The sequence below is a fragment of the Equus caballus genome, chromosome 11, assembly GCF_041296265.1.
Source record: "Equus caballus isolate H_3958 breed thoroughbred chromosome 11, TB-T2T, whole genome shotgun sequence".
NCBI classification, from domain to species: Eukaryota; Metazoa; Chordata; class Mammalia; order Perissodactyla; family Equidae; genus Equus; species Equus caballus.
The window spans coordinates 54,906,765-54,978,853 of NC_091694.1; the positions used below are offsets into that span (position 1 = coordinate 54,906,765).

Genomic DNA, 72,089 nt, shown 5'->3' on the forward strand with positions numbered 1-72,089 from the left:
TATTTTGATTTTGTCTTCAAACAATGGTAAAGAGCTCCCTCTGTTCTAATTCACAGTCTCAACTTTGATGCTGTGAGTTCCTTGAGGGGTCTCCAAAGAGAGGTAGGTGGTGCTGGCTAAGGCAGGACACATATCTGGAGGCGAGAGTCTCTGGTGCTAGCAAGAATTTATACCTCTCTTTTTCAACATCCCTGGAATCTAGCTGATTAAAAAAATTCTAACTCTTCTCTCTGCTCTGATCTTCCCCAACCTTCACCCACTTTTACTTCTCAGTTCACGCGGTTACTAGAGTTGCTCTTGTTAATTGTAATCTCCCCATCCTCATTCTCCCCCATCCCACCCCACCCCTCGCTCCTTTACGGCTTCTTGTTATTCACAGATAGAAGTCCAGAATGGGCATATCATTAAGTTCCCATACAGCATGGTGCCAAAGCGCATTTCCGATTTTGACTTCCATTTCTCCCCACTACGGCTCCTGGAATTTTCCATTTTGCCATGATCCTTCAAATATGCCACACCCTTTCATGGACACATGCTTTTCCCCATGGCTGGAATTGGGGGAGGGGAAGGGAACTCATTAGTTGAGCTGCTACTATGCTCCAGGCACTATAATAAATGTCTTTCTATGTATATCATTCATGTCTCTCAGCAGTCCTTAAAACACTTATTTGCAGCTCTATTTTATAGGAAAATAGATGGTTTAAAGAATCTCGTTTGAAATCACATGACTGGTAAGAAGCAATCCTCCTCAGCTGAGCTTACACGTCACTTTTGCACGAAATCTCTTTTAATTTCCTCATGGTTCATTGCTATCACTCCTTCATTCATAATTATTTATTTATGAGTATTTATTAGGAATGTACTTTATGCAAAGAACTATGCTAGGTCTGGGGCAGGAGCAACACAGAACGTATTCTTGCCCACAAGGAGTTTACATTCTCATGGGGAGATAGATAATAAACCAGTAAACAAATGACTAAGAAAATTAGTGTGGTAAGCTCTGTAGGAATAATAAATAAGGTAATAGCAGGTGACAGTATCTAGGGGGAACCTACTAAAGATACAGAGTCAGGAAAGTCCTCTATGAGGAGATGATGTTTGAACTGTGACTTAGAAAATGACAAATACATAAAGTGCTAGCGAATGAACACTCCAAACAGGGAGAGAAGTAAGCACAAAGGTCCTGGGGCAGGAAATAACTTGATATGTTTGAGGGCTACTTTTGTTGGAGTGGTAAAAGAAAAGGTAGGTTGGCACCAGGTCATTTGAACCGTGAGGCCACTTTGGATTTTATTCTAAAAACAATCTAAAAACCTTTGAGAGGGCTGGCCCCGTGGCCGAGTGGTTAAGTTCGCGCGCTCCGCTGCAGACGGCCCAGTGTTTCGTTAGTTCGAATCCTGGGCGCGGACATGGCACTGCTCATCAGACCACGCTGAGGCAGCGTCCCACATGCTACAACTAGAAGAACCCACAACGAAGAATACACAACTATGTACCGGGGGGCTTTGGGGAGAAAAAGGAAAAAATAAAATCTTTAAAAAAAAAAAAATAAAAAAAAATAAAAAAAAATAAAAACCTTTGAGAGATTTTAAAAAATGGTCTTATTGAGGTATAATTAACATGCAATAAGCTAAACATCTGTGGTTTGATGAGTTGATAAGTTTTGACATATGTATACACCCATGAAATTATCATCGCGCTCAGGATAGTGAACACATCCATCAACCCCCAAAGTTTTGTGGTGGTCCTTTGTGATCCCCAGTCAGAACCTGCCAGACTGCAACCTCAGGCAACCACTCATTTCCTTTCTGTTACTATCAATTAGCTTGCATTTTATGTAAATAAGATCGATTACTTGGGTCTCTATAGTGTGTACTTCTGCGTGTGTAGCTTGTAGGTTTTTCACAGACGCCTTTTAGCAGGTTAAGGAAGTTCTCTTCTTTCTTTACTGAAAGTTGTTATCAGGAATGGGTGCTGTATTTTGTCACATTTGTTTCTCAAACTTTTGAGATGATCAGCTGTTGGGGTTTTTTTAGACTGTTTTGAATAGTAAGCCAAAATTACATTCCTGGAATAATCCTTACTTGATTGTGATTTGTTATCCTTTTACGTATTCTTGGATTAAATTTACTAAGATTTTTGTTTAGAAAATTTGCACCTATGTAGTTTTCTTTTCTTTTAATGTCTTTTTCTAAGTTTGTTATCAGAGGAATGCTGGCCTTATCGAATAGTTTGGGAATCAGCCCCTCTCTTCAATTTTCTTTAGGAGTTTGTTCAGATGGGTACTATTTCTTCCTAATGTTTGGCAGAATTCACTAGTGAAGCCACCTGAACCTGGAGGTTTCCTTTGTTAGAAGGTTTCAAAGTACAAATTCAGTTTTTAAAAACAGATATAGGACTGTATATCGATATACGTTATATATTTCTTTTTGAACAAGTGTTGGTCTTATGTCTTTTAAGGAATTCGTCCATTTCTTCTAAGTTGTCAATTGTATTGGCATAAAGTTGTTCAGAAGAAATAATCCTTTCAACATCTGTAGAATCTGTAGTGATGTCACACCTCTCATTCCTGAAATTGTTAATGTGAACACTTCTCTCCCCTCATCCTCCATGAGTCTGCCTAGAGGTTTATCAAATTTATTGATCTTCACAAATAACCAACTTTTGATCTCATTCATGTTCTCTATTGTGTTTTCTGTTTTTTATTTAACTGATGTTTGCTCTTTATTATTTCTTTATCCTATTATTTTGAGTTTAACTTGTTTTTTCTAGGGCTTTTTAGGGGGTTTTGTTTGTTTGTTTTTAAGGAGGAAGCCACGGTCAGTGATATGAGACCCATCTTCAGGTGTTTTCGACTCTGGCTGGTGGGAAGAGAGATCATTTCCAGTCTCACATGACCTCTGAGGAGTTGCTCCCTCTAACCCTTTTGAGCGTGTTTCCCCTGCCTCCATTGGTTTTCTCACAGGTCTGCACTGAGTAGCACTCAGCTCAAAACTCATAGAGGACCCTCTGCAGATCTCCGGAGCTCTCTGTCTGGGAAACTCTCCTGTCTCCAGCACTCTCCTCTGAACTCAGGCTTCCTTGGCCCCTTGGACTCCTGATACTGTTGCCTCAATTCAGGGAGACCACTGAGCTTTTTGCTTGCCTGTCCCTGCCCCATGGCCTGGAAATTCTCTTCAGGCAGGAGGCCAGGGCAATCATAGGGCTTTACTTTGCTTCTTGTCTCACAGCAATCACTCTCCTTTGTTGCCTGGCATTTAATATTTTGAAAATTGATGTTCCACATATTTTGTATCACTTTTTAGTTATTTCATAGGGGAGGATAAATCTAGGTCTTGTTATTCCATCCCTATCAGAAATGGAAATCCCATCCCTTTGAAGGATTTTTCAGTAGAGGAGTGACATTATACTAGTTGAGATTTAAAAGATCGTACAGACAGCAGTGTGGACAATAGAGTGGAAATGGGAGAACAGGTAGGCTATCGTGGGAATGCAGGCAGATGTGATGGGCACTGAAGCTAGATCTTTGCAGAGAACATGGAGACAGAGGACAGATCCAGATGCCTTGGAGATGGAATCAACAGGACTTGGATGTGAGGAGAGGAGGGAAAGGAAGAGTCAAGGCTGCCTCCTGGGCTTTTTCCTAGAACTACTGGGCAGATAGGGAAAGCTGGGGTGGGGAGCGGCCATTGTGGGAAGGCAAAGGTCAAGAGTTACTAATTGTGCATAAGTTTGAGATGTGTCTTTAATCATCCACGTGGAGCTGGTTGAACAGGCAGAGGGCTAAACGAATGTGGAGCTCTGGAGGGACGTCAGGGCTGGAGATGGAAAAATAGTCATCAACATATAATTGTTCAAAGCTCTGGGACTGGATGAGACCACCTAGGGCAAGAGCGTAGATAGAAAACAGGACCAGGACTGAATTCAAAGGGCCTTCAGCATCTAGAGGTCAGGGGAAGAGGAAGAGCTGGGACAGAGAGCAAGAAGCACCTGTTTTCCTAGAGTCTTAGTTCCTTTATTTAACCATGTATCCTTCTGTATTATAATTGCCTGTTTGTCCATCTGTCGCTCAACTGACCTCTGAGCCCGTCAGGTCAGGGGCCCTGTCTTATTTTGTATCACCCATGTCTTGCACAACGCTTGGCATGCCTTGGATCCTTTGACTGACAATGAATGAGTGAATGAGGTTGGGAGATGATTGATGTGAGGTCAAAAGGACACAGCCTTTTTGTATTGCAAGGGGCTCCAGAAAACAATTCTGGGAAAAATTAGACAGGCTCAGGAAAAAAAAGAAAGGTCCCAAAACATTGCCATGAGCCCCAGTTTCCTGATCTATAAAATGAAAGCCCTGGAGAAGCGATCACTGAAGTGCCTTCTGTGGGTACAGTGACACGGATGGGCACGCTGTGTCTGGCTGACTGCTACAGAACCCCAAGGAAAAAAAAACAGTGTGTTCAAGTTAAGTTTCCTTAGTGGATGTTTCTACTCTTCTGGTCTTTTGTCTACTTTCAAGCAGATCAAAGCACGTCTTGTGAAATGTTTTGGCCCCGGATTAGAATTTAAGATGCACAAAGGTCAAGAGTGGACATTAATAAAAAAAAAATCATTTCAACCCTTTTGAACTGGGGGGCCACCACGGGGGTCGAAAGAAGCCAGGTGTAGCCCTGCCAGCCCCGCCGAGACATAAAGATGTCTTCCCTGGGGAGCCAGGCTGAGGGTTCGTGACAGCTCCTCGTCCACCTCTCGTCCCGCTGGAGAGCCGAAGCTCCCTCTCTTGACTTACGGGACTGGCAAAGACAGTGACAGGAGCCTGGCGAGCAGCCTGGCTGAAGTCCTGGGCCGAGTGAAAGCCGAGCAGAGCGCTGCGAAGAAAGGCAGCCTTCAGAGCTAACCACAAGATTTACAGTTCTATAATTTCTGTGGAGAGCCGTGGTCTCGTGTTCCACACATTCAGCAAGTTGAACAGACCCTGAAAGGTTTAACTGTCCAGTTGAAACTATAATAAAGTTTATTTTGGTTAAAACCTGAAATGAGTCTGAGTTTGGATTTTTCAGCCTGGTGGCTTTGTGTAAACAGTTTACTTAACATCGTTTTTGGCTCTTTTTCAATAAACCACCATGATAATCCCATTCACAGACAAAACAGATCACAGATTAGCAGACAGGCCGCTGTAAACAGCACATTACCTGCTCTTTGTGTGAAATGTAAAGATCTGTTTTTAAGAAAGGACTCGTCCATCTCTGTTTTTGTAGCTGAAAACGTAGTTTCTTTGGACTTCTATGGAAGAGAAGGAACGTTACATTGTTTAGCTCCTTTTTGTACCACAAAAATAGACTTTAATTAAGCACATAAAGTGAGCTGGGCTAGGAGCTGTTATTTTCCAGAGAAGGCATGCTGGCTTTATTCAAATTGGAAGAGACCCCAGGAGGATGCCAAAATCACCTATTGCTTACATTTCATTTTAATGTGCTCAAGTTCAATAAAAGTTTATCATCTCCATTAAACCAGTACCTATTGGAACTGATTTAATCTTGTTAGCACAAAGAACCACATGAAAGAAATCAAGTCACCAGGACAAGATTGTGCATAGCACAGTTTGGGGGAATAAATTACATGAAAGGAAAGAATCATCCACCGAGACAGAGCGTCTCTCACCTGCTCTTGTGTGCGTGTGTGCATGTGTGGACATGTATGTGCACGTATGTAGCACACACGTGTGTCCACATGGATCCACACACACTGCTGTGCAAGGCTCTGGCTGCCTGCCATAGTGCAGCACGCCCAGGAGGCTGCCAGGCTTGGGAGTCCTCAGCTGCTCAGTGTTACAGCACTGCTGTGCTCCACACGGACCATGAATTGTGTGACATTTGAACAAACACACGTCATGTGTAGGGGTGCTAGTCAAATGTCTACTGGCAACAAGACAATGAGGACATATATCTTGATTCTAGCCCCAGAGAGCTACATCGCACACACAGACACACAGAGAGGCACAGACACACACATGACTTCCTCTGAAAAGGGTGGGTTGGCTCTCCACTTTCGGCAGAGTCTTTTCCATTTACCAGAACGCTTCACTGTAGTTCATGGCTAGACGTGAACAGAGCCCAAGAATCCAAGGAATGTAGGTCTTTGATTCAACATGCAGCTTGACCTTGAGACTTGGTCACACAGGACGGGAATGACAAGCTGGCATGGGCTAACTGGCTACCCAAAGACGTTGGCTTACCTGAGATACATCTGATGGGCCAGTGGACATGGCAGATGTGGTCCGTGGCCTGAGCACAGTAGAGACAAGGCTGCAGGCAGAAGCCGAAGGACTTGTCTCCCCAGAAGACTCAGTGAGCACTAAGGCACAAATAGAGTTTCTTTTCTTTTTTAGTTTTTAATAAATTCTGGTGGTAAGATCTGGCTGAGTGTGGGGTTTTTTGTTTTTTTTTTTGTTTGTTGGTGAGGAAGATTGGCCTTGAGTTAACATCTGTTGCCAATCTTCCTCCTTTTTTCTTTTCTTTTCTCCCCAAAGCCCCAGCACATAATTGTATATCTTAGTTGTAAGACACTCTAGTTCTTCTATGTGGGATGCCCCACCACATGGCTTGATGAGCAGTGCTAGGTCCACACCCAGGATCTGAACCAGCGAACTCTGGGCCACTGAAGCAGAGAGTGTGAACTTAACCACTCGGCCCTGAGGCTGGCGCCTAAAATAGAGTTTCTTAGGGCCAAAGGTGAGAAAGGCACAGGACGAAACCCGTGTTTTCCCGCAGTCCTGTCCCTGCCTCAGTGCGGGCTGCAGGGAACACAGTCTCACGCTGGCACTTGGTGGTTTGGAGCTTTGGGGACAGAGGGTGACTATCACCCTCAGCATGAACCTCGGTGTCTTAGCTAAAGGGACAGTGGCGTGGCACAGCTTTGAAAGTGACTTTGCAAGGGAAGGAGCCTGGAATGGAAGACTATGTGATGACATTTTTTGGATTGCTGTGAGATCTCCTCAGGACCTCCTGGAAATATCTGGTTAAGCTTCGAGTGGGGACCAAAGGTCCTTCTTACACAGGGTGGAGCCTGAGTCATGGCAAGGGGCTGAGGGCTACGATCTCTGACTCCATCACTCATTGGTTGAAGAGATATTTACAGACCTTTCATTGAGTTCCAGGCATCCTAGTAAACCTGTATTATCTCAGGCTGCCATAATACATAACCCCATAGTTGGGGTGGCTTAGACAACAGAAATTTATTTCTTACAATTCTGGAGGCTGGGAAGTCCCAGATCCAGGTGCCAGCAAGGTAGGTTTTATTCTGAGGCCTCTTCTCTTGGCTTGTAGGCAGCTGCCATCTTGCTGTGTGTTCACATGACCTCTTATGCGTGTGTGGCGGGGAAAAGGGAAAGAGTTTGAGAGAGAAAGCCAGTGAGCTCTCTGGTCTCTCTTCTTATAAGGACACTAATGCCATCAGACCAGGGCCCCACCCTCACGACCTCATTTAACCTTAATTACCTCCTGGGTCCATCTCCAAACTCCATCAAATTGAGGGTTGGGGCTTCAATATATGATTTTTAGAGCACAGACATTCAGTCCATAACAAGACCTTGTGTGGGAGATCACAGTCCTTCAAGAGCTTTCCACGACAGTCAGAAAGAGAGGACCAGACACTGCCCAGGGGGGCACAGATGCAGCAGCCTCCTTCTCTCCTCTCACTTTAGCTCGGCCAGCACCACTCACATTGCTTGTGTCTGTCTCTTGAACGTGCCAAGTTCACCTGCTCTTCCCTCCTCTTGGAATCACCTTGTCCAGCTCTAAAAATACTGATTTTCTCAGCCTCAGGTCACCATCACCTCCTCACAGAGATCTCTCCCCTCTTCCTATAGAAAATCCCCTTTAAGAGACTCTCAACTGCTCTCAATTAGTTAATCTGTTTGTTTTTCCATAACACTGGAAACTAGTTAAAAATATTTTGTGTGTTTGTTTCCTTATTTATCATCTGGAAACCCCCAGCACCCCGGCAATTTAGTCTCCATGACAGCAGGGGCCCTTTAATACCACTTCGATGTCTTATTCTAGTACATTGGAACTTTGGCTGTCAGGAAGTTCTTCTTAATGTCTGACCTAAAAGCTGAACTTCGCCAATTTCAGCCCACCTTTATCTGCCATTCAATGGAAACACTATAAAATCTGCTCATCATCCTTTATAAATTCTTATATTTGAAAAAAGGCCATGCAAGTGAAAAACAGTAATACTCCTATTCTTGATGTCTTCTTTTCATTAAAAATACTGCTAAATAATACTGGGGGTGGGGTGCAGAATTGTTTTAGGTCTATGGAAGGCTCTGGGTTTGTGTTTGTGTTAGGGAAGCTTCTAGGGTTCTCATTTGAGTGGCAGGTAGCAGGAAAAGCAGAGCGAAGGGGCTTTGGGGAGCACCATTTCCCTAGATATTGGTTTTGAAGCTTCATAACCCTAGTCCTAAGGGTTCCGAAAGCTTTACCGTACAGATATTCATCCAGGAAACATTTAACGGCATTCCCCAAGGGCCAGACGCTGTGCTCGGTGCCGACTCATCCACAAAGGTGAGTGAGACACGGTCCCACGGCAGAGGCAGGTGAAGTGAAGTGTGAGTCTCGTGCGGGGTACTGACGTGTGTAGAATGGTGCGTGGCAAAGCTGGAACAAGAAGGCTTGGAAAGCAGGTCCAATAGAGTCCTCCAAGCAGCATCTTTTCAGGATGCTCTGGACCACCAGCCTCAGTGTTAGCCTGGGGCACATCAAGGCCTGGGCCAGGGCCTTCCAGAACTCCTAAGGACGTGAGTTCATCACTCTTCTCCCCAGCACGGTGACCGCACAAGAAGAGCAGGAGTGCACTCTCTCTGCGAGACTCAGCCTAGCGTTTCCCAGCCCTGAGCAGCAGCTTGTCTTTCCCCGGGCAGTGCTCCTGAGGGCCTATGGGTGGGTTGGCTTTGGCCTACTTCTCTCAGCATACAGAAAACAGAAATTAAGGTTCAAAAGCAGGACAGCAGCTCAGAGGAGCACTCACTTTGAAGTTTAGAGCCTTAGGTTGAAGGGAATTCTCTTGGCTGAGTCACAAAGGGAATAAAATGCCATCATAAGGAGAGCAGCTTTAGATTTTCACTTTATCTTCAACATAAAAGATTAGGGACACAATTCTGGTTGAGATGGTTAAGCGGGTGCCTGTATAATTGAATTTCATGCTCATTATTTCCCTCTGAAGTGGTGTACACAAGCAGTCATTGGAAAGCAGGTTTAACAAATACACTGGCCAGGGCCTTGCTGAACTTTACAGCTTTCCAGAATTCTCCCCGTTCTTTCAGTCTTCGGGGTTGCTGTGCAATGCTGATGAGGCAACCCTGATACAGCCAGTGAACCAACCAGGTTTGAGACAAGCTTCTCTTCCATCAGCAAACTTCTCATAGGATTTGGACATTTTATTTTCAAGATATGCACAAGATTAGACATGCTCCGGGGGGCACGTTATGCTGCACTGGATAGACAATTTGCCTGGAGCTTTGACATCTCATAACTGAGCTACGTCAGAGTCCAAAGTGAGAATATACCAAAAAGCTCTGCATGATACCATAATAATGGACACCTGTCATCGCACATTTGTTCAAATCCATGGAACGCACAACACCAGGAGTAAACCCCAATGTAAACTGTGCACTCCGAGTAATAGTGATGTGTGGCATAGCTTCTTCAGTTGTAACAAACGTACCACACTGGTGGGTTTGTTAATAATGGCGAGGCGATACCTGTGTGGGGGCAGGGCTCTGTGGGAAATCTGTACTTTCCATTCAATTTTGCCGTGAACCGTAAAATTTCTCTAAAAAATTAAAATCTTAAAAAAAAAAAGAATATACAGGGCCACTGTTGTGACAAAAGTGGACTTTGACGGCCTCAGCCTGAGCCCTTACTTCCTCTTTGTTACTCAGTTTCTCTTTTAAAAACAGAGGCCTAGAAGAGGTTGTTTAGTTGGAAAAAATTCTCAGCTTCTTCGAAATGATCCCGTTATGTAAATTGAAACCTAATTTGAGCTAATATGATCTAAGATCCCGTGGGAGGGGTCCCCTCCTAGATGGAGAGATGAGGGAGCTCCTTATTTGGACCTTGCTGTGTTCACAATGTTTGGGGACAAGGATTCACAGGCACCTCTTTCCTCCTAGACAGAGGCTCCTAAGGTAGGATTCTGGCGAGGTTCAGCTGACATTTTCTGTTGCAGCAAGCTCAGGGTTCATGGCTTTCACGTATCGACTGCAAGATCCTCTGAGTCTTCTTGGGAACAGAGGAATGGAGGGAACTGCCATTTCTTGAGCTTCTAGAATACACCAGGTGCTGCCGCAGCACTTCCTGTGTGTTATCCGAGAGGTATGGACAGCATCACCGTTACCCGAGCTTCTCAAACCGTCTCTGGGGAAATACCACATCTGTTTTTTGGCTTGGTTTTTATTTTTCCTTTTTCTTTCCCCATGTTGTCACAGACCTATATTTCTATTTTTGATCCATACCCTGTTCAATGTGATGAGCCCAAGGATCACACGCTTGGGTGTTACAGCAACATCAAATTGCTAAAAACATTTCTAAACACTTACTCTTCGTCTTTTTACTTCCCTCATCAAGAGCTGCACGGTTCTTGCATCAGCACCAGACTGTGCAGCACACTTCTTTGAGCAGCCAGTTGTGCCCAATCACCAGAGAAAGTAAACCACCTGTCTAAGGGCATGCAGCCATAAAAGCTGCAGTGAAATCGATTTCACTGCAGGTCAGGATAACTCCAGCACCTGTGGTTCACCTATAGACACTGCAGAAAAGCCTGGAAAGTAATTATGCCACAGCGACTAGATTTCAAATAAATTATGGTGGAAAGAGAATGGGAGGAAGAATGACCTCTCACTTCCCTGAATTCTACTCTCCCAATTCTTTTCACACGAATCAGGTCCATTACCCTCCACCCCTGCAGGGAGGACCAGGAGTCTTGGTGACCATCCTCACCTTTTCTTCCCATCCTATTCCCCACTGCAGCTGCCCCTTCTTCACCCCTTCCCCACAACTCCCTTATAGAGAGCGCAGAATTCAAGGCGGTGGTGGGAGGAGGGGCATCAGAACATTGAAATAAATTATAGTGTCCAAAGAGCCCTCAGGAATCCAAACACAGCAAAATTATTATGTTTAATGTAAAAATTGAACTTAAAATAATTCTGCTCTGTGTTTAATAACAACAGGTATGGCTAAACTAAGCCAAGTCAGCTACGTCCTCTCAGCCAGGCAGCCTGGCTTCTCTTAGCAAAAGATAAAGCAAATGAGAGCTCTTGAAGGTTAATAGAATCTATCACCTCCTAAAGAATGCAAACTGTATAAATATTCAGGTTTTAAAATAAAATCCCCCAAAGCCAGCATTGCAAAATGAGCTCAGCTTAGTCTGGCAGGGCCTGTTGGCTTGTCTTCCGTGCCGTGTGGCCGTGTGTCTTGTGACCAGAACATCCATGACATATAGACGCAGTCTTTGCCTCTAGACTGTATATTGAATCTGTGAAAGCAGAACTCCCATAGTTCAAGTTTATAGAAATACGTGACAATGTTTGAAGTAGCTTGGCTGAGACTAAAACAGTCTGACATCACAGCCTTGGGGAAGATGATGGAAATTTCTTAATTTCTTTGGAAAATTAAAAAAAAACAAATTCTTTTCAGGTGTTCAATTGGCCACCCAAGCACAACTCTCGGGCTGCTATTCTTTTCTGGTTTTAGAAAATCACACAGAAACAGACAGACTCTGCTTAAGATGTCAGCCACGTCCTATAATTCAGGGTATCAGACTCTGTGGGTTATTTTCCATTTGTCCCCCACCCCATGATTCATTGTCTATCCTTCTCTACTTTAGTCTGTGCCCCAGGAGACTGACCCCAATGGACTGTGTTACCTGGGCTCCCCTCACCTCTGACTCCACCTGGATTTGGCCAACAGGAACCGCCAGCTGGAGACTGGGTGGCAGGAGGAGAGAGAGGTGAGGTATTCTTCCCCACAGGTGCATCGTTTTCCATGCTTCCAGTTCTCACCAGGCTCTCCCACACAAGTCTCTCACACTGTCCCCTTCGGGCCAAGGTAAAAGATAACACTTTCCCACTGTCACTGGCCCCTGGGTGACTCACCTTTTCATTCCCTTAATCCTTAATCCCATCTGTTTGCTATTGGACCCTGGATGATATGCAGACCTGCCCCATAGCCTTAAGCTCCTGGTCAAGAACTTCTGCGTCCTCATCTTACTTTGGGCATCATAATACTATCTTGACTGTGTGGAGGATAAATGAGGTAAACTCACATTGTTAAGAACAAAAGAAAAGATAGTTTCTTTCCATCTTCTGAGCATTTTTTTTTTTGCATATTGCTTTATTATTTTTTGCACAGTGCTCTATTATTCTTTGCATATTGCTAGTGTTCTTTGCAAATTGCTGTATTACTTTTTTCTTTTTCCTATTTCTGGACTAATTTATCTTTAATCATCATCATCTCACTTGTTTCTCATTGCAAGGTCCAATATTTACAATCTATATTTCATATGTTCAAAGTCATGCATATATGCATAATCTGTAACTGTTTCTTGAGTTTCTATTGCCACTAGTTTGGGGCATTTGAGCAGATTTTTCAGTTGTAGGGAGACTCTCTTGGGGAAATGCTCAGTCTTTCAGGGTTTCCCTGCCCATCTCCTCATAGCCAACCTCATCCCTCTCATCTGGTCAAGTTAGTCTATGATGATGACAGGAAGTTTCTGTGTCTTCGTGGCAATGCGTCAAGAGCCCTTGGGTCCATAGCTGCCTCTGGGTCCACACTGGTCTCTGATCTGGGTTGGCTGCTCTGGTCTGGTCCCTGGGCATCCACATACCAGTGGCCACTCACATAAATCCAATCCCATCTGTCCTTTTGGAACATCATGCTGCACTTACTGTTGATGTTCTGGTCCTGGCCTTTGGTCATAAAGTTTCTGTATTCTGTTCTGACCCCTCTGTTGATCTACTGGAAATTTCAGCCCCTTTCTACCTCCCATCAGAATTTACAGGGCCTCTGGTACTCTCCACACCATATACCAAATATGGAGAACCCAAAGTCTACTTGCAATCCATTTCACATAGATGTCCACCTCAGCTCATGGGCTCCGTGTTGGTGTGGCACTCAATTAATCATAAAGCATTTGGAAGGGGGCTTAAAGTGGTCCCAGTGTGAGGTTAGAAAAGTGAGGAACAAGCTGTGCTGCAATGAGATATCCCCAATATGCATCTTTTTTTTTTTTTCTGTTAATGCTCTGATAAGGATTTTGAACCCAAGGGAATGGTCAAGACTCTGGTACTTGACTTCTAGTTCGTCTCCTTCCTTTAACAAGTCTTCCACCTGCAGACAGATTCATTCTCCTTGTCATCCCCAGGCAGAGGGGGGACTTCTCTCAGAGAGTGTTGCATTTTGTTTACATATGAATTACAGTAAAACTTGATATTTGAATCTCCAAGCTCTGTTTCTAATAGGTCAGGGGAACTTTTGGCAGTTGGTAATACTTTTTATTTCTCAACAAAGACCGGCCTTCAAGATTGTCATTTCTCTAGGAAACAGAACTTACAGCTGGAGGACTCCCGTGTCTCTTGGTTTCTTGGTTTCTTTCTTTCAACAAATATTGATGGAGTGCCCACTGTATCCATTCTATGCCTATTTCATTTGGAGTGAAAAATAGCGTCCTTTGTAGAATTTTGAAAGTGGCCTTACAAACATACTGGTGTGTTCCACCACAGAGAATAAGACCAGAATTGAAACTACTGTCAAAATTTTTGGTAGGATTTTTTACTTTTACTCATGAGAGCCAGATTCTGTGTTTAATTCAACCACAACTTGTAATCACTGTCTTGAACCTAAATTGGATTTGGATTTGATTGCTATGGCTGTTTAGCTAGTTGGTTAGAAGCCAAAGTCACAGTTGTCATCCAGCTTTAATTGGAGCCTATAAATGTTTTCATTATAATATAGACACATAGATTTTAAAAACATGTGTTTAGGTCCAAGAGATGAGAGAAGAGATGATCCTTGGAATGTTCTGGTGCGGGGGGGGGGGGGAACAATGCACATAAATATAGAATGTGATGACATGACAGTAAATTGGTGTGTCATCTTTCTAGAGGAGTGACAGCATTGCTGGTTATTTTTATGCTAAGCCAATAGCGTCTGTCCCCTCTTCTTTGTATGGCCACTGCTGGAGTTCATACACTCAACCTATTACTTTCCCGATAATATCAGCCTCCTTACTTTCTTTCTCCCAGCCTCTTATTATTCCCTGCCAATCTATGTTCTGTTGTGCAACCAGAATCATCTGCGGAGGAGGAAGGACCTAATTTTAGAGTTTAGTTTGGCCCTTATAAGCAGTAATTTTAGAACTCCAACTACATATTTTGAAGCTAAGGGGGTTGCTATTAAGAGATAGGTGACTCAGCAATGGATCATTTCTTATTCCCTGCAAGTCCTCAGGGGTGCAATATAAAAGGGAGTGAGGAGAAGGCTCAGCAATGGACTTTACCTGCTCTGTGGAGCAATGGAAAGTACAAACTCCATCGTGAGTGATATGGCCTTGAAAACTAAGGAGCAGGTAGGAAAATACGTTTCTCCCATCTTCAGAGTTAGACAAGGCTGAAAAACTCAGCTTCTCACAGGGGCCAGGCAGATAAACTGGATGAGTGTTTTAGGCTGTTTTCAGGAGATGTTCAGGATGGGCAGACTGCAGAGAGCCTGACATCCAAAGGGACCACCATTGGAAATCTTTCATTTTTTTCCAAAGAAGCTGGAAATTTTGATTTTTATGTTAAATTTGATAACTTTTGCATGCCAAACTCCGTATGTTGGATTTGGTCCTGAGACTTCTGGTTTGTGACTTCTGGTTTAAACTATACCATATCTGAGAGTTAGTGTTTGTCCTTGGGAGGTAGTGTGTTGGCAGTTGTGTGTGGTTAAACAGTTACCTTCTTGACAACTAGAGGGTTAAAAGAAAACCTGTGAGTCACCTTGGAGATAAAGGGCCTAGAAATGCTCCCCCTATCTCAAAATGCTTCTTCGAAAGTTCCCTTCACCCCTGCCCATTCCTCACCTCCACACACACACACACATCAAGGACAGACTGTGCTGTGGGACATGGAGTGTCAAGGCTGTGGAATTTCCTGCTCGCCTAGCCCCTTGGAGCACTTTCCAGCTTATATAACTTACACTTGGAGAAATGTACCACTGGAGAACAGGCCATGACTCTTGGGATATGACCAACCTGGGTGGACATGGGGTGGTGTTTCTAGAAAGCTTGATATAAAGTCTCACAGTGAAGATTAGAAAAAGGAATTTTTTTGCAGAGAAAGGTCAACATGAGGATCAAGGAGCAGAGGGAGCAAATGAATCCTCATGGAGCTTCTCATTTGGGCTATGAGAAAACTCATATAAACACACAGACATGAGTGTCCCCCCTGGGATATAGTTTCAGTCTAATGGAGGAGACCAATATTTAAACAAACAGTCTCTCTAAAGAATGAGATAAGTGCAGAATGAGGTCCTAAGATTGCATCTGGTCAAAAGAGACTGACATAGACTGGGGTGGGGAGAGCAGGCATCAGAGAACGCCTCCCAAGAAGTGAAGGGAGATCCTAAGGATCAGTGGGCTAGCCCTGGAACAGAGGAAGAGGGGATGGGAAAGTATTCCAGATGGAGGGACCACCATGTGCTAAGCACACACTGGGAAGAAACATGGGGCATCCCAGGGACTGATAGGAAATTGGAATGGGTGATGAGTCAGGAACAAGGTGGAGCACAGTGGGAGATGAACTTGAGAAAAGGCAAGGCCACTCCGGGCAGGGATTTCCATCCCCTAAGCACAAGGGGAAGTACAAGAAAGTTTTTAGGTCAGGCATGCACATAGTCTAAACTGAAAAAATTGGAAAAGATCATCCTGGCTTCTGTGCAGAAAATAGATTAGAGCAGGGGAACCTTAGGAAGTTTCTTTAAGCTAATATTTTTTGAACTCTTACCATGGGCCATATACTGTTCTGAATTCTTTGCAGCATTAATATATTAAACCCTCACAAAGCTCTATGAGGTGGGTATTATTATTATTATCTCCCTTTTACAGATGAGGAAACTAAGGCACAGAGAGAGTTAACTTTCCCAAAGTCACACGGCAGGGAAAGTGTCTGGACTAGGGCCGTGTCAGTAGAGAAGGTGAGAAGGGAACTGACCTAAGAGACAGCTATTCAGGAGCTAAGATCTGTAGGATTTGATGGATTGGAAATGGAGTATGCCGGCCAGGTATCACCAACAGGGATTCTGGGCTCCTGGCTTAAGTTGGTGGATAGATGGTAGAAACATTGCTTAAAATTGAATAAATGAAGAGGCCCGGGCCACACAGCTAATCAGAGAAAAAGGCAGAATCCAATGTAGGTATTCTGGCTCTGGGGTCTCTGCTCTTAACCAGTATAACATCCTGCATCTTTTCCTAAATGTGGGAAGATGCAGGAGACACAGCACACCCCAAGGCAAGCAGCCTAATTAGAATCTTCATTAGAAAATTTTCTTTTCTCCTAAAGTCATCTTGGACCACTAGCTGCCAGTCATCTCTCCTTGTGTGATGATAAAAGGCCCTATGAATAAAATGGCTCCCACAGAGAGCTGACATGAATCCAAGTTTACTTGGCCATTGGATGTGTGACTTGGGCACTTAACTCTTTTCTGTGCCTTAGTTTCCTCCCCTATACATAATTTTACCTCCTTCAGGGGATTTTTGTAAGGATTAAATGGATCTATCTATCTGTCTTAGAACCAGATTTGGTATGTAGTAAACGCGATGTAAGTCCTTGATGTTATCTTTCCAGTTGTTATTGCTGTTGATAACATTAGCCTTTGTTTTTACTCTGTTTGTGCTGGGTTCTTTAATAACCCCCCTTCCCTCACTCCATTTTCCAAGAATTACGTTAGCTTTTGTTCTGTGCCCTGCCCCCACCCCTCCCAACTCTGGATATTGTATTAGGAGTCCTTGTTGTAGGAGGATTGTTTGTAAACTTCTGCATGTTGGTTGTCAACAGTCTAAATGCCCTGAGGGAGGTCTAACATTGTGGCTGCAGTGCATATCTAAATTGTTGAGATATTTCAAGTGCCCTGAAGCTTTCTTCACTTAGAATCCAGGGGAACAGTCATTTCTCCCTGGTTTCAGAATTAATGCAAATATGGGGACCTCTAATCAGTTTTATCCAATAGGTCCTGGATAAATGCCTCCTCTTTTGCGTCTTGTGATTCTAAATTCATTTGTTTTGATTCAATAGCTGAAATCAAGGAGCATCCGTTATATGTAAACACAAGGCCCTGGATTAGGCAGATTAGAAGGTTAAAATGCAAGCTTAAAATTTGGTTGATGCAATAATCTTGTACACACATGGAGAACCGGAACAAATATTTCAGGATAAAAGAACAAGGATGTCAAAATGTGCAACATTTGTCTCTTCCTTTCGTTTTTCAAAGACATAATTGGAATGAAAATAATAATTAGCTGACATCTATTGGGCTCTGTCTGTGTGCCAGGCACTATGTTAAACTCTGCATATGTTATCTCATTTAACTCTTAAAAAAGGCTATGAGGTAGCCATCTTTATTATCCTCACTCAAAGATGAGAAAACTGAGGCTTAGAGATGTTAAGGGGCTTTTCCGAAGGTCACACAGTGTTGGAATAATTGAAGCGCTAATTTGAATATCATCTTTGAGGCCAGCAAAATTTCCTGGTCAGCATTTTTACTTCTTTATTACTATTCTTCTCTTTCAGCAATTCACTGATGGTGAATTTCTTTGGTAGCTTCTATTTTAGCTTTCTCAATGTGCTCTTGATTTTCACAATACTTTTTCTCTATGAAACTGTTTCTTCACCATTCAATTATTTAATGTATATTCATTATATATTTACTCTGAGTGAATTAGTTTTTAAGAATTCATCTATTTATTGGAAATGATCTAAGTAAGTAGGTAAAAGTCTTTTGAGTAGTTTAATTTAAATGAATTCTGGTAACTGCTAGAAAAAAGTGGCTGTTTAGAAATAGTGTTTGCAAACTTTCCTCTCCCAATTCAAGAAAAAGAACAAAACGTAAGTTTTTGAAAATAACAAAAAGAAAGAAAGAAAGAAAAAGAATACACCAGTAGCACTCACATCAAAGAGTGAATATAATCTTACATCCATAAGCTTGGAAAGTGTCATCTAGAAACAGAGAAATGGATCATGATAGGAATCAACACATGACATCAACACCTTGACCACACCAAGAACCATATGGAAGGAAGAAGATGATAGAAAAACATTATAGAAAAATCTCACTGTGATGCCCCAGAACCAGGGGAAGTGGATTAAGGAGAGGGAAGAGGCACTCCAGGTGACAAAATAAACCAAGCAACTAAACACTAAACAGCAAAAATAAAGGTCTCTTCAGAATGGAAGCTCTTCCCAACTAGCACGGCTAAACCGTGAATCAAGAGAGATTGAAAAATAAAACTGCTAGAATTTACTGAGATGTTTTCACCTGGATGGGAGAAGAGCAAGCAAATCTCCCAGAGCTAATTATCTCTAACAATATAAACTAAGGTTTATGAGAATGGAACGACAAAAAGAAAAAAAAAGAAATAATTCCAGAGCCGTGGAAAGAGCGGATATCCATGCGAAAAGACATACACAAGCTCCGATGAGTTAAACTGTCCATTAATGTGCAGGACAACACCTGAACATTTCACCCCTCTTTTCCGCCATCTGGCTGGTAGAAGAGTGGAAGTGGCTTTGGTTTGGAGAAGAGGCAGTGAATTGGGAGAGGATTTATTTAGAACTTTCTCTATCAGAGGCGAAGAATTGATGGCCATTTCTAAATTGGGGCAAAATTCCCAAGCCTAAAGGTACCATTGGTGGACATGGGATATTTCCATAAATAGAGGAAATATTAACATAGGAATTTTTACAAATTTATAATAAAAAATAAACTGTTGATCGCACCAGATAATCCTCCTCTTGCTCCTCTTCACCCCTAAACCCTGCCACCAAACAGGAAATGATAAAGCACGCTTCCACATTCTAGGAAGTCCCCACAGAGCTGCCTAGGTCAAAAATGAATAAGATGGATAGAAATCACAATGGCAGCCAGGCAAAAATTCTGTGAGCTTCCTTTCCCCTTGAACCCACAAAAGGGAATGTAGCGTGCAAAAGGCTGATGAAGAACCCATTCCAATTTGCCCGAAGAAATGTGACCAAAAATTTCTGCAACAAATTCTTCCCTCTCTCAGGGGGTTTAAGTGGAGAAGGAACCTATGAAGCGAGGGATAAACGACGTAATAAAACAAGATGCAATGAAAGGGGAGCTGAAAAACTAAAGAATTACATGGGGGATCAAAATAGAAGGAGATAATTAGAAAACAACAAATACACTACAAACAGAAAGAAAAGTAGATGTGACTGAAAATGAATCAGTAAGATGGAGAAAAGTCTTGAGATAATGATATAAGATATGAGGAAAAAAACAAAGAGATGAAAAGTAGAGACTAGATAATAAATACACAGAACAGACAATGATGATTTAACATATGGAGAAAAAAATGCAATAGGAAAAGATTCATAGATATAGGAAAAAAAGAACTGAATTAAAAGAATTGAATCTGCAAATGAAAAGGCATACCATGTTCCAGGAAAAAAGTTAGAACAAACAATGACTAATGAAACATAGCCTAAGAATTCTCTGAGCTTCAAGACTAGAGAAGGAATTCCCTAAGTATCCACCTGGAAAAATCAAGGCACTTTATGAAGAAAAAAAGAGGCAAAAAAGCTTGTGTGATCTCATGCTCTCCATAAAAATATTCACTATAGGAGATAGTGGAACCACTTCTATAGGATTCCAAATGGAGAAAAAAATGGCCCAAGAATTTTTAAGCCAAGCTAAGGTGTCCTTCAGATATAAAAGGCAACAGTCTGGTATGTGTGCATAATCAAGGGCTCAGAGAATACAACGCACACGAGGTGAGATTTCCAGATAAAATATAAGATGCCTGGTGAAATTTGAATTTCAGATAATCAATAATATTTTACGAGGCTCCACATATTTCACAGAACATGCTTATCCTAAAAAATTGCTCATTGTTTATCTAAAATTCAAATTTCACTGGATGATTTGTATTTTTGTTTGCTAAATCTGGCAACCTTGACACAAGTCATTTTTGAACAATCTATTTTATAAGGAATTTAGCCATTTAAATGCGAAATCAAAGAGAAAAAAGGGTAATCAAGAAGATGAAGCTGGACTATGAAAGCATTAGTGTGAGTACCCACTTTGTTTAAATATAGATCTAAAGGCGAAAAAAGTGAAAATTATGCTTTCAGAAAAATTTCTAAATAGCACTAACTTTGAAAGAAAACAGGCAATATTAAGGTACATATATAAATGCATATGTATGGATGTTAAAATCCTCAGCTATTCCGACAAAAATTGGGAGGAGGAGGAATGAAGCTGTGAGAAAGAATTACTGAACTAATTTCCTTATCTCCCATAGCAAGAAGCTAATAGATATTGCTCTATATTAAAGTTGATAAATGAAGAGTTAGAATTAGAAGGAGGTCACATCTTATGACTGGGTTGGGTTTCCAGGTCAGCACAAGCATAAACCATTGTCTTAAGATGAATTCGACTGCAGAAAATCAAGACAAGTTCAATCTGAATCAACAATATATGAGACTTGTTGAGTCTCAGAAATGCAAGGCCACACACTGTGAATAATCGTGACTGGTTTGACTCAGGGGCTCAAATATGTGCTCAAGGATTAGTGTCTTTTCCCCATTTGTCTTTCCTTCCTTGCTATCAGCTTCATCCTAAGGGGGGCTGCCAGGCACCGCTGCAAAATGCCTGCCAACAACATCTGAGATAATACACTTTCTCATCTAAATGTAAGGATCTAGAGAGAGAATGCCATTCCTTTCAGCTCTTTGAAAAAGAATGAGGAACTATTTTTTTCCAGAAGCTCTCAAAAAACCCTCTTTGTATCTTATTGGCATGGATTGGGTTATGTGTGCCATTTCTCATAATGAAAGTGACCATGGATGCTGATCAGTTCAGGTGTGAGCCACAGGCCCAGTCCTCGAGCTGGGAGTAGAGACAAATTTCCCCACCCCTGGGCTATGCTGGTGAGAAGTGGGCTCACAAATGAAAATGAAGGTTTTTACCAAAAGAATGGGAAATGAACTTTGAGGAAGCAGCCACAACGTCCACTGTTATCTCCCGATAACCAAGATTGCTTTGAAAATCTGTAAGGAAGGGGCCTTGTTGGAAATCAGTCTAATTCATCTTAGCAAATTTTCTCACCAGCCTTAAAATATTATTTTTCTTTCTTAATGCCCAGATCAGATCATTTGCTTACTTTTAGGGGCCACGTTATGGAAAGAATGCGTATCCAAAAATACCAGCCCCAAATCCAGCATGATGGAGCACCGGATCACCACCTCCCATGTCATGCTCCTTCTGGGGCATGTGACCATTGAGTGGAGGAGCGGGCGGAGCGACCCTCACTATTTAATGATTCTTAATCTATCTCTCTTTGATGAGTATGTCTAATAGAGTACATTTAACATAATACAATGAAAATGTGTTTACTGTCTAAAGTTATAACCACCTTAGGAACTGAAAAAAATAAGAGTATAAACCTTACAAATAGTCAGACAGGAAGAATTTCTTTTCTTTTCTTTTCTTTTTTATAAAAACAAGAAACAGAGACCCAAGAGCAAAAGATATTAAATAAAAAAAACAGCAAAGAAGCGTTAAAACCAAGGCTGAATGTAAAGTAAAAAAGGGAAAATAGCAGAAAGAGTGGTACTTTACCATGATAACTGTCATAAATCCAAATACTGTAGTTCAACATACACAAGACAACGACTGAAGAATGGAAGGAGCAAAGGACAGAAACATGTAGTCACACGCGACTTCCCTCACCCCTTTTGACACCAACGTGGATTTAGACAAAGAGAGGTAAGCACATGGTGAATCTGACTAACGTAACAACGATAACCTAATAAACGTAGAACAAACTCCAGATCCTGATGAAACAGAAAATAGACACTTTTTTCCAAGTGCCACGATGATATATTAGGACATTAAAAAAAAAACTCAACAAATTCTAATAAGTAGAAATAATACAGACCTCATTCTCTTAACTGTTTTGCAGTAAAGCATAAACTAGCAAGAGTAAAATCAAGCAAGCAAAAATCCCAAGTATTTGGTAACTAAAAAAAAAAGAAGAAGAAGGAAAACTCTTAAGCTACCTTTGGGTCAGTGAAGAAATGCAAACCAGAATTGTACATTTTCTTAAAGTAACCATAAAAACCCTTGGGAAGTGAATAGTATTGTGGAAAAAAATTCACGGTCTTAAATATATCATAAAAAATAGAGTGAGAATAAATAAGTTAGGCCTTCAAATCACGGGGTTGAGAAAAAAACTGAGTCTAATAAAACCAATCTATGGCAGGCAGTTAAAAAATTAGATAAATAAATTTATATTAATTAAGGAAAAAGGGAGAAAGCACAAATAGGCAATTTCAGAAACAAGACAAGAAAACAAAGACAGATAAAGACAATGTTGGTAAAACATAAGAGGTTGCCTTTTAAACTATAGGCAAAATTTGAAAAGCTGATATGAATAATTTTTTTTTTCCCCTGGGAAAATATAAATGACCAAATTTGACCCAAGAAGAGAGAAAAACCTCAGGCAGTACCAATAATCATGGACAAAATTAAAAGTTTCCAAAATTACAAATTGCATCAAACTCAGATAATTTCACAAGGGAATCCTCCATAACTTTCAGTGCATAGAAGGATACAATGTTATTGTTGTTTCAGAACATAGAGAATAGAACACAGAGAATAGAGAAATAAATTAGTTTTTGAATTTTTTTCAAAGCCATCATAACATGGTAAACACAGACAGACTCACACACACCAAAAACTCTAGAGAACAACAGCAATTATATTGAGGCAAAAATTATAGTAACATATTAACAAATATAACTCACCAATAAATTCATGGACTACCACAACACAACCACATGTACTTCATTCTAGGAAAATAAAGATGATTCCATATTAGAGAATTTATTTTATTGAATCATCATTTTAACTGATCATGGGGGGAAAATCATATTATCAGAGTGATTACTGTCTAAAATATGTATTATAAGATCCATGTACTTTTTTTTTGGTGAGGAAGATTGTCTCTGAGCTAACATCTGGGGCAATCTTCCTCTATTTTATATGCAGGACTCCACCACAGCATGGCTTGATGAGCAATGTGTGGGTTGGTGCCCAGGATGTGAAACCACAAACCCTGGGCTGCTGAAGGGGAGCCTGCGAACTTACCCACTACGCTACCAGGCCAGCCCTAAGCATATATTTTTAATGAAAACTCTTTAGTAAAATAATAGTAGAGAATACCTTCTTACTACTATTTTATATTCAATCCTGCCTCCCAATCCAGCCAAATGCTTACTGGAGAAATTGTAGAATTATGTCCGTTTTCATGGAGATTGAGGTCAAGAAGGGAAATGAGAGCCTCGCTTTTGCTCCCTTTACTTAACATTGCTGCAGAAACTCAAGGCAATTAGATGAGAAAATAAAATGATGAGAAGACACAAAGCAAAACTACTGTTTGAAAATTGGATACCTATGAAACACAAGGGAATCACCACGAAACCTATTAAAAATAAGAGTATTTGGATATATCCAAATCAAAGGTTTTCCTTTCTGTATATGTGATAGCTTTTTAGAAGATATACAAATGTTCATAATAGTGATGATAACACAAATGACTAGCATTTATGAAGTGCATCCTATGTGTCAAAGCTCTTTTAAATGCTTTAAATAGATGAATTCATTGAATACTCAAAACCACCTTACAAATGAGAGAAGAAAATCACCTTTGAAATAGCAAGGAGATAAAATATGTAACAAGCAGTATAATGTAGCAGGTAGGTGTGGTTAAGAGCCCGACTATCCAGGCTTGCTACTGTGTGACCTGGAACAAGCTACTTAACCTCTTCATGCCTCAATTTCCACATCTGTAAACTGGAGATGTCAGTAGTACTTACTTCATAAGGTTGCTATGAAATTAAGTGTTAATACATGTAAAATCCTGAGAACAGTATATGTGTTAGCTATCATTATTATTAAAAATAAAACTAGCAAGAAATGTATATGGCCTAAATGGAGAAAACTTTAGAATTCTGACTAAAGGATATGAAGGCGTTTTTCCTCTTTAATACAATTTAATTTCCACAGGTTCTTGTGATATTATTTGAGTGTTTAATGAACATTAATAGTGAATTATCCAAAATACTAGTTCAAGTGACTTACCGCGACTCAGAGCCCTAGGGATGAGGAGCAAGGAAACCTCCCATAGTGAGTCAAGGGCCTTAGGATGACCAAACATTTTCATGATCTGGGAAATGTAATTAGTGAAACAACAAAGCTTTCATGGGTGTCTGATTACTAATTAACCTACTCACAGTTAAATCAAGAAGAAACAAGACTTTCAGGACTGGTCTTTCCTATGTTCAAGCAGACTTTTAAGAGTGTCACTTCTATTTTTCATTTCTGTGAGATTTCATTGTTTAGCTTAAAATCTGAAAGACTATTTGAAATGTATAAAATACAATATTAAAACCTGGAACTTCTGAACTTTTTCAAGATTGTTCCAAGTCAGTTGCTGCATGGTATTTGCTTTTCAGTATAGTAAGTGGTTTTTTTGCTTAAAAAATATTTTAGAATGCACTACTCCTGAAGCCCCACATCTCATGATTGTGAAGTTTGATTAATTACTCAGATTTAATTCATCAGAGATTCAATATTTAACTCTAAAATCCAATGAAACTATATCATTTTTAAATAATCTCATTTAACATCTATTGAATATATATGTTTTATGAGAGTCAAAAACATTAAGTTAAGGGGCCGGCCCAGTGGTGTAGTGGTTGTTTGTGCACTCTGCTTCAGCAGCCTGCAGTTTGCGGGTTCAGAACCCCGGCACTGACCTACACACCATTCATCAAGCCATGCTGTGGCAGCATCCCAAATACAAAATAGAGGAAGATTGGCACAGATGTTAGCTCAGGGCCAGGCTTCCTCACAACCCTCCCCCCCCCAAACATTAAGTTAAGAAATTAGTTTTCCTTCAAACTGTCACTGAGCCCTTGGCCAGCTTCCCATGGTAACCTGCCATCTTGATTCTCTCTCTGTCATCAGGGTCAGTGGAGTGGTGGCCCCATCACCAAATCAATGACTCAGCCTGGATCACACAGGATAAGCTTCAAATAATCTGCATGAGTCAAAGTGTTGAAATAAATTAGGAGCAGAACCCCAGAGTCAGACTCCAGAAGAGTTAGGAGAAGCAGCAATATGCCACAGAGCTACAATTTACCTTCATAACATTGTGAAAGAAAGCCAACTGCCCAACTTGCCATTATTTCCCATCGACGTAAGGGGCTGGCCTCACGTTTGCCCCAGAAGATGTTTTTAATAATAGACTACTTTTAAAAGCAGTTTTAACTTCACAGAAAAATTGAGTGGAAAGTACAGAGAGTTCCATATATTCCCTGCCCACACACACATATGCACTGTCTTCCCACTATCAACATCCCCCACCAGAGTGACATATTTGTTACTATCGATGAGCCTATATTGACACATCTTTATCATCCGAAGGCCATAGTTTACATTAGGGGTCACTATTGGTATACATTCTATGGGTTTTGGCAAAAGTGTAATGATGTCCGTGGTTATAGTGTCACGCAGACTAGTTTCACCACCTAAAAATCCTCTGTACTCTGCTGATTCATCTGTGCCATGTCCTAACCCCTGGAAACCGCTGATCCTTTTACTGTCGCAATAGTGTTGCCTTTTCCAGTAGAATCGTACAGTACGTAGATTTTTCAGACTGGCTTTTTTCACTTAGTGATATGCATTTAAATTTCCCCCATAGCTTTTCAAGGCTGGATAGCTCATTTCTTTTTAATTTCAAATAATATTCCATTGTCTAGATGTACCGCAATTTATCTATCCATTCACCTACCGAAGGACATCTTGGTTGCTCTCAAGTTTGGGAAATTATTAATAAAGCTGCTATAATCATCCACGTGTAGGTTTTTGTGTTGACATAAGTTTTCAACTCATTTGGGTAAGTACCAACTAGCACAGTTGCTGGATCATATGGCAAGAGAATGTTTCTTTTGAGGAGAAACTGCCAAAATGTTTTCCAAAGTGGCTGTACCATTTTGCATTCCCACCAGCAATGAATGAGAGGTCCTATTTCTCCACGCCCTCTTCTGCATTAGGTGTTGTAAGCAGTCCACATTTTGGCCATTCAAGTAGATGTGCAGTGGTATCTCGTTGTTTTAATTTGCAATTCCCTGATGACATGTAGTATTGAGCATCTTTTCATATGCTTATTTTCCATCTGTATATCTTTTTTGGTAAGACGTCTATGAAGGTCTTTGGCTCTTTTTTAAATCACGTTGTTTGTTTTCTTATTGTTGAGTTTAACTGTTCTTTGTATATTTTGGATACCAGTCCTTTTTCAGATATGTCTTTTGCAAATATTTTATCCCAGAATGTGGCTTTTCTTCTTGTTCTCTTGACATTGCCTTTCACAGCAGAAATTTTTAATTTTAGTGAAGTTCAGCTAATCAACTCTTTCTTTCATGGATTGTACCTTCAGTGTTTTAGCTAAAAAGTCCTTGCCAAACCCAAGGTCATCTAGATTTTGTCTTATGTTATCTTCTAGGAGTTTTACAGTTTTGTTTTTTACAATTAGGCCTGTGATCCATTTTTAATTTATTTTGTTAAAGGTTTAAGGTCTGTATCCAGACACATTATTTTTGTTGCATGCGGATGTCCAATTTTCCCAGCCCCATTAGTTGAAAAGACTACCTTTGCTCCATTGTATTACCTTGGCTGCTTAGTCAAAGATCAGTTAACTATATTTATGGGTGTATTTCTGGGCTTTCTATTCTGTTCCATTGTTCTATTTGTCTCTACTTTGGCCAATACAAATCAGACTTCAATAATACTTTCCATCTTCATAAAGGCCAAATACAAATATGTTGATTACTGTAGCTCTGTAGTAAGTCTTGAAGTCAGGTCATGTCTGTCATTTTCTTCTTCTCCTTCCACATCGTGTTGGCTATTCTGGATCTTTTGTCTCTCCATATGAACTTTAGAATCACTTTGTTGAGATACACAAAATAACTTTCTGGAATTTTGATTGGGATTGTGTTGAATGTATGGATCAAGTTGTGTTGAACTGATATTTTAATATTGAGATGAATGGTGAGTTTTCCTATCCACAAACATGAAATATTTGCCCATTTATTTATTTCTTCTTTGATTTTTCAACAGAATTTTGTAATTCTTCTCATATAGATCTTGTGCATATTGTGTTAGATTTACACCCAACTATTTAATTTTGAGGGGTGCTAATGTAAATGGTATTGTGTTTTTGATTTCAAATTCCATATATTCATTGCTGGTATATAGAAAAGGGATTGACTTTTGGGTGTTAACCTCGATCCTGCAATCTTGCTATAATCTTGCTATAATTACTTACTAGTTCCAGAAGATTTTTTGTCACTTCTTTCAGATTTTCTACATAGACAATTATGTCATCAGTAAACAAAGATAGTTTTATTTCTTCCTTCCTAATCTGTGTGCACATTTTTCCTTTTCTTGTCTTATTTTTTTAATGCTTTCCTTTTGATTTTATTCTTGCTGTTTTGTTATTTGAATTAGTTTTAAACTCTTTTATAGTAAAATTTGTGTCTTTAATTCATGGAAAAACTACCCTTTAGTTTTCAATGTCATACTCTTGCAATTTCCTATACAAGATTTACATATTTTCCGCAAGCATCGGATCTTTGTAATATTTGATACACCTTCACACACAATTTTCCAGTAAGATTCTTCTGTACAACCATGAATTTTATGGTCATATTTCATTTCTCTCAATTTTGGATCATTACATTCTACTTTCTTTTTCTTAATCTGAATAATCTTACCATGAATTCCATTTCTATTTTCTCTCCTTTATGAAGATGGAAAGTATTATTGAAGTCTGATTATTACGTCATGCAGATTTGTCAAATATTGCTTGTGTTATAGGATGTTGAATATGGACCAGCCCTTAGACTTCATCGGCTTCAATCTCTTATCCCACACCATCCCTGAGAAGTACCATCAAACATTTTCTTCAATTCCTCAGATTCTTCAGAACTCATAAGTCAGAGAAAATGTATCCCATTGTTGAGGGTCTCTACTCACTAGAAAATTCTTCATCAAATCGAAGCAACATCTGCCAGTCTGAAAATTTGCCTTCTCAAAATGTCGTTCTCCAGATCCATGAAGAACTGGCCCCATGCATCTTCCACCTGTTAGCTCTTTGTAAATTTGTAAACACCCATCATGTTTCTTAGTCAATCTCTCTGTTTTCTGGGTTAAACATGCCAATAGCTTGAAATATTTCTAGAAAGAAATGACTTCCCATTATTTTTGTGATCTTGGTTCTTCCACTCCAGAAATTGTTTTTTAACTTTTCTTTTAAATTATGAAAACCATAGTGTGTGATTCCTTGAGACAAACTGTCTTGGCCTGAGGGGGCAACCTTAGTGTTAGGGACACCTATCTAAGAGTTGATGGGTAATAAATGGTTCTCACAAAGGGAATGAACTTTGAGGAACAAGTAAGTGAGGCATTATTGTCTCTTATTTTATAGATGGCTCACTTGGAGAGGATCCCACGCCAAGGGTTGAGGTGGAATTCAGAAAGTTTTCTAGTCTGCATCAGTATGTGGAGAACTTTGTAGATAGCAAATCCTCAGTACATGCTGTTGGTGGTATATTGCAAAGGTACAATGGATATCTGAGGTTGGAAGCAGGTGTACATCCAAAACTTGTATGCCACCTACTTCCCTACAAGAAGCAGAATGACTAAAACTGGACAAATGAGAAGCTCATTTGGGAACCTGGTTTATGAAAACTTTCCTCCTCTGATGTATGCAATAATCCTGTAACACTGTGTGTGTTGATATTTTAACGCATTTTATTTCCTTTTCATATGTGACTGTTATTATTATCACTCATGGTGTGATTGATAACATAATTTCTCCAAAGAGGTGCAGAATGTGGGAAGAAATCTTAGTGCTTCAACCCTTTTCTTTTACAGATGATAAAATAGAAACTGTGAGGGATAAAGTGACTTGGCTCAAGGTCCCTTAATCCTCTGTCTTCAATGAACTTAAGCTATGATGAGATCTAAGTTTGCCATTCCCTCTAAATAGCCTTGATATGGAGCAAAGTGATGGAAAAATCGGAGACCAGCAGAGAGAAAAACAGCAGCAGCAGGGAGTAGGCAAGGAGCTAGAAAAGTCACAGTGTTTTATAAACTTTAAATTCCCAACTGCTACACTATAATTCTGTCTTGCAAGTCCATTATAAGGAAGTCATTTTGGTGACTTGGATGAAGTCCACAGGAGATGTGCCTTGACATCTAATTTGTGAGTATGTTATAGTGAGATGCCATTAAGATTCTCACAGCCTCTTTGGAATGTGGGGAGGGAGGATGTGTTTATTTTATAATTCCACAGTTAATGCTTCTGGTGTCTAGAAGCTTCCATTCATTCATTCACTCATTCATTCAAACACATTTGACGAATGCCTGTATCCATTTTGTACAGCACACTATGTTAGATGTTTTGTATTTAAAGTTGAGTAATTCAAGGCTTGAATTAAACCATTACGGTAAAGAAATCAGTTCTTCACTGTGAATTAAGGAGGCTTACTTTTTAAACTGGCTTGTTTTATGTTGATTCAGAACACCAGCAAACTGAAAAAAATAACAACTTTGCCTAGAAATGCAATGCCTACTTACAGTTATCAAGAAAGAACTTTCACCTAGTAATTCCTCTTCTAGGAATTTATCCTAAAGATATACTTGCACATGTCAAAAAAGATATATGTATAGGATTATTTTTGTATCATTTTTTGAATAAGAAAAGATTAAAGATAATCTAAATACTCAGTAATGGGGAACTGGTTAAAAAACGGATACACAATGGAAAAAACTATGCAGAACCAGTAGACTCCTTATGTATGATAGAGAGTTATCTCCAAAAAATGTAGATATTATCTGTCTATCTATCTATTTCCTTCAACATTTTGAGGAATTTCAAATAGAAGGAAAAGTTATAAGACTTTAGGATATATACATCATATAATTTTCACTTAGACTAATTGTTAATTACAGACATTTTTTGTGGAACCATTTGAAAATAAACTATAGCTATCATGACATTTATCCCTAAATACAAAGAGACACCACCACCCTACCTAAGAATTTTGACACTGAAACAGTAGCATCATCTAATACACTATTCATATTTTCTTGGTTATCACAAAAATATTCTTTATGGCATTTTAGGGGGGATCCAGCGTTTAGAATTTGGTTGTCGTGTCTCTTTAGCTTCTATTTATCTAGTTCAGTCCCCACCTGCCATTTGTATTTCATGACAATGATCTTTTTGAAGAATATCCGCTGGTTGTCTTGTAGAAATTTTCATAATCTAGGTTCATCTGATTGTTTCCTCAGAGTGAGATTCAGGTGAAATATTTTTGTCAGGAATATGACAGAGATCCTCTTAATGCTACTGTTTGCTCATTTGGTTAAGGTAGTGGCTGCCAGACTTCTCCACTGTAAATTCCTTTGCATTTAAGAATGCTTGTGTTATAGCCTGAATTGTGTTCCCCAGAATTCATATGTTGAAGTGCTAGCCCCCAGCACCTCAGGGTGTGAGTGTATTTGTAGTTAGGGTTTCAAAAAGATAATTAAAGTTAAATGAGGTCATAGACTGTAATCCAATCTGACTGGTATCCTTATAAGAAGAGGACAAGCAGAGGGACATGATGGGCACGTAGACAGAGGGAAGACCACGTGAGGAGGTAGCAAGAGGGCAGCCTTCTGTAAGCCAAGGAGAGAAACCTCAGGAGAAACCAACTCTGCTGGAACCTTGATCTTGGACTTCCAGCCCCCAGAACTGTAGGAAAATAAATTTCTGTTGTTTAAGCTGCCCAGTCTGTGGGACTTTGCTATGGCAGCCCTCGCAGATTAATATAACATCTGAGGGGCGGAACTTTGATACCATGTGAATATGAGCCCATCACAACATTTCACTCACTGTAGTCTGATTACTACTTTATGGAAACTTGTCAAAACTTACTTACTTGAATTATAAAATCCTAGATTTGGACCAGCCCTTAGACTTTACTGGCTCCATTCTCTGTTGACTCTTGCCTGAATCATTTAGTACTTTGTAGGTGGTAAAATAGTCATTTTCTAAATCCACCAATCCTAATTTTATTATCTGGTGTTCTTCCTAAAGAAGAATCCACTTTACCCCCTTTTTGACTATATTATACATTAATTGATTTTTTTAATTTAAAAAAATAATTATCATTATTTTTTGATGCTCTAAGTACTCCACATATGACCATTGGAAGCCCCTTTAAGCTGGCTCCTGTGTACTTTGACATGTCTGTGTCAGTCTTTGAGCACTTCCTACTTTCTGTCACAATAAAAAAATGTTCCATGACCGTCTTACACTATCTTTGCCTTTGACCTAGAAACAGCCATTTTTCCCAAGATTCCCTGAGTCCTTTTAGTGGGGAATAGAATTTAGAAACTAAGATCTTGGCACTCACAAAAGGTACTCATTGCTTATGGAGTGGCCACAGTTTTAGACCTTCTCAGTGGCTAGAACTAACCTATATTAATACTCTTCCTTTGTCTCGGTCTGCTCAGGCTGCTGTAACAAAATACCGTAGACTGCTGGTTTAAACAACAGATGTCTATTTCTCACAGTTTTGAAGGTTGAGAAGTCCAAGATCAAGGTGCTGGCCAATTCAGTTCCCCAGTGAGGCCTCTCTTCCTGGCTTGCAGATGGCCACCTTCTCAATGTATCTTTACATGGTGGAGAAAGAGCAAGCTCTGCTCTACATTCCTCTTCTTATAAGGACACTATCTCATCTTGGGGGCCCCACCCAAACATCATCACATTGGCGGTGAGGGTTCTACATTAAACATATTAAAATATGTTAACGTGAATTTGGGGGTGGGGGACACAAACATTCAGTCCATAATACAGTAGAGGGTTCTTTCCCACTTTTCTCATATTTTTATCTCCCTCTCTCACCTGAGAACCCACGGTTCCCAATTACATTGATTTGTTTATTTATTTTTCTCTGTTCTACAAGATGCTCAAAATAGTTTCAGAATAACTAATAACTACCCCTGTACCATTACCAAACAACAAATAAACTAAGTAAAATTAAGATTTCTTTACAGTTCTTTTTATCGTTAAAACATATCCCCCTAAGGATGTAGAGTCAGAATACACTGGGTTCAAAAGTTACTTAAATCTTTTCTTTTTTCTTTTTCCGTAATTAGATGATAGCAAGTTGAGATAGAGTTGTTTCATTGGTTTTCGTATGTGTTCAATTTTAACATCTGCTTCCAAGCTCTATTTTAAGGTATAGAGTAACAGGTTGAACAGTAGGTTAGTATTTTAATTAAAAGAAGAAAAATTTAAAACACTTATTCGTTTGTTTTTGCATAAAAATATGTGTGGAAGAAGATGCTAGGAATTGATCATTGATTCTGGGACGGGCAACTGGGCGGCTGGGACAGGAGCTGGGGGAAAACTTTTTACTGTGCACTATTTTGTGCTTGAAAAATTTTGACTCATAACTGTATTATCCATAAAAAATAAATAAAAATTTAAAAGGAAATAGTCCACCTTTGTTTCTCCCATCCACCCCCCTCACACGCCATTACCCAACTTCCTTAATGCCTTCATGTAGGCATGGCTTATAGGATTCTATCTGATCCCAAGAAACACCCAATTACGGTTACCTTGACTTCCTACTGTCTCCTCAATTGGTGAATCATCCAAGCGAAGAGGCTGCATTTTCCAAGCCATTTGAATCACTTCCCCGGGATGTTTCCATGAGCCATCAGAGCACATACTTGAGCCGTGTCTAGAGGTGCTTGCTAAGTTTCCTAGGAATTTTTTTTAATGATTCAGTGCATACTCTCTCTGAGCTGCATTTTGTCACTTTCAACATTCAACAGATGTATTTGGCTCACGAGCAGTTTTTGATTCTCATGGATGAGGAATTTTTCATTCTCTCTGTTCTGCCTGATACTGGAGATGTTTTCAGTTAAATGCTCTCTGTCTCTCAGTCTCTCTTTCATTTTTCTTTTCTCTAGTCTTCTGGGTTCTTATCTGAACTGCAGATGCTACAGTTATCTCTTCAGGACGGTAACACCTCTGGAAGCTTGGTGTCGCTGCCAAAGTGGAGCAAAATTCAAAATAATAACAATCTGTGCATTCAGGCATCACTATTGCAACTTCTTCCCTGGTAACAGGTTTTCAGTCCGAATTATGTGGATTATTATTTACTTTACCCTATGCCGTCGCTGCTCTAATTATAAGTTGATAGTTTTTGTGTGTCTGTGGGTGTATGTGCACGTGCTTGTATTTTATTACAATGGTGCTTGCTTACTATTTGTCATTCTAGAACTCAGGAATCCAAGTTATTTTACAAACACAGAGAAGTAAAACCCAGAGAACTTCCTGGGGGTGAAAGATAATTGCTAGTAGCCTGGGAGGGGGCAGGAGCGGGATGAGAGCTGGGTAGTAGTATATTGTAAACAGAAAGAAACCTGTATCAAGAATCAGGTCACCTGTATTTGCAACCTGGATTTCATCATTTTACTTTTTCATTAATTCACACTTGCCTTCCCTCATTTGTTCAACAAATATTTATTATCTACTATGTGCAAGGCACTCTTTTGCATGACCTTTTCCAAGCCACTTAACCTCTAAGACATGTGTTCATTTTTAAAAATAGACTTGATTTTTTGGAGCAGTTTTAGGCAGCAAAACTGAGCTGAAGGGACAGACATTTTCCACAGATCCCCTGCCCCTACACAGCCAGAGCCTCCCCCTTGTCAACATTCCCTGCCAAAGTGGTCTACTTGTTACGCTTGATAAACCTGCACTGACACATCATTATCACCCAAAGCCTTAGTTTACCTTAGGGTCACTTTTAGTGTTGTACATTCTATGGGTTTGAAAAAATTTATAATGACATGTATCAACCATCATAGTATCTTACAGAGTAGTTTCACTGCCCTAAAAATCCTCTGTGCTCCATCTATTCATCCTTCTCTCCTCCCAACCCCCAGCAACTGATCTTTTTACTGTCTTCATAGTTTTGCCTTTTCCAGAATGTCATATAGTTGAAATTATACAATAATGAGGCTTTTCATACTGGCTTCTTTCACTTAGTAACACACATTTAATTTCCTCCAGGTCTTTTCATGGCTTGATAGCTCATTTCTTTCTAACACCGAATGTTGAATAATATTCCTTTGTCTGGATGTACCACAGTTTATTTATCCATTCACTTACTGAATGACATCTTACTTGCTTCCAACTTTTGGAAATTATGAATAAAGCTGCTCTAAATATCCGTGTGCAAGTTTTTGTGTCTGAATAAGTTTTCAAGTAAGCAACAAGAAATGCCCTTGCTGGACTGTATGGTAAGAGTATGTTTTGTTTTATAAGAAATTGCCAAAGTATCTTCCAAAGTGGCTGTACCACTTTGCATTCCCACCAGCACTAAATGAGCATTCCTGTTGCTCCACATCCTTGTCTTCATTTAGTGTTGTCAGTATTTCGAGTTTTGGCCGTTGTAACAGGTGTGCAGTGGTATCTCATTGTTTTAATTTGCAATTCCCTAATGACGTATGGTGTTGAACACCTTCCTACCCTTATTTTCCAATGCATGTCTTCTTTGGTGAAGCGCCGTTTCAGGTCTTTCGCCTATTTTTTAATTATGTGGTTTGTTTTCTTATTGTTGAATTCTAACAGTTCTTTGTCTATTTTGGACAATAGTCCTTTTTCAGATGTGTCTTTTGCAAATATTTTCTCCCAGTCTGTGACTCGTCTTCTCATTCTCTTGACAGTGTCCTTTGTAAAGCAGAAATTTTTAATTTTAATCCAGTCTGGCTCACCAGTTCTTTCTTTCGTGGACATGTATTCATTTTCTAAATGGAACTATTATTATCTGCTAGCATATCTTACAGACAGGTTTGGTATGAAACTGTTTTCTTTCTTCTTTAAGACACAGGGTAGTGTGGCATGTTTCTGCCCTCTCAAATTCCAGCAAAGTTATATGCCTTATTTTAGTCACTGAAATACGATGTGTTGTCTTCCAGAGGTAAGTTTCAAGGACCAACATGAATTTCTCTTTCCTCTCTGTCACAGACACTAGCGATGTTCTCTAGAGTGGATGCTGCATCAGCCTGGGGCCCAGGGTGAGAAAGATCTTGCAAAAGAGCCCCTAGCCCATCTGCAATGGGTGCATAGCAAACAAGAAATAAACTTTCATTACTTTAGGCCACTGAGAATTTCCGGATGTTTGTTACCTCAACATAACCCAACCTATCCAGTCTGCTACATAGAGTCAGGAAGACATGATAACTTCAAAGCACATAGCAACTGTGAAATGAGGAAGCAAGACTGAGTTCACCAGTAAAATAAGCTTGGGTCTGTGTTGGCCAGACAAACAAAGACTAACAATCTGCAGCATCTCCCACTCTTGACACGGGATGAGGTGCAGAAGGGAAAAGAATGGGCCTGGGGTCATCTGGGGCACTGTCTCTGGATGGCGGTGCTGACAGGTTGGGTCATCTCAGTGTACATAAAGTGGAGATTTCCATGGGTGGTTTACAGTCTAATACTTTAGGGCATGACATAGAATGGAAATAAACTAGAGCCAAGAGGAAAGGTTAGTGGAAGTTCTGCTTTCTTCTATCTTTAGAAATGGAATGCTTTTCATCCCAAAGAGGCTCTCTCAAGCCCGATTAAGTAAAAACAAAGAACTATGGTCTGAAACTAGCCTTACTGTGCTTCAGGTCCCAAGGAGCTCACTCTAGGGCAGGGGAATTTCTGAGAGTAAAGAGGATGGGAAGAGAGAGCATATTTATTAAGCACATATTATGTGCCAGGCGTCCAACTAGGCTTTATATATACATTAGCTCTTGGATCTTAATGCCAACACTTCAATTCCTAGCTCTACAAAGTGAGGAGACTGAAATGGAAATTTAGATCATAGAGCGGCCCAGACAAATTAATTCCTCAAAGTTTTAAGAATTAATATACCACTTACCAGGGCATTGTTTTGATTCTGAATCTAGGGGTTAGAATTTGCCTCCCTGAAACTGAATGTTGAACGTGGATGACAGCATCGGGACAGGCCTCCAGATGGTGCAGAGAGACGACTGGCAAGCTGAAGTGTGATAATGAGGGTAATACACATGTACACGACTTTATAGTGGCTTTGCTGCAGTGTGTGGGGTCATCTTCTATGACCTCCGTGGAGCATGATGGCTGAGGAACACCCAGTCTAAGGTAAGATGGGCACTCCTGTTTTCTGGGGGCTATGTGTGACGGTGTTATTCAACAAAAAAGGAGCTAGACTAAACTGTACTCACTCATAAAGATAATCATACAAACTTCTGCTAGACTTCTTGGACAACGTGCCAGCAAGCATTCTTCAGGGTCAGGTTTGTTCAACAAAGTGTTGCCTGATTTAAAAAAACAATAATAATAAAATGGAGAGAGGAAAGAAAGGGTCTGCCGATAGTAAATTCGTTTGTTAGGCCAATAAAGAAATCCATTAAAACAAAATAACAACAACAGCTAGGCAGGCTCACAAGTGTGGAGCCTCTGAGTGGCTTCTGACTTCTCAGTAATGGAGTAAATGCTCATCAGTTCAGCCGAGGGCTGAGAGATAGAAACCAACAACCGCAAACAGAAACCTTTTGGAAGAGCTTAAAGATTTAGCAATGGCACATCTCCAATTTTCCATCTTTTATTTAACTCCTTTGAACTCCCACTAATTTCCAGGCAACACTTTGGAATTTTATTTTTAGCTCTGCCTTTTGAATTATTATTTTTTTCCCCTTGTTGTACAAATCTGTGCATGGAGATGGCTTCTCTTTTTCATTAAAAATTTTTTTCTTGATTATTGAATAATGTTCACTGCCAGAATGATTTAAAAATAAAGACTAATTTGAAGAAGAAAATGAAAGTGATCTGTAATCCCATGGTTCAGAGACAATTACTGTTAAAGTTTTGGTGTATTTCTAGCCAGGACGTTTTCTAAATGTGCGTATCCTTTTTTTCACGCAGCCTAGAGCATGCTGCCCTGAGAGTGAGTCTTCTGGAAGGAGGCACAGGCTCTGCATCAGATGGGCCTGCATTCCCACCCGGCTCTTTCACTGAGAGATTTGTGGGGCATGGGGCAAATCAGCCATAAAGCTCTGTTTCCTCAATAGTGTGCTGGGGATGATATTGGTACTGCCTGCTAGTAGGTATTTTGAGGGATAAATGATACAATGGAGCTAAAGCCTTTAGAAAAGTGACTGGCACTTCAAAGCACGGAAAGAATAAGTGTTAGCTATTATCACCATTGTGCTTTTTGCCCGCCATGCCACAGCATAAACACTTTTCCATGTTTTTCACAATCACGATTTTTTTTCGCAATCATGATTTTTAATGGCTGCATGAAATTATATTTTAGGGATATGCTAGAGTTTAATTATTCCTCTCTCACTGAATATATTTTCAGGTTTTTTGTACGTGATGCTGGAAGGAAGATCTTAATAGACAAATCTTTCTTTGGTGGTTCTGTTCACTGTGTTCTTAGGATTGTTTCCTATCAGTGGAGTAGCAAGGTGGGAGCAGTTGAAAAATTTCAAGGTTATTAATACATATTAAAGAGTTGCACCTGTTTACTCTCACATGATACCTACGTTATGGAACCCCCGCTCCTTGTCAAGGTCATTCTTGAGTATTACCCTGCAACTTAATTAGTTTTTCTTATTGTAAAATCCAGACTATATGTTACATCATCTTTACACTTTGTATGTTTTGAGTTTTAAAACATAGAGGAAGTTGTATTTAATTTGCAATCACATTTATTTAGACGGATTTTTGTGTATAATTGCTTTTGGTGCACACCATCCAATCTTTTGTACTCTTGATTTTACCACTCTTGGGCTCTTTCATTTTCTTTGTCACTAATCAGTTACAGTATCTTCAATTATTATTTTTTCAAGAAGGTTTTATGGATGGTATGATTTCTTAAGCATTTTTTGTTTTCACACATAAGACAACTTGACCGGGCGAAAAATTCTTATGTAAAAACCACCAAAAATGATTTGTCTCTAAGATGCCAAATTGCCTGATAGAAATAGAAAATGTGTAAGCAGGCAGTTTTTTTTTTCTTCTCAAGAGCTAACAGAGTCTATAGAGCTTTAGAACAGAGTTCTCCAATAGAACTTTCTACCATGGGGAGAATGTTATATAGTCTGTACTATCCAGTGCGGCAGCCACTGGCCTCTTGAAGTTATTTAGCACTTGAAATATGGCTAGTGCAGCTGAGGAACTGGATTTTAATTTTTTAAAGTTTACTCAAATTAAATGTAAACACTGATCATGTGGCTAGTGGCTTCCAGATTAGACACCACAATTCTAGAAATATAGAATGGAAAGGAAGCCTAGAAGCTCAGATCAATTTTGCTGCCTTGAGCAGGTCAGATTATCTTCCCGGGTCTCAGTTTCCCTGTCTATGAAATGATACAGCTTTCTCAAGACCACGTAAGAAGTTAATGTTAAAGCTTACACCAGAGTCTTAAGAAACTCTCAGCTCAGAATTGTCTTTTTCAGGCCATGGTGCAAACGAATAGTTGAAGCTTTAAGCTGTGATGCCAAAGATAGTAAATTAAGATTCATTTTTTTTCCCCAATTCCCTTGCCTTTCAAGCTAATAGCCTTGGTGCACCTGACCACCCTACCTAAATTGGCATTCCTAGTAGTTCCTTATTCCTATATCCTGCTTAATTTTTCTTTCTTTATCATTACTCGAAATTACATAAAATATTTGTGTAAGTGTACATTTGTCTGTTCCCCCCCCAGGAGGTTAGCTCCATGGAATCAGGGACCTTGGCTAAGGCTGTGTCTTCATTGTTTGGAAAGGGCTCGATGCACAGCATGTACTCCTTACCTCCTTGTTGAGGGAGTGGATGAGTGAAAAAAAAAAATCTATTCATTAAAGTCAATTAGGGAAAGTTTGCAGTCCGGTCGAAGAGGAGGAGGCGGTTGCTGCTTTACCCGCTCACATAGAGATTTTAGTTTTCAGTTAACAGTTTAGTTTCAATTTGAGATTTTATCTTTTTGAGCTCTGTACCATTGGGTAGGCATGCTGTCACGCAGAGGCATTTTCTCCCCAATTAAACGATCAGTCCCAGAGAACAGCTCAGCTCTTACTGTTTTTATTGCTCCCACTACACTTGGGTCGACATTCGGAGGAGGTCGATGCATTCACCTGAAGGATGACTGAGACCTGGCCCAGGAAGACCTTTTGTTCCCTGAAATCACTCTCAGCTGCATATGCATCTGTAAAATGGGGAAGTACTACCTGCACCGTGGTATTGACATGAAGACATCAATGCAAGGACACAGGAAAAGCATCCAATACAATGCCTGTCAATGTGCATTGCCTTCTGTCTCCCATTCTAACCCTAAAGGTTAAGCTCAAGGAAGTGGAGGAGCAGTGCTCCAAATCCAGATTTTCTGCCTCAAAATACTGTACTCTTTTGATCACACCGGGCTTGGTCCCCAGCCTGTCTGCCTGAGTGCTACTCAACATCATTGAGTTTCGGGGAGAGTGGGAACGGGGGTGGGGATTGACTTTCAAGGACTATTCCAGGCCAAGTCTTCTCAATCCTGTCCAGCTCACGTGGATGTGTATGGGCAAAGCAATCCTGAATAGGCGGGCTGTGGTCAGCCTGACCCAGCACCTTGCCTCATCGAGCTGCACGTCTACTCTGAGAGTCTATAAATGCCGCGGAGCCCTCACAATGAAACCCTTCACAATGGAGTGCCTGGATTTTATTGAGAAAAGCCAATCCCCTCCCATCTGTCATTTGGCACTTAGTACTGTAGTTATTCTAGATGAGTGAACACTTGTGTTATATTTTCCAATAGCAAAACTGGGGTCACCAGGGTGCCTGCTGTTTTAGCCGAATCCAGATGGGGTTTTCCTATAAACAAGTGCACACGGAATATTTATGCCGCCCGTGGCACCTGACGCCTTAATACTCAGGACTTCTATGTAGTAGCCACTCTTCCTATAAGTCACTTTAGCACACTAAGTAAATATTTTAATATAGCCATGTCACTGTTTATTATAGAATGGCTTGGGCCCAGATCTTGCCTAATGCTTGGTTAAAAAGTCAGTTTATACCATCCTTTAAAGTGAATCAAAGAATGCATAAACGCCACTCTTTTGTTACTCAGAACTCTGTTTACTTTACTTTTCTGTAAACCTTGTGAAATGCTTGCTTACAAAAAGCTGACAGATGCCAGATTTGCTCATTAACTGGAGGTGTTTTCCAAGTCGGGAAGGTGAGGTGTGAATGTGGGAGGTGGGGCTTCTTCTCCGAGGCCATCTCCCAGCGTCCACTGCCCGGGGGGCCTGCTGTCTTGCTTGGGGATCTTGACCCAGAGCTGCCAAGCAGTGAATGGGACTGAGAAACACCAAGTCAGGGTCCTGGCTCCTAAGTCAAGCCCTGCTTCTGCCTTGAAACAGTAAAGGCCACCTGGGCACCCTGAGACTTGGAAGGACTTGAAAGGTTCAGAGTCCAATCCTCTGCCTTCATCAGGCACCCATTTAAAACAAGTGATAATATTCATCGTGTGAAAACCTTGTGATATTTACCAGTTCTTAGTGCCATTTAATTTCTAAGCCTCACCCTGAAGACTCAGACGTTCCCTACAGGCATGGCAACTGAAATGTTGATATGTGCTTTCAGGTGCCTCAGAGGTTTAATGCTTATGTTCTTGGTTAAATTTAAAATGTGTGGAATAGATAAATCAATACATGACATGAAGCTATATTTTTACATTAAAAATTGGTGTTTAATGAAATAAAATGATGAATCAGTTAAGAACTTTGTGTAAGAAATAGACAGAAGTTTACAGGAGTAGAGCCCTTTAAGAAGGAAGTAATGATTCCCTCTCAGTGTGTTGCTCATCATTTCCTTGAGGGTCATTTCCCTAAGACCGAGTCTGCCCCAAGTAATGTTCATAAAAGGTCCAATGAGGCTTCTCTGGGTTAAAAGGAAAATAGCTACAACCTGGCAGTAAGTTCCATTGGATTCTGGATTTTTTTCAGCACAAGATGTCACTTTTGACTTGTTAAAGTCTCTTCATGAGCACTTAAAGTACATCTCCATGGAAGTTCTGTTTATATAGAAATAACATTTATTGCTTTTTACTATTTGTGGTAGTCAGAATAATGGCTCCCCACAGATGTCCAGGTCCTACTGCCCAGAATCTATGAATACGTTACATAACATGGCCAAGGGGAATTAAAGTTGCAGGTGGGATTAAGGTTGCTAATCAGCTGACCTTAAAATAGGGAGAGTGTTCTGGATTATCTGAGTGGGCCCAATGCAATCACAAGAGTCCTTAAAAGTGGAAGAGGGAGGCAGAAGTCAGAGGTCGGAGTGATGCAGTGTGAGAAGGACTCAACCTACTGTTGTTGGCTTTGAAGTTGAAGGAAAGGGGCCACAAGCCAAGGAATGTGAATGCCCTGGAGAAGCTGGAAAAGCTAAGAAAACAAATTCTCCTCTGGAGCCTCCAGCAAAGTGCTGACCCTTGCCAACACCTTGATTTTAGCCAAGTGAGATGCATAAAGCACTTCTGTCTTAGAGAACCAGAAGATAATAAATTTGTGTTAAGTAGCTAAATTTGTGGCAATTTGTTGCCGCAGGAATAAAAAAAACTAATACACCATTTATGAGAGGAAAAGCCTTGCAAGAAAAGATTTAGAAAATAGCAAAATGTATGCAAAATAAAATAAAAATGACCATATTTGACCATGTACAAAGACACTTATTAACAAACCTCTGGTTCTTTTTTACATTGAACACGTTACTTTGAAAAGTGTGGAATCACATTGTCACCTCATCTGCTTTTATCACCTGGCCTTATATTGTAAGCAATTTCCCACACCTTTAAATGTTATAGAAAACTTATATTTCACTTGGTAGATATCCTACAATTTATCTAATCAATCACCTATATTTTGTTTCTGTGACAAATATGCTTATATATCTTTGATGATTTTCTTAGTAAAAATTCCTAGAATTAAAATTACTGCATGACAAATGTATGAATATTGTTAGTTTTTAAAATACATATTACTGTGTCATCCTCCAGAAAGACTGTTAATTTCCATCTCACAGGCAGCATATGATTATAGCTGTTCCTCCTCACCACTGACAAACCCTGGGCGTTATCGCTTTTTGAAATTGCCATGTTGAAAGGTGAAGAAGAGTATGGCATTGCTTTAATCTGCATTTCTTTGATGACCGATGCAGCTGAGCTCTTTTCTATAATAATTAGCTATTTGTGTCTCTTGTTTTATGAACTGCCTGCTTACGTCTTCTTGTTTTGAGATGTATTTTCATATTGACTTGTAGGAATTATTTATATATTAAGGATAGTAACCCATTACCTATTCTGTATGGTACAAATAATTTTTCCTTTATTTGCCTTTTTTCCTCTTATGTTGGTTGATCATGTATTATTTGATCTTTGTGTCTGTGCACACATACCTAAATATATACACACGTTATGTACACATACACTTTCATAAAAATATTACTAGAAATCCCACACCTTAATCCCAGGGAAAATCGCTGTTATATTTTTTGATATCTATTTGAACAGATCTTTTTCCCACAAAATGATATATGTACATAGTTATGTAAACTGGGATATTATGTAGACTACCCAGTGATCTGTTTTAACACTTGACAGTATAGATTAGTTTTTATGTAAATATATCTTGATCATTATTTGTGACAATTGCATTGTATTCTAGCTTATGAAGGTAACTTATTAGCATTTAACAAATCCATTAAAAAGCATTTAGGGGGCCGGCCCGCTGGTGTAGTGGTTAAGTTCATGGGCTCTGCTTTGATGGCCTGGGTTTCATAGGTTTGCATCCTGGGCACAGACCTACACACTGCTTGTCAAGCCATGCTGTGGCAGCATCCCATAGGAAAAACAGAGGAAGATTGGCACAAACGTTAGCTCAGGGACAATCTTCCTCAAGCAAAAAGAGGAAGATGGGCAACAGATGTTAGCTCAGGGCCAATCTTCCTCAGCAAAAAAAAAGGGGGGGTACGTTTAGTCTACCTTAGATTTTTTAGTGTTATTAACAACAATGAAGCTCTCAGTACACTGAGGCAGGCGTAGAAGAGAGAGAACAAGTAATAAAAGCTAATGTTTAGGTGCCAGGCACTGCTGTTAGCACTCTCTATACATTAACCCATTTAATCCTCTACAAATCCCATCTTGTTATTTGGATGGGATACTAATCTTATCTTCCTCCTCAAATAAGTAAATGAAGGCACAGACAGGTAAAGTAACTCGTCCAAGATTTATCTGGATGGTAAGTGAAAGCACCAGCATGTCTCTATTCCCAACTTACTCTAGAAGAACAGTACAGTGGGCCCTCTGGCTGTAGGTTCTGCATCCAGGGATCCAACCAAACGCAGATCCAAAGAACTACGATGGCTACATCTGTACTGAACATGTACAGACTTTTTTTTCTTGTCATTATTCCCTAAACAGTACAATATAACAACTAGTCACATAGCGTTTACATTGTATTAGGTATTGTAAGTAATCTAGAGATGACTCAGGGTACACAGGAGGATTGTGTAGTTGTGTGCAAATACTACGTCATTTTACAAGGGACTTGAGCATTGTGAATTTGGGTATTTTGGGGCAGAGTGTCCTGGGACCAATCCCTGCACATACCAAGGGATGACTATGTAGTCCAGCTGTCTGTGTCCTTAGCCATGAAGTTGAATTGCCCCAGTAAGAAATGCCCCAGGGCAGAGGACTACCATGGTCATCCAGAACAACAGTGTCCAATATCCGCTATCAGGTTGTTTCCTATTCTGCGGTTTAATTACCTTCAAATAGCCTCAAACACTCATTAGGGTAAGTTCACACAACTATTTCACATGAGTCGTGCAATAGGGAAGAGGAGAGGATGTATTGCCATTTGGAGGCGAAAGAGAGTAGAGATTGTTGCTGCGATGTGGCAAGGTAGCTGGGGGTGGGCTGGGGGGCACCCTGGAGTGATCAGGAAGAAGCTGTGTGCGATACACCTACTCCAGGATCTTGATACTTAAAATGGAGAGAATATTGGAAGACGTGAAGGAATTGAGAAAATCATTACAATGAGGCACATAGAGTTTTACTCTTGGTGATCTTTGGTGCTCTATGAAGGAGACACACTTCCCAGACACGCCTGCTTCCTTGCTACCTGCAGGCAATGTGATCTTAATGTTTTTGTTTTTTTTTTTTTGAGGAAGATTAGCCGTGAGTTAACTGCTGCCAATCCTCCTCTTTTTGCTGAGGAAGACCGGCCCTGAGCTAAAATCCGTGCCCATCTTCCTCTACTTTATATGTGGGATGCCTACCACAGCATGGCTTAGCCAAGTGGTGCCATGTCTGCACCGGGGATCCGAACCAGCGAACCCCAGGCAGCCGAAGCAGAACGTGTGAACTTAACTGCTGTGCCACCGGGCTGGCCCTTTACATGATCTTAATCAAATCACCTTAGATACTGATCACCAGACCCATCTCTGCTTTCCTACGTTACCTGCATAGGGCCTCAGCTAAAAACAGGAGGACGATAGTTGAGTTAATGGATTTTAATTCTATCTTCTTGATTGTCTTTTTTTCCTCTTCTTTTCCTACATCCCCTCTTTAGCTTATGCATATCATTTTTCATCTCTCATTTTTGTATTTTCACTTCAGTCTATTTTCTCCTTCTAGTCATTGGTCTTATTACACAGAAGCCATGTCTCTTTACTCTCTTTTGAGTGGGGAGATGGAATATTGTTGTCGGAGAGCTCAATCTCCTTCCTGCCTCAGTGGCACATTGTCCTGGGGCTGCTGAAATGGCTGTCCAGCTCTCTAGCTGCAAAGACAAATTCAAATTAGGAATCTTAAGCTTCAAATCCCTCATTTGCACTGGCCCTTTCCACGATCTTGCAGAGGACCATACAAGAGTGTGCATGTTCTCATATGTTTTTGTAAAATTTGCAAGAGTATGATATTTTGATAATAATGGTTACGACTCACTATCTCTTTTCACTCCCACTTATCGCCCATCATATTTCACCTCATGTAAGGTGACAATGGCATGGCCACAGGATTTGGAGATCTGGCGAGGGGGAGTTCGTTTAATTTGAATTTAACAGCATGCATTTATGTGTTTTGCAGTCCCTTCTAGGAGTTAAGTTACTGCTAGCTGCCTGGTGTAGGAGTGGCTTCTAGGGAAATTCCTACTGCCCGCCATGCCAATTCATCCTTAACTGAGATAGCAGAGCTGGAGATCAGCTCCTGCCATGACATGACTGGCTCACCTAGAACCTGAAGATTTAAATGCACAGAACCAAAGCTAGTCTGTGGAAAGTTCTTCTAAATCTTACACACATGGTATAGATTTCTCAAATTTACAACAGTCCTAACAATTTACATGGTATTACCCAATGTTCCTGGGGACTCAAAGAAACTTTCAATTATCATTATTTGAAAAGGTGATCAAAGAAGGTACAAACGAGAAAAGTAGGGAACTATTACAGAATCATGGTTAGGCATGTTATTTAAATCGTGTTTAACTATTGAAAATACTATGCAAAATTTTGGATTTTTATGATGTTTATGTATTCCTCAGTTTTTTACGTTTGTAACTTGTTGTGTTTTATTTTCTTATTCTAAACGAAATATCTTTTGTATTTAATTTTGTATTCTTTTACCTAAAGAGGGTCCAAAAATTATATAAGCTGCAGCCCCAAGAAAATCTAGATCTGGCCTCGTCTATGGTTGAGTTCTTCCATCTCTGAGTCAGTGGCCACATTCTGTGGGCCTTCCGAGAGTCTGATGTCCGTTTGAGGTAGCCTAAGTTTCATAAAGCAGAGCTAAGCTACACAATAAAATGAGGCCTGCACAAGGTTTTCTTAATCCAGCTCCATCTGTCTTATACAAAACTCAGTTCTTCTCGTATCTTGACATCGGATTCTCTATTTATTTTATTTGTAAACATTACCGTGCAGTTTTTCCTTATTTGAGTCTTGTTGTAATTTTAGTGAGAAGCTGAAAAATGCTGCATGGGAGGATGTCACCTAGATATCCTTTGAGACCAGAAGCCTTGATGAACTCTTAAATCTTAGCTGGAACATGTCTAGACATTTAAAATTGTGTCCTGTGTCTTCATAGGAAGACACTTGTTCTGATTATCCATATCAGTTCTCTTAATTTGCACTGAGGTATCCTTTTCATATATCCGCTGGATTTCTTTCTTGTCAACCTGATAAACAATGGGAGCCCCAGGGGAACATATGCTTATCCTCTATTGAACCTTAAAATGGATTCTTTCAGCGACCGATGTGAATTCTGGTTAAATAGTTCTGGTCCAGATGGAAGGAGAAAGGAACGGTTTAAGGTTATGACAGCTTAGGTTGATGACAGTTTTGACTTTACAAATTTGGAGATCTAGAAACCTGGGGAAGAGAAAGAAGGTTGGCAAAGCTGGAGGAAGCTTCTCAGAAAACTTCACCTGTCTTCCGGAGAACTGCTTTGTTGTGTTTGTCGCAACGATCAGCGCTTACCTGGGACAGACACTGTAATTCTTGCTGGGCATAGCCTCTCTCACAGGGAGCCTGGCAGCGCAGTGATCCCATTTTTTTTTTTTCCTGGAATGTCAGCCAGGGTCAAGAGTAAGGAGAGATAAGTAGCATTATGAGCTTCCCATTCAGGGTCACCTTCAGTGCCAAGGAACCAGCGATAAAACCCAGATGCGCCCCCTGGCTGTCCCCAAGTTACCCTTTGCCTTCAGCACACTCCCTCCAAGTCATGAAACTCTCAGTTGTTCTGCAATGGTCTCTCCCCTCGTCTTTCAGAAGTGCAGCAGGAGTGTATACGTCGGATTGGCTTTTGTTTCCGGGTAGACTCATCAACCTTCTAATAGTAATCCCTCCAAGTTTCTGGCATGTATTGAAATTTCCTTTGCTTCCAGTGCTTGTTCACGGAGTCAGTATTTATTCACTCATTCATTTGACAAGCTTTTATTGAGCACCCACTATGTGCCAGCCTCTGCTTCAGGTGCTCAGGACACCAAGATGAATTAGAGAGATAAAATAAGTCCTTGTCTTCCTCACCTGCTAATGGAGGAAAGAGACAATGAACAAACAATGTGTTTGCTGCATTTATTCATTCTAAGATATTGTCACATTGACAACTCTGAAATTGGGGTATATTTTACAAAAGATGACACTGTGTAACTGCTGTCAGACAGGTGGCAGTCGTGATGCAGCTTTCATTGCTTAGACGTGTGCAAACTTGTCCTCAACTATTCTACTGTCATTGGTTCCACTGAGTTGTCAGTGCGTGTTTGCTGGTGCTCTGCACGTTGAATTTAATTATCTTTCAAAACATCTTCAAAAAGATTATGATTTGGCTTTGAAACAAAAAGCTATTGTGTAGACCAAAAGGCATAGCAATGGGGCATAAATTTGGTGTTAGAGAAGCAAATATTTGTTATTGGAGGAATGGATGCAATTTCATCTTTTCTTGCAAAACAACCATTGGATTTTACAGAACCTAAGGAAGGAACACGTCCACAAGTAGATGATACCTATCATAAGCCAAACAGTGCAGCTGAATGCAGGAGAAATTGCCAGATCCTCCAATAGCGATGAAGACTTCCAAGCAATGTGAGGCTGGTGTAATTGATTCTTCCATCCCTCATGACTCCCTTTGAGACATCATGCCATCACTTTATTGCCAGTGGAGTTTTAAAATTTTCTTTGTTAGTGGTATGCAAATTAACGGTGCCTTACGTTTCATGATGTTTTAGATCTGATGAAATTCAGTAATAAGGTGTCAGGTAGCGACAGCTGCTATGGAGAAAAGTAAAGCAGAGCCAGACAGTGCAAAGCAGTGACGAGGAGGACGAGGGGCAGCGCTACTTTAGATGCAGCAGTAAAGGAATCGTCTTTGAGGTGACCTGAGAATAGAGGTCAGCGTTGATTCAAGGAAGAAGTCATGGGTCAACCTGGGAAAAACGGATTCCAGGTGGAGGGAACAACAAGTATAACACTAAGTTAAGAACACATTTGGAATGTTCAAGGAACAGCCGAAAGATCTCCCTGGGAATGCCTTGGAGAGAATTCAGAAGTGAGGGTGGGCAAGGAGGCAGGTTACATGGGGCCCAGAGACCATGATGGAGATTCTGGATTTTACCCTGAGTGTCATAAGGGAGCCATTCAAGAATTTTGAGCAGGAGAGCGACATTATTAGATACATGTTTCAAAAGATGAGTCTGGCTACCATTGAAAATTGACTGTAGGAGGTGAGGGTGGAAGCAGGGTTACAAGTTGGAAGAGGATTCGAGAAAAAAATAGGAGGCGAGAAAGTGGAGATGGATTTTGCCTATCAAACTCAGGACTGAGTTTGAGCAGATGTGGATCAGTAGCGGAGCTGTGCGTGAGGTCTAGAGAGGGTTTGAGTTTTCTTTTTTAATTACTCTTTTAAGATGGGAGGCATTAGAGCAAATTCGGATTATGACAGCTCTGCCATGCTCCAGGAGAAAGAAGCTGGCGAGGCAGGAGGGGAGAGTAATCGAGTAATTCTTCCTCCCCCTGTGCCCTGGGGTCTTTTCACGTGAAATATGGAAGGGGTTTGGAAGGCACCTGGGCTCCCATTTTTCTCTTACCCGAGATTCTATTTCTTTTTAAGGATACAAGAGCGATGTACACACTTCCAGCTGCTGGCTCTCTCCTGCTCTCATTCCTCTAGTCAGGGCTCCACATGGCTCTACAATTCGGTGCCCTCGTTCGTGGAAGTACTGTGGTTGTCTCCACGTTTAATTCCATTTATCTTCAGCCCTTTTGCCCTAGCAATAAACGTTTCATTTCCATGGAAAGTGAGTTCTAAGAAACAGAATTTTATAGTTCAGCAGGTGGCAAAGAGTCACATTTTCCTGAGGCTTTATAGCGTCTCTTTATGCAGAACCACGGTCTCTGGGCTTCTCAAAAATGCTTACAACTTTTCTCTTTCAGATAGTTCAAATATGTTTAGGCAATCAGAACAGTTACTTAATAATGTACAAAGTGGTTTCCTCACAGATATTGTCTGAGGAAATCGCGGTATAACTTTTATCTTAAAATTCTTCTGCTGAGATCAAAGTCGAGTTCTAAAACATGCTGAGCCATGGGATGTTCAACCTGCCCAGCTTCTCCCTCTCATCAGCCATACTGCTTTTCTCCACTTTTCTCTACACTCCTCATCCTCCCCTTCCTGTCTTTCCACCCTTTTCTGGAAACAGAAAACTATATTTGCGGGAAGCGCACCTGTGAAATGTGCAGAGAAGGAAGCACAGGCGTCTCACCTCATAATGAGAATACGTGTGTGTGTGTCTAGATAAAATGTTTATATAACGAGAATAAATGCATATATACATTTGTTATTTAACAAATAGTAATACATATTAAATATTTATAGCATATAAATTATGTAATACAAATTGTTTATAAATTATAAATGTAATAGTATTTGTTATTTGTTATTAAAATCTCATTCAGGGGAAATTATAAATTATAAATGTAATAGTATTTGTTATTTGTTATTAAAATCTCATTCAGGGGAAAATGTATATACATTGTCATTGTAAATAATAAGAAAATATGCATACACTCATATGTATATATACGTATATAGAGAGAGAACATGTATTTATGTGGAGAGAATATTTGCAGATTATATATATATATATATAAACGAGATGAGAATGTATACATTTTCCCTCTGAATGAGGTTTTAATATCAGCTTGACTTAATCACAATTTCGGTTGTGAATCCAGAGTCATATTCCTTGAGTGGGTGGTGTAAAGAAAGGTTGGGATGTTATCTCATATACAGCTAACCTGCTTTTTTTATGACTTATGAACGGCCTGCTATTCCCCACTGCCCTTCCAGTGCCTTAATCCACAGCAGAAAGCTTCCTGGGAAGACTTGCGCTGCCCCCTCGCCCCTCCTCCCATGGCCCCGTTCTACTAATGACTCCCTCTAAGCCAAGAGAATGTGTTAGTTGGCATAAAACAGACGCCTCTTTCCAGCTAACCCATCCTCAAAACATGCTGCCAAACAAGATCATCAAGTTCTTTCATCACTGCTTCAGACCTAAAGGGAAGTGCTGGGCCCAGGCCATAGAGAGAATGACTGCTGGAGCTCCAAGGGCAATGAGGGCAGGGCTGGTCTCAGGCCGAAATGGGGAATCTGGAGGAGTCTGGGGACAGAGCCTGAAGTCACCTGCCCCTCTCTTCTGCCCTCTGCCTCACCTCTCCCTGTCGGTCTCCCTCAGCTCTTCAGGGTCCTTTCTCCTCCTGCACTTTCCCCACCATCTCTCAGCAGACTCCTCTCTACATTGAAGAATTTGCCACTCTTTATAGGAATCTTTCCCAGCCTGCCACAGCTCCCCCATCTGCCCATTTCAGTTTCTCTGTCCTGTGTCCCATCCCTTCATGTCAATGATCTTTGTTAAGAGACGGGTGTGTTCCGTGCTGATATGACAATGGCTGTTAATGCACTCAATGTGTTACCCTCCTAGGCAAGATAGTTATATTTTAACAGTGAAGCATAGAACAGATGAAACCATTTTTCTATCTCAATTCCCCTGAGCAATACGACATGCTAATCTCTCCTTGAAGAGTGGTTCATAGCAAGACCCCAGGGACCAAGAACTGGGTTTGATTGGCCTCTCCACCACTTACCAACTATGGGATCCTGGGCGACTTCATTCACTTATTCATTCATTCATTCTCTCCACAAAGAATTTTTCAGCATAGACTTTATGTGAGTCTGTCCTAGCCCCTGTGGATATAGAGATTGGAAAAACAAAATCCTTGCTCCTGCAGATCTTATATTCTACAGCGGAGATGTGCAATTAAACAAAAACGTGGAGTTTTTAAACACTTCATGGTTTTGCTTCTGCAGGAGTTAAATGTGACTAATAATAATATTTCTTTCCTGGTGATGTTGTAGGCATCAAATAAGAATGCAACACATTACATTAGCTAAATACTCAATTACATTAGGTAAATATAGTTCTTTGTTGAAACAGCTGTCACCACTCAGTGATTCTTATCTGGGGAGGAGGGGAGCATACCCCTGCAGGGACCTTTCACAACTTGTGTGTCCAATAAGCTTTCCCATCTCTCTTCTTCCGGTAAGAGAGTCTATCCACACCTAGTCCAGAACCTCATCCTTCTAGCAACCGTGTATTGTTCCAGAGGGGAGCACCTGACTCCAAAAGACCCTGTCTGAGTCCTTCTCCTGGACCGACATATAAACTGTGAGTGAAAGACGCTCTCTTTATGGGGAGTTCTAAACTGGAGTTACTCAGGAATCTGCCACGTGGGGAAGGCCTCTCTGCAGGAGAGAATGAGGTCACCTGAGAAGAAAAGCAGAAGCGAGAAGCAGAGATGCTAATAATAACGTTATAAATCCGTGTCAAGCATACATTTAACTCTCTTAATAACCTTCTAGGTAACTACTATTGTTATCCCCATTTTAAAGATGAAGAAACTTGGCACAGAAAGGTTAGGTAACTGCCCAAAGTCACACAGTTAATAAGTAACAAGACCAGGAGCTGAACCAGACACTTGGGCTCCAAAATCTATGCGTTTGACCTGATCTCTCTCTTCTCTGGCTGTGTACGGTCCAGGGTTGCAATCTCTCAGGTCCTGGTTCCCTCAGTCCTTCCTTTGATTCCACGAGCAACAACAAAATCCTTCCCAAGTATGTGAGATTATCTGTATCTATGCTTGTATCCTCTATATCTCTCCTTATCTACATCTATCTATTTTTGTTCCTGGAGTTGGCTTGAGCTGAGTTTCTGTTACCTGCAACTGACAGAGTCAACTGCCTGAAAATTATATCAGAACATTCTTAAATATGTGAATCATTGGAAGAAATCCCCTCAGCCGATTCTAGTATGCCCCCAATTACATTAGTCCACCAATCTCTATTTGGGAATTAACACCTAAACATAATTTTATTTCTAGAAGTAGCTTTTTTCTAATAGAGTCAATGCTTGGGGATAAGTGCAGTTAATTGGAATCCCTCTAGAATTACCTTCTGTGTTGACTTTGTCTTTGAGTCTCATGGTACCATGCCCTTGACTGTCTGGCTGAGTTCCTCACATAGAAACTACCCTGAAACTGAAGCCCATTGCAGAGTTTCACTATATTGATGGTTACTTAGCATGAATGTTATTTATAGAACATTGTTTAAAAGCTGTATTAATATAAAATTTCTCTATGAATTTTTACATAGGTGACTAATTTATCAGCTTGATCCACATATACAATTGCATTTTAAACGTAAGAACTCACTGCATTTATGAGAATCCTCTGTGAAGCTTCTAGTTTCATGTTTAAATTGTCTAAGAAACTCAGTCCAAAGAGGTAACTTCTGCATCCAAATGAGAAGAGAGTGCTAGGACTTTCTGACTACTGTGGGCTATTGTTTCTTTCCATCCTACTAGAGAAACTACATTGGACGTTGGTACTGCATAATTTGATGGGTTTTGTCTCCTTTGGAATGATAACTTGCTGGCTTTTATTCCTACAGCAGCTGAAATGGTTTTTCCATGTGTAAGTTCCCAAGGTTATGGTTTCTTTTAATTTATAGTGCATAATCCAGTCTTTGTTCTCAACATACTGATGTCAGTGCTAAGGTGGTTGGTCCAAAGGAGTGTCATGCTAGAGCAGAATCAGATATCCCTGATCATTGATGAGACTCTCGGTGTCCTTCACTGCCAAGATACCTCAGTTTACTCAATTTAGGGCTATCAGAAGGGGGAACTATAAAATCTATTGCCCACTTAGAGACTCAAGCTAAATGGACCTCTGGGGAAATATGGCAGCTACTGTGAAAAATGTACATGCTTGTCCTATCACTGAAGATATGATTAGATCTCACTTACTTGATGTAAAAGAAAGTGCTCAGAATAAAAGAAATATTTTGCATTCATGCAAGGACTTTGATGTAAAAAAGTTGGCCTGGGACACACTGAAAAGGAATTCCATAACCTTGAAGCTACGTAATACGTAAACAGCTTTGCCCATACTCTGCAATTCCAGGACTTATGAAGGACAGATATCGCTGCCCCCTCTGTGGGTCACCTACAGAAGAAAGTAGCTTGTTCCAGCACACAGGGGAAGAGTTCTGGGGGATCAGGGACTCTTACTGAGAGTTGTGTGTAAATCCTCTGGGTAGGATGAGAAGGAGGTGACGGAAGAGGCTTACCTGCCAAGACTCACCAATGTCTAAGTTGCAGCTGCAGAATCAGATATGAATGAATAAATGCCACATCTAAAAGGAACCGGAGAGGCATTTCTCACTATGATTAACTTCCAGGTAGAAAAATGGAAGCTCCTCTGGCATAGATGATATTTCCAATAAAAAGAAGTGAATTGCTGCTAGATAACTTGTGTATTCAGAAAAGATATAAAGTGGTCTTAATAGCAGAATTGCAGTCTCTGCCAATGTTCACAGTAATTTCAAAAGGCCTATTCACAAAGCACTTTCTCAGAGGCACAAAATCGTTCATGACTGGGCTTTCTGTGCAAAAAAGAGGAAAAAATATTCAGATATGCAGAGTCAGTTTCTTAGGGTAACAGTAACGCAAAGATTGTAATCAACCTGTTGCACATGAATATAATATGGGAATCAGATGAGAATAGTATCTATGGTCTTGGATAGCTATATTTCCCAACACAAACCATGTGGGGAAAGGTGACATGTTCCAGCAGATTCAGAAATACATCACAGGCTTATATGTACAACATGAAAGCCATTTTTAAATACTTGATAAGACTCATTTCATTTTTATAAGAATCAGATCAAATAGAAGGGCAAAATGAGTTGCATTCTATGGTTTTTAAAGGCATACTCATTCATTCATTTATTGAAAAAAATTATTAAGCAACACCCAAGCTCCACTCACCATGCCAAATGCTGGGTTTTAACATATGAAGAAACATTGGCTTTTGCATCTAAACGATTCAAAATCAAATGGAAGAGATTCAAATAAGTAGAGCACTATAGTGGGAAGTCATATGGCACAAGAACAAGGAAAGAAGTAAAATCATGGTTGAAATACAGTGTGAATTGCATGGCCAGACCAAGGTGATGCAAACACAACTTATAAAATTGGCATAAAGGCCAAGTGTTGTCATGATGGAGGCACCTCTCTGTGCAACAGATGAACAGTGCATTTAGTGAAAAAGCTGAATACCTAATACCTAATTTTTTCCAATTTTTTTATTGTGGCAAAGCACATATAACAAACTTTACCATCTTAATCATTTTTAAGTGTACAGTTCGGTGGTATTAAATACATTCATATTGTTGTGTAACCATCACCATCATCCATCTCCAGAACTCTTTTCATCATGAAAACTGAAATTCTGTACCCATTAAACAATAGCTCGCCATTTTCTCTACCCATGAGCCCCTAGAAACTACCATTTACTTTCTATCTCTATGATTTTGACTACTCTAAGTACCTTATATAAGTGGAATCATACAATATTTGTCTTTTTGTAACTAACATTTCACTTAGCATAATATCTTTAGGTTCATCCACATTGTAGCATATGGCAGAATTTCTTTCCTTTTTTAAAGCTGAGCAATACCCATTGTGCGTATACACCACATTTTGCTTATTCATTCAATTGTCAGTGGACTCCTGGGTTGTTTCCATGTTTTAGCTATTATGAATAACGCTGCTATGAACATGGGTTTACAAATATATTTTCAACACCCTGCTTCCAATTCTTTTGAGTATATACCCAGAAGTGGAATTTCTGGATCACATGGTAAATCTATTTCTAATTTTTTAAGAAACCACCATGCTGTTTTCCACAGCAGCTGTGCCATTTTATATCCCCACCAACAGTGCACAAGGGTTCTAGTCTAATACATTTTTGAACTGTGTTGCTGACAATAAGGATATGAATTTTGTAAAAAATAGTTCAGTTTATAAATATTTATTAAACAATGCTATGTTTAAGATTATGTCCTAAGCATAGCCTAGCATACCATAACTTAGTTTTTAACAAGGAAAAAATAATTGTCAATGTGAAAGTCACAGATAACTTAGGAAAAAAAGACTATTTGAAATTAAAATTCCTAAAATTGTACAAAATGATATATATCTTCATTTATAATTGGACATTGATTCAAAAGTTGAGGTGAAAAAATGGACAGGATTCATTCCTAGGTACAGAGGGCAAAAAAAAAAAAATCTATCTTTCAAATTTAATCATTCATTTTTGTTTTAAGTTCACCTTGTTCTAAAAAGCTTTTGAGAAAATTCCCAAGAATGCATTTACTGAAATAAAAACTAGAAATAAAAATAGAAAATTAGAACCATGGAAATAAGAACACAAAAATGCCAAACATAAGTCAACCCATGTCTTATACTCAGGCTTCGAATTTAGGTCTTCTTTTCCCTGGTGAAAAGAAAGACATGATTTGTTACCTAGTGCCTATTATCAGATATCAGAAGAACACTGAATTCTAAAACTTTGCTGCTCAAAACGTGGTCCTTGAACCATCAGCATTAACACCAATGGGAAGATTGCTAGAAATGAAAAATATCAAGCTGACCCTTGACCTACGGAATCAGAATCTGCATTTTAGCAAGATCCAAGGTGATTTATATGTACGTTAAAGTTTGAGAAGCACTGTTCTAAAAGACATCCTCCACCTGGGATTTCATACAGGAAATCTTGAGTGATATAACAGGCAATGTATCTACAGGATTTTTTATGACAAATTCAGTAAATAACAGAATATATCTGCTTCTTATAACAGTTTTTGAAATGAGATGGGATATAATAATAAAAGTAACCTAAGGCAAAGAGTTCTTAGACATGACACCAAAAACACAAGAAAAACTTGGTAAATTGAACTGCATCAAAATTTAAAACTTTTGCTCTGAGAAAGACCTTGCTAAGAGGGGGGAAAGACAAGCTACAAACTTGGAGAAGATATTTGCAAGCTATATGTTCCAGAAAGGACTTGTATCTCAGATATATAAAGAAGTCTTAAAGCTCACCAGTAAAACAAGTAAACAATTGAATTAGAAAATAGGTTAAAGACATTGCTATGGGCTGAACTGTGTCCCCTCAGAATTCGTGTGTTGAAGTCCTAACCCCCAGTACCTCAGAATGTGGATCTGGAGACAGAGCCTTTAAAGGGGTGATTAAGTTAAAATGAGGCCGTAGGGTGGGCCCTGATCCAATCTGACTGATGTCCTTATAAGAGGAAATTTGAACACACACAGAAACATCAGGCATGTGTGCACAAAGAGGGAAGACCATGTGAGGACGCAGCGGAAAGGTATCCATGTGCAAGCCAAGTGACACCTGATCTCAGACTTCCAGCCTCCAAAACTGTGAGAAAATAAATTTCCGTTGTTGAAGCTGCCCAGTCCGTGGTATTCTGTCGTGATAGCCCAAGCAAATGCGTACAGACATAAACAGATATTTCACCAAAGGGAATATACAGATTGCAGATAGGGAAATGCAGATTAAAACCATGATGAAATAACACCACACACCTATCTCAACAGCTAAAAGAAAAAGTAGTGATAACACCAAATGCTGGTGAGGATGCGGAGAAACTGGATTTCTCACGCACTGCTGATGGGGATGTAAAATGGTCCAGTTGCTATGGTAAACAGTTTGGCGATTTCTTAGCAGAGCAGGCACGCACTTACCATACAACCCAGCCATCACATTCTTAGACAATTATCGCAAAGAAATGAAAACCTATGTTCGTACAAAAACTTGTATACGAATGTTCATAGCAGCTTTATTCATAATAGCCAAAAAGTGGAAACACAGATGTCCTTTAATAAGTGTCCTTCAATAAACTCTGGTACATTCACATGCAGTCACGCACCACATAACAACGTTTCGGTCAACAATGGACCTCATATACGATGGTGGTCCCATAAGAGTACCATACAGCTGGATGTGTAGTAGTCTATACCATCTCGGTTTGTGTAAGTGCACTCTATGATGTGCGCGGAACAATGAAATCACCAAACAACGCATTTCTCAGAACTATCTCTGTCTTTGAGACGCATGACTGTAATGGAATCCTACTCAGCAATAAAATGAGAGGCACTATTGATAAATACAACAGTTTGGATGGCTCTCAAGGGCATTATGCTTAGTGAAAAAAGCCAATCTCAAAAGATTACATACTTTATGATTCCATTCATATAATGTTCTCTAGACGACAAGATTATAAAGATGGAGAACACATGGGGTTTCCAAAGGACAAGGACGAGGGTCTGGGGATGGGTGTCACCATAAAGGTATAACATGAGACAGTTCCTTTGTGGTGATTGAACAGTTCTAAATCCCAATTATGGTCGTGGTTGCACAACTTTACACATGGGATCACATTGCATAGAACTACACACACACACACACACACACACACACACACAAATGAATGCATATAAGAACTGGTGAGGGGGCCGGTCCCATGGCTGAGTGGTTAAATCCTCGTTCTCCGCTTTGGTGGCCCAGAGTTTCGTCGGTTCGCATCATGGGCGTGGACCTAGCACCACTCATCAGGCCATGCTGAGGCAGCATCCCACATGGCACAACTAGAAGGACCTACAACTAGAATATACAACTATGTACTGGGGGGAATTTAGGGAGAAAAAGAAAAAAGCAAAAAACTTAAAGATTGGCAACAGATGTTAGTTCAGGTGCCAATCTTAAAAAAAAAAGAACTGGTGAAAACTGAGTAAGATCTGTAATCTAGTTGACAGTATTATACCAATGTCAGTTTCCTAGTTTTGGTATTGTACCACAGCATATAGATGTCACCATTGAGGGAAGCTGAGTGAAAGATATATGGGACTCTCTGTACTATTTTAACAATTTCCTCTGAGTCTATAATTATTTCAAAGTTAATATAAAAAATAAAATGAAGCATAAGGGTTTTCCAGAGCTATAGTCAAACTTGCAACCAGGTTATTATGAGAAGTCTCTAATTCATTTATCCAATTGTCCTAGAAGCAGCATCAGCAACAAAGGAAATTCAGCAGGGGAGTGAGGGAGCTTGCAAAAATTTAGTTCAGAACCAGACACAGGATAGAAAGTTGTGAAGACTGACAACAGTTCCGAGTGTTGGAAAATGTATTCAACATCCAAAGGTGAGAAATGCATCTGAGACAAGACCAAGGTGGGGCAGCTGGATAGCATCGCAGCCATTCTAGCTGGCATTTAACGGCCCTATTCTTTAGGTGGTGGCTTTTAGCCCGGGGGCATCTTACAGCACTGTGTAGCCCATTGACCTGAGAAGGAAGAGAATATGAAAAGGTTCTTTGATATATCTTCCATTCAACCATTAGAAAATGCTTGCTTAACAAAAACATTTTAGTGAAAATAAGAAAATAACAGAGTGATAAACAGGCTAAGTCTAATTCTACTATTTGGAAATGATACAGTGGAAGCAGGATCTATCATATTTGACTTTTATGATTATAGTGCAATCATTCACACATTGCTGGTAGGAAGGTAACATGGTACAACCACTCTGGAAAACAGTTTGGCTTTTCTAAAAATCTAAAATGCATTTATTATACAATCCAACAATCATACTCTTGGATAATTCTATGAAAAGTAAAGGAGAAAATTTCACATCGCAGAAAAATGAGAATAAAACAAAGCACAATACTTTTCTAAAACTGTTCAAAATGTGTTGAATTACCTTTAAAGCTGTCCCCAATTATATCAGATAATTAGGCGGTTAAATTGCTCCCATTGAGGAAATAAGTGCTCAGGAAAATAATTTTGTTCCTAAGCAAAGCACTTTTACGTCTTTCTTTGTCAGTGTGGATTCCGGCTGATCTGAGTGTTCATTCTTGCCAACAGGGCACATAATGCCTACAGGGTAAGAGTTGTTTCTACAATTGCTTCCTTTATAAGTAAATCCACGTCTCCGTGTCAGAGAATTTGAATTTACCTTGGTATTTTGATAATCCTATGATTAGAGAAAAAGCACTGTAATAACTTCTTTAATTCTATTTCACAACATTTTCAGATTTGATAAATAAGACTGATTAACTTATAATTTTATTTATACTTTAAAGCTTGAGAAATTACGAAATGTTAATCTCGGTCTTTGTCCTCTAGGCACCTTCGGAAACCTCATTTTCCATGTAGGTGACAACATGCAGCTTCCTTTAAAAAAAAAATCCCCCTTAGACCTAGTACGAAGAATTTATATGAAAATGTACTCTAAACCCATGGCGGGGAGGCATGGCTCCCAGCCCTCTGCTGAGGCCCTCTTCTGATGCCTGCATGCCTGGTGTTCTATTGCAGAGTCCCTGTTTATTGGAAACGGGCCACTGGATCCGCTCACTTGGATACCACCACCAGCCCAGCAGATTCTGCCAGGTGAGGGTGAGTGGATTTTCCATAATGCAAGCCCTCGCCATAGCATTCCGGTTCAGGAATCTCAGTGTTTAACCAATACCTGAAGTCGGAACCTTTTGAAAGGTAAATGTTTAATCTTTTGGCTCCCTATTACAAACTGTCAAGGCTCCCCAGCAAACTCCTCCCATAGCAGCTGCCACATTCCCACAGTCTTTTTAAAAATAGATGTAGCATATATTGGTAGAATTGGACAGATAACAAATAAAGAGTGAGCTTTGCACTTCTGTGCTTTAACTATCTGAGAAAGACCAGGTCATATAACTCAGAACTTCAATGAAGGTTCCAGACTCTTCTCTTTGGCTGAGTTTTGGAAATAGTATAATGCAGGGTAAATATTGAGCTGAGTCCTAGACTACACGAGTTCTAGTGACAAGCTCTGTTTGGTTATATCACCATAGTTACGTATTTAATAATTCCTGGTTCTGAATGATCGTTAAGGAGGGTATAAATTTCTTTGTTAGAATATCTGCTTAACTTGAACCACCTTGAAATGAAAATGCGCTGTTTCCTCAATCATTTCCTGGATTCGGTGCCTCCCTTTCATGCAGCTGGTGATTCTTGGCTCTGTGCTCATCTGTGTGTTTATGATTTCCTGTTAGTCTATTTGTGACTAGAGTGTCTGTTACTCACAGCTCACCTTGAGAGCTCTATCCAGAGGGAAGGACGATCACCAGGTTGGGCACGCTGCAGCATGGCCTCAGCAACTGGAGTGATGAGCTACAAGGAGAAGTGAGCCAGTGGCAAGTTTCCGAGAATGAGGGCTCACTTTCCCTGCAGGCATCATAGAAGCATCAGGGTACTCCCACTGCTCTTTAATACAAGTGCCCACATTTTCTGCTCCTATCGGTGAGCATATGGTGATGATGTGTAGAACAGTCAACCTATCTCATTGCCCTGAAAACCACAATCCAACCCAACATACCTTAACTGCCCCAGAGCCCCTCCTGCTCCTAGTTCTTACCATTCACAAGGTGAGGGCACACCTGGCGCTGTTCCATCTTTTGGCAACAGCCCTTTTTTATTTATATTTTTGCCCATGGTTTCTCTTGTCAATCTTCACTTCATCTTCCAACGATTTCTCACAGTTTTCCACCATTGGCCCTTTGCCTTTTCTTTTAATGAGAATGTGAACCGTTTATGAATATGATTTCTGCCATTTCTGAGGACTTGGGGGTCAGTGGAGAGGTAGGCTATAGAATGATCTTGATCCACCCTTTGAACTATCTCTAGCTCTCTCTTTCTTTCTCACTGGGCCGTATTTCCTGATAGTGCCTATAACATTCCTTCTTTGGCTCTTTCATGGAAATTGGCTTTATACCTCTTCCTCTGAAATTTGTCCAAATATTACTCTCCTCTACTTCTTCATCTGGGCTGGGCAGTGTTCAACCTAATATTTTCAACACCCCTCTTCATTTCTTTCTTGCTATTCCTCTTTCTTGAGCAGAACTACAAATGTGACACAGGTTAACAAACCGTTTGCAAATGTGCTCTCAGAGAGAAGACAGAGAAGCAGAGACGCTGGTACGTGTTACAAATGAGGCTGTTCCCTAACACACTCGAGGGGCTTATCATAATTAACAATGACAGATCCTTCCTGGCTGCAGCTATGCTGAAGTTTTGATTGGTTCTTAGAAAGTTTTATATTAAAACTCCTCTTATGCCTGTACTCCCCCACTTGAGTGAATGTTGATTTTTTCTGGCTATTGTATATCTCACTTCCAACCTAGCTTACTGCGCACTGCACAGTCCACATCCTTGTATGCTCTTGTGTTTACATAAATACAAATACAGATACGTGGAAACAAAATCCATTTTGAGTGTGGCTTTTATCAGGCACATTCTTTTGAGCTGAAGCCTTGGAAACTCAAGCACAGCACAGTCAACCTGAAGATTTTGATAAGACTAAATTATAACTTAGCTAGTTATCTGCCATGATTCGAAATTTCAGAGTGCACTGATGTTGCCCATGGCTTCTTTTCATGCAGAAACAAAATAGTTTTTCATTTGACCCCTTTCACTGATCAAGAGAAATTGAAAATTAAGACTTCAGATAAAATCTGACCTAAATGCAAAGGCAAATTCTATCGCCCCCTTAAGTACAGGTCTTCCACGAGGGTGAGGAATAAATGGTCGCAAAAGTGAGATTTTGTAACTTTGCTTGATGTAACAGATTAATTCTTACCTTCTAGTCTTCACCGGTCAATTACAAGCAATTTTTTCTTTTATCAAGTAGTGGGTTGTTTGAGACAAATCTGAGGCAATTCAAGTTCAAAATGTATTGTCTTCTTTTCATCTCCCTGATGATTATTTATGCCCCTGGTGAGAACTAGCTTCCCCAAGTTCACTCAAAGCTATTTAACTTTTCTGGGTCTCAGTTTTCTCTTTTCTAGTACAGCAATACCAATTATGAAGAAGACATGAAGATTCTAAATGTTTACACACCTAAGCAAATCACTTTTAAAAACGATGCAACACTTGACAAAACTAAAAGGAGAAATAGAAAACCCCACTACTACAGTTGGAGATTTTAACATTCTTCTGTCAGTATTTAATAGAATAAGTATGCACAACAGATACCAGTAAGAATATAGGAGATTGGAATAAATCTATCAACAAAATTCACTTAATTGACATTTGTAGAACTCTACCCTAAAAATAGCAAAATGTACATTCTTTTAAGTACATGATGGAACATTTCCCAAGAGAGACCTTATGCTAGGCTATAAAGCAAGTACTAATGCATTTGGAAAGATTGAAATCACTCAAAGTATACTCTCTGACCACAATGGAATTAATTCAGAAATCAAGAAAGGAAAGACATCTGGAAAATCCAGTAATATTTGGAAATTAAATAAGTAGTTCTAAATAATCTATGGGTTAAAAAAATCACAAATCAGAAAATATTTTGAATGAATGATAATGATAGCAATATAATTGTGGTTTCTGTTAGTACATGAAGGAAAAAGTATGTTTAAATAATTAGCAAAAAAAGAGCTAATAATGATTTATCTTTTAAGGGAATTAATTGTGTAATTAAATACCTTCCTACAAAGAAAACCAAAAGTCCAGATAGCCTTACTGATGAGTTCTATAAAATATTTAAGGATAAAACAATTATCAGTTTTACAAAAACTATTCCAAAAACTAAAAGAGGAAGGCTCATTTTCCAATTTACTTCATGAGGAAAGTATAACTCTGATAACAAAACCAAGGGTACTACAAGAAAAAAAAAATGTATGACCAATATCTTTCATGAACATGGACATAAAAATCTTACCAAAATATTAGCAAATAAAATCCAGCAATATATAAAAAGATTAACACAACATAGCTAAGTAGGTTCTCTTTAAAGAATATGAGGTTGATTTAACATTTAAAAAATCAATCCACATAATTCACTACATTAACAAAATAAAGAAAATGAAATTATCCATTTCAATAGATGTGGAAACAGCATTTGACAAAGCTCAACACCCACTCATGATAAAAACTTTCTGCAAACTGGAATAGAAGGGAATGTCTTCAATTTGATCAACGACATCCAGGAAAAACTTGCAGCTAAAATTGTTTTTAATGGTGAAGTACTGAATACTTTCCCTTGTGACTGGTAGCACAATGAGAATGCCTGCTCTCACCACTTCAATCCAACACTATGTTTGAGGTCGTACTCAGTGCAATAGCATGAGAGAAGAAACAAAAGACATAATGTTATAAAAGGAAATGAAAACTGTCTTTATTTTCAGATAACATAATTGTATATATAGAAAATTCAAAGTAATCTACAAAAAATATAAGAACAATTAAATAACTTTGACAAGTCTGCAGAATACACGGTCAGTATACAAAAATCAATTGTCTGCCTGAAAACCAACGATGAACAAATGGTAAATGAAATTTTAAAAGTACCATTCACAATAGCATCAAAAAACAAGTAGTAAAAACACTTAATGAAAAGTCTGCAAGAACTCCATACTAAAAACTACAAAACGTTGTTGAAAATGTGACCTAAATAAATGAAGATGTTTGCGACGCTCATGATTTGGAAGACTTACTATTGTTAAAATGTCAAGTATTCCCGACTTGATCTAGAGATCCAGCAACTTCCCAGTCAACAACCTAGCAGTCTTTTTTGTAGAAATTGATAATCTGATTTTAAAACATATATGGAAATGTGAAGGACCTTGTACAGCCAAAAATAATTTTGAAAAAGAATAGAGTTAGAAGACTTACTCTACCTGATGTTAAAACTTACTATAAAGCTACAGTAATCGAGATATAGTGGTATTAGTACGAGCATAGAAAAATCAATCAATGGAACAGAACAGAGTTCAGTAACAGAAACACTCATATAGTCAACTGATTCATAACAAAGGAGCTGAAGCTATCAAATGAGGAAAGGAAATCTTTTCAATGAAAGGTAGTGGAAAAATTAGATATCTATATGGAAAATTGAATTAAGTTCAATAAATTAGAATATACAGTAGTGGTAAATTCATTAAGTAGTCAAAGATCTATCTCTTTTTTAAAAAAGTAAAAAAGGGTAAACATTACACGTATATAGGGAAAAAACCATAAAATCTACATAAGATAATACTTCATTGATCCTCTGAAAATTCGTGCGACTACCTGGGTTAAACAGATGATTTTCTAGCAAAATATAAATGAATTCAACTGACTCAGGAGACATAGGAGATCGAATCGACCTATGTCTATTAAACCTTTAAGGACCAGATAAAATTAATTGTATGTTTCAGAGCATATTTTTAGGAGGAAGGATTTTAATCTATTTTGAAATTCAGCATTGCATTAATTTTAAAACCTGAAAAACACAGAACAAAAAGAGAAAAGCCAAGAGCAGCTTACTCATATGAATACGGGCATAAAAATTTGAAATTAAATAGTAGAAATTAGATTCTAGCAATTCTTATAAAGAAAAAAATGCCCTCTAATCAACTGATGTTCATTCGAGGAACGATATGGTTCAATATTAGAAACTAAATTAAAGATGCCAATAGTAGGACCTCCATTAATATATTAAGCCAAAGAAGAAGGTGGTTATTGAGATAGGTGTCAACAAGGTAATGTGTTTGATAAGATTTGACATTCATTCCTGTTAAATCAGGAATGGATGTATATTTCCTCAAATGCAAAATTAATATCTGAGAATCTAATCAGTGTCATGCTCAGAGGTAATTAAAAGCAGGTCCATTAAAGTGCGAATGAAACAAGGCCCTCCCTCTACTCACTAGTCAACATCATTTTGGCTGCATTAGCCAGTGCATTGGAGATGAAAAAAGAAATAGGAAGAATAAAATTTAAAAAGAAGAGGCAAAATTATCTTTAATTATAAATGACAGTTTTACCCTTGGAAAGTCCAAGAGAATCAACTGAAAAACTATTGGAAGTCAAAGAATTCAAAAAATTGATCCGTTTTTAAATTCACATTAAAAAAACAATAATGTCCTGCAAAAATAATTATGTGGAAATAAAATGGAAGAAAAGATCAATTTAGAAAAGACAAAGAATAAATTTGACATATATGATCAACATGAAAGATGCTTTAAAACTGGAAAGACTTAAAAGACGTCTTACTAAACAGCAATACATCCTATTCTTAGAAAAGAAAATCTCAGTATTGGACAAATATCAATTATCCCTTAATAAATTAATGCAATACCAGTAAATATGGTATCAAGATTTTGTTGTGAACCAACATAAGCTGATTCAAAACTTTAAGTGAAAAAAATAAACGTGGAAGCCATTTTTTTAAAGAAAGATTTTTGAGTCTGATAGGATTTGCCCTATTAGACATGAAAATGCATTATATTTACTTACTAGAATCACTAAAACTTTCTGGTCTTGGAGCATGAATAGAAGGATCAGTTCAATACAAGCCTATAATACATGCAAATGCACTTGGCAATTTAGTTCTTGACAAAGGTGTTACTTCACGTTATTTAGGAGTGATCGTTAATGCAGTAAACGAGCTGGGAATAATTGGTCAATAATCTGGGTAAATAACCAGTACCTCGCTCCAAAATAAATTCCAGGTGGATCAAAACTTTAAATGTGAAAATGAGGTACTAGAGGAAAAAGTGGAAATTGTTGTTAAGCTAGCATTTCTTCTTTTAGGAATATGCACTAAAGATTCATTTTGTCCATGGTAATAAAGATGCGTGTTCAAGGCTGTTTACAGCAGCTCTGCATGTACTAGCAAATTCTGCCTACGAGAAGCACACCAATTGGTTAGTTAATCAAAAATGCAGTCATATAATGGAATCTGTTTGTCTCTAAAAGGAAAGAGGCCAATACACACATACATACATACACAGGCATACACAATGTCCACAATAAGTTAAGTGGAAAAGGCGAAGTACGGGCAGTGTGTTTAGAGTGTTCTCATTGTATACCAAGAATCAGATAGGTAGACACGTCTTTACGGATGTAGATGCCATGTGCAGAAGATTTAAAGTGTATGTTGGTATACCTATAGATAAAGAATATAGGTAGCGATACGCTTGTACATGCATTAAAATTTTCTGAATATAAACCAGAACCCGTTAGGAGTGGGTCTCTGGGGAGAGACCTAGAGTGCTGAGTGGGGAGAGTGACTTTCATTTTATGATATTCAGTTCTGTGTCATTTGAATATTTTAAAATATATGTATAAGAAAAACTGGCTTTTTAAAGTAATACAAAATCCAGACTAAATTAGCTATAAATCAAGAGCCATATACAATTAAAATATAACAAAGTATGACATCTATTTTGCCTATATCTGATTCTGTTTTCCATCTATTTTCAAATTTCTGGGTTTTTTGTTTGTCTATCCGTGTTCTTAGCTATGTTCCAATAGCTGAACTTGTCAGACAGAACATTTCAAATAACTACATAATTAGTGTACTTTACAACAGTATGACACACATTTCAACGTATAGGTTTTCAGAAGATTCAGTCATTCAGTTATTCAACAAATTATTATCAAGAAACTTCTATGTTCTAGCCATGTTCTCTGGCACTTGGATAGACCAGAGAAGAAGCTTGAGGCAGCACCAAGCCTTTCTACTGACTGAAGTTAGAAATTTCTGAGACTACTGTGTAGGTGTGCTTTAGCATAACAAGGAAAGATTTCGGATATATCGAACACAGTAAACAAAGCACTAATTTTTAAAAATGCATCCACAATATTTATTAAGCACAAAACGAAGGGTAGAAATTGATAGCAATTAGATATTGAACAGGGGGGCATTAATTTGTATCAGAATATCTTGCTTCAAACTTATTTAACAGGTGTTGCTGAGCATATGGAGCAACTGAAACACATGTATGGTTGGAGGGAGCACGAAATGGTGCAACCAGTGTGGAGACCTGTTTGGCAGTTCCTTATAAAGTTCAATATTCAGTCACCATATGACCCAGCAATTCTACTCCTGGGCATTTACCCAAGGGATTGCAAAAACATGGGTGAATCTCAAAAACACTATGTTCGGTGAAAGAAGCCAGATACAAAGAATATACACTGTTTGATTATGTTTATAGGACATTCTGGAGAAGATAAATCTACTCTACAATGACAACAAAGAGACCAGTGGTTGCCTGAGAGGGATATGGGGAAGTTTCTGGGGGTGATGGAAATGTTCCATGGCTTGACTGTAGCAGTAGTTTTATGAGTATATACATTTGTCAAAACACATCAAACAGTACACTACAAATGGGTACCTTTTATTGTATGTAAATGATACCTTGATAAAGTTAATTTAAAAAGAAAAACATCAAGTAAGTAGAATAAATGTCACTATATAAGATTTTCTATTTTGGATGAGGTAATTAAAACAACTCAAAGTCCTAGCATATCTACTAAGAGAAAAATAAACCACGCAAGAAAGGCAAGTACAAATTTCCAGCGGTAAAAAGGGAATGACCAGAGAATAAAGGGCATTACATTCAGTCGCCTGAATGTTCCAGGAGTAAGCAAGGAGCTGAAGGAAGTCGAGCCACATCCGGCATCAATTCTTCCATGGCCATGAGTTGCTCTACTTCTGGTGCCAAGGTGGACGTTGGTCTCTCTAAGGTCCTGTGCACACAGAGGGAGAGAGAACTATTTGCAGGATGCAGAGGGACCCAAGACGCAAAACCCTCTGGTGTGATTGTGTGCAGAGGAAGAGAGTTGGGGCCTGATTTATGTCTCCATCTGCTCTGGGCTGGCAAGAACCTTAGTGAGAGATGTGCTCAGCAGCCCAACTGTGCTTATGATTTGTAAATAAAACAACGTCAAACAACGACAAGCAAACAGTGTGTGGTGTGTCTTCTGCCCAAATTCAACCATAGAATCAGTGAAGGCCGAGCGTGTGGGGAAAGCAAATGTCTCTGAGGTCAGCATACTATGCTGGTTTAGAAATCAAGGACCCTGGTCTTCACTTTGGAAATGAAACTGCTCAATGTGCAAGAACGGACTTAACATAAATAACGCGGCAGCCTTGTCGAGAGGCCTCTCCAATGCTGGTGGTCTCTGAATACTCACTGTCTGGCATTTCTTGTTACATTTCAAAACCAGAATCATTATAAGCCATATAAATCTGTCACTTCAGTTGAATTTGTACATCTCCAAATCCCTGATTAATTTTTCAAAGATTATCCTCTGCCCAAATGAAGTCCAGGCTCTCTGATCCAATGGGCTTTCCTGGGTTGTCACATCACCCATGTCGCAGCTTGTATTTTTATTATGTGAATGAAAATTCCCCAGGAATGTTGAACAGAGTTCATTGTTAATAATACTTCACAGAATATTTGGGCAGTGAGACTATATTGGACGTTGCTATAAACTCCTTTCTCACAAATCCACCTAAAGGAAGGCATGCCTCTTCCATATTGGTCACCACTGTTATCTTGGTTAAAATTACAGAGCAGTCCAATCCTGGCCTCTACTTCCATTTGTGGGCTTCTCCCCCATGCATCTCCCTGGAAACTCATTCTCTTCACTTCCCTTGGAATATATGAAAATCTCCTCGGCTCCAACCTTTGTATTTTCCACACTTCCCTCACTTTTCACTCTAGTTACAAGTCCCAGTTCCCTGGATTCTGTCAGCTATTTTATTTAAAAATTAATTACATTATTAAAGTTATTTTATGAAACATTGCACACCAAGGATATCGATATTTTAAAGAAGTATTTAAGTTTTGAAAGGAATTGAGAAATTTTCCGGGGCTCCAGGTCCACATTTTTAGATCTCTTCCCATGATCTTCCCATAACTGTGCATTTGACTCCTTCAGTAACCTGACTAGAAGTAAAGACCATTCTTTAACTCATATTCAACCTTTTCTCCCTGCCATCTTTTTATCCACACAGACTTGAGATTGCAGAAAATCCACCCTGAGTATGTTACGGTGGTGTCCCTCACATGTTTTCATAAACAAGCCAACTGTCTTATTGGGTACCACCTGAAGCTTGCCCTTTCCTCCCATTCATTCCCCTGATCTCTTTGCCTGCCCTTGTTACTGGGTACTTCTATATCCCACTAGGTTTCACTATCAGCCCACCGTGTGCTGAATGTCACTATTTCTGCTAAGTACAACTGCAGTGCCTGCCATCCTACCATACACAAGTGTCTCCTGTGAAGACCATTTTCTCCCTTTTCAAGGTGCCAGTAGTACCCAGGGTATGTGATGACGTGGATGGAAAGTCTGTCTCTCTTATGCACTATCCTATATGGATATACATCCTATACCCAACTATATGTTGGAAGGGACCTGATCTAATAGTGTTTGTGCCCCATTCTCTTAGAAGGCTTTATTGGACCGGCTCATTCTGTTTTACTTGTTGTCCCCTCCTTGACAACGAACTCAGACATGGGACTAATGGCACACTTGGCTTGGCTGAGTGAGAGAGTCTACTAAATTCAGAATGGCCCTGTTCTTACAATGACTTGGACATTGAAAAACTTATTTAAAGGAGCCTGTTTCCCTGGTTTCACTTTTTCTCAGAATAAATTCTCACTCCAGGGGCTCCTCTTTTCCTCAGGCAAATTGACATCTGGTTGACCCACAAGGGAATGTTCTAACACACGTGAACTCTGGGAGTCAATAAAGCTAAGGCTAAAACTGAGATAGCCACTGTACCTCTGGTCAATGAAAATTTTAAACTTTATACATTTTCAACTCAAACATATTTTGAAATTATGTTGTCACAAAGGATAGTGATGTTCTATTTTCTGAAGGCACTTAACCATTTTTTAAAGTTTGAATATTGAAGTTCATTCCAGAATTTTAATACACATATCTGATAATTTATTGGGAGAAATCTCAGTATTTTTTTTTTTCTAAGAGTGATGGGAAGTCTTTGAAGTGTTTTAGGCATGGAGTTGACAATATCAGAATGATCGTTTACAATGTCTCTCTGGCTGCTATGTGGTGATCTGATTAGACAGGAGATGGGCAAAGGGGAAGACCAATTAGAAGGCATTTGCAGTTGTCCAGGAGAAATGATGAAAGGTTGGGCAAGAGTGGTGACAATGGAAGCGGAGAAAAGATCTAAGAAATTTAGTAGATATTTTGTAGGTGTGAAGCAGACCTCCTGTATGCATGTGTCATAGCCAGCTCAGCTGCCATGACAGAGTACCATAGACTGGGTGGCTCGAAGAACAGAATTTTCCCTTCTCACAGTTCTGGACACTGGAAGTCCAAGATCAGTGTGCCAGCATGGTCAGGCTCTGGTGAAAGCTCTCTTTCTTGCCTTACAGAAGGCCGCTTTCTCACTGTGTCCTCACATGGCAGAGAGAGAGAGAGAGAGAGAGAGCAAGGAAGCTCTCTGGTCTCTTCCTATAAGGACACTGATCCCATCATGACACTCCACCCTCGCAACCTCATCTAAACCTAATTACTTCCCTAAGTCCCCATCTCCAAATACTACCACCTTGAGGGTTAGGGCTTCAACACATAATTTTTGAAAGTACACAATTCAGCCCATAGCAGCATACATATGCACACACATGTGCATGTACACACACCCTCAGAGTCCAGAACTGGAGTATGGTAATCCAAGTAACCACAGACTTTTCACTCATGTAGACTAATGAGAAGTTGTTCTCTAGATTTGAGAATCAACACGAAGGTCTGTGGTGGTGGTGGTGGTGACAGATTCACATATAACTAGCAAGTTAAGTTACTTCTCTTTAAGTTTCGGTTTCTCATTAGCAGAATGAGATTAGTAAAATGTACTTTGAAGAACATTAGAAGTTGGAGATAGTGTATACTGAGGACCTGGTGGAGAGCCTGATAAATTGTAAGATATACATGGTTTTCATATTCTAAGACTGATATTTGGCATGTTTTCTAGAAAACAGAGAGTCAGAGAATAAGAATTCATTAGTATTTACCCAATATTCTCTTCCAGTCACAGATATGAGTCATTAGAAATGGACTTTGCATTTAAACAGGGGTAGTGTTCATAACTTCAATTTTAAAAATGGCCAAAACTTTTAATCTAGTCATGAGCCATACAGATTGAGAACCAGCTCTGTGCCAGACACTGTGCTGAGGACTAGAGACCTGGTAGTGAACAGAAAAACCCAGGTCTCAACCTTCACGGAGCTTCCAGTGTACTTGTGAGTATAGATTTTGAACTAGTAGCTACAAGTAAAAAGAGTGTTATAAAAAGGGAAGGATGAGGTGGATGGAGCTTGTGATGGGGGTGGGGGGCTAAACTAGTTTTAGGGTCAGGTAAATTGTCTTGGGGAGGCAACCACTGGGCTGAGACTTGAAGGATGAACAAGACTGATGTAGGTGAAAATTGGAAAGAAGAGGATTCCACACAAAGAGAATAGTGTTTCTTAAATGTTTGGAGACACAAGAGTATGGCTCCTTAGAGCAACTATTAGAAAAACAGTGTGACTAGAAAGTAGAATGGAGAGGGGAAAATGGTTCAGGATGAGGTGGACAGGGAACAGAACACAGAGGGCCTTGTAAACCATATTAAGAATGTTGGACTTTCCTGAGGGCAATAAATAGGAAGCTATTGAAGAGCCGCAAGCCTAGGACGTCACACACAGATGTCCTGATCTCTAATCAAGGAAAGCTGGTGACAAGAACTGTGACAGAATGAAAAACTCTGAAGGGAATCACAAAGAGTGGTGACCACCTTGGGCTCCGAGTTTTGAAGCGTTGGGTCGGGGTCTTCTTTAAACAAACTGCTGGGCAGTGACTCAAAGAGGCAGCTACCAAGAGATGCTGATAGAAGGAG

The 72,089-nt window shown here is 39.6% G+C and overlaps 1 long non-coding RNA gene across 1 annotated transcript; it reads left to right on the forward strand.

Annotated features, from left to right (window-relative positions):
- The first annotated feature begins 14,479 nt into the window (after window positions 1-14,479).
- Window positions 14,480-42,401, forward strand: LOC102148178 (uncharacterized). The gene is made up of 3 exons (XR_288091.4): window positions 14,480-14,616; window positions 36,360-36,573; window positions 37,357-42,401. It is a non-coding gene; the product is annotated as an uncharacterized lncRNA (long non-coding RNA).
- Window positions 42,402-72,089: the final 29,688 nt, after the last annotated feature.